Raw genomic sequence first — 72,089 nt, forward strand, 5'->3', positions numbered from 1 at the left:
AATATGTTTAGATTATAATATGATTTAGCTACTATAATTTCGGTCTATTATTTTTCTATACCAATACTTCTCAAATGTTTGAACTTAATTTTTCATTTACTTAGATTAAAAAGAACAACTTTGTTTAGCAAAATCCATTAAAGAGCACAAGTTTTTTAAGAAATTAACTGGTACATGGTTTTGAATGTTCAATGTAAGACTTGGCTGTCGACAGGGATGTATAACGTCTTTCAGTGTAACTGTCCAAGTGACCAATCATGTGGCCATTACTAAGTAGATCAGTCTCAACTTTTGTTTGTCAACCTAACTAGTATGACGGGTAGGGATACATCACGTCTAGGTTGTAAGCGAGTGGCCATAACCAAGTTGAGCTGTAATATTACATGATGCCTAGGTGGCCATGGATAGAGCCATGCTGTTTGCTTTCATGGAGTAGATTACAAGTTGTCTGTAACCACTGCTTAATCTGCACAGATTCAATGCAGATGTTTTGTTGGCTATAAGCTTCGTCTAAAAGAGTTTATATATAACGAGATGGTTAATGGTTTTATGTTCTAACATCGATAAACTTTTTCTGTAACATATTTATTATGTGTTAAATTTCAGTTGTTGATAATCCATAGTTGTTTCAATCACATGTATAAATAAAAGATTTATCGATCATATATGTAAATTATTAGAGTCATATACTGGTATCAATGACATCACTGTGCACTCATCCTTTAATTTCACATTTTTGGAAGAAAACAACTTTGACGACAACAAAAAGAATCCATTGGCTATTTGCCTATTTACATTTTAGTCCAGTTTATAAGAAACTAAGATTCCATCTTATTGTAACATTATTTTAATTTAGGCTTTATTTGTTTGTGGTTATGGGCCTTGTTGCCCATCCAATCATATGGACTTGTTTGTTTTGATAGGCTAATCTATCTATATGTGTATCCAGTCCATTTAACCGGCCCGTAAACATACAGAAATGCTCTTATTCTTTCTCTATTCATTAGGCTTGAATTAAGCATAAGATGTTAAAATTTGCTGCATACATTTTCCATAACAGAAGTCTAGAAGGGTGAGATACTTTTACTGTATCATCTACTCATCAATAGTTCTGTACTTTATATCACTAAGTTGACTGCAGGATCATAGATTTGGATAAAACAATGTTAATGAACTAAAAGAGAAGATAGGGTATCTGTATGATCAACTTTTAGTTGTACAGTTAAAATCTGGAATTTACTTATTTAATATAGTAGAACATGTATACACTGTTACATTTCAATAGTCTAGAGAGAAACTTTTGACCTCCTTTTTTGTGTTTCAAATTTGATAAATTTGTTGATTCTGATGATGGAGAATACTATTACTGGTCCTGATTACTTTTTATCTTAAAAATAGTTATTTAGTGACTTCTCAAAAGGATTTGAATGCTGTATTTTGTTTGTCAGTAATCTTCTAGTTTAACACTGTATCTCTACTCAATAAGGTTGATTACGTTTTGGATTATATCTGCATAATTGTGGTAGGAAGGCATAGATAGTTATATACTAGAGGATTTAGAGTGTTTACTTTTGGGTGTCGGACTATTGGCTACTAACAAGATACATACCACGTAACCAGTTCATCAACTCCCCGCTGTCTTCAGTACAAGACGATATACGTATATATAATGAGTATTATGCAACCATATCTTGTAATATCTTGAAAGTGATGCCATGATGTTACGGGTAGTGGAATAAGTAGTAGTTGCTTCATGCTTTAGTCCCACTTGGTTTGATGATTGTAGCTAAGCACAAACGCCTTTAATTGAAGTTTTGTTGTCTCAATTCTTGCCACATCTCCAGAATTCCATAATATCAATAGCTCATCATATATAATTTTGGCGACATTATGCTAATTATTTCAAATTTGCCAGTACTAAATTGCTTGCATACTTGTACTAAATGATGCTAGTATGCTACTAACCTCTTTCTTTACCACTGTCAAAGCTTAGGATGTCACATATTCTCATTGTCTTTTTATTCTGAATTGCAATATATAGTTGAAACACACAATTCATATTCGGATCTTCTTTGCAAATCTACTTTATTTGTTATATCCATAAAAAGTATATGTAAATCTTGTATATAGAATAAGTTATCTTGTGTAGGGTCGAAGGATATCATTTTATACATGCACATTCCTCTTATATGCCAAGTTGTTAATATAAAAGACTATTAGATATTGTTGTAGCAAGAGTCACATATGCAAACAGGCAAGTTATGGGAACTGAGTTGTCTCAATTTTTACTTGTTGGAGTTGGGGGGGTCAAGCAAGAATTTAAGACAGTGACAAGATCTTTGCTTAGAGTCAATAAACTGCATGAGATTGAACTAAGTCACTATTACCCCCCTTCCAATATCAATTTTCACCTTGGTGAAAAGCTTCACATCAACTTAGATAAACAAGTTTCTTCACCAGTTTTGTTTTCTTTCAAGTAGTCAGGATTCAACTCTTTGTACATTGTACTTGTCTGTTAGTTTGTGTACAAAGATTGGTTTCATTTTCTTATATTTGTAGTACAACAATAATACCAATCCCGTTTAGGTTGGAGTATGGTCGTATGGAGGAGGTAAGATATAAACATTCGTATCCCTACCTACCTGAGGGTAGAAAAATTGTCTATCTCCGACTTATAACACTTTAGTAGTTTTATAGTTATCCATTTGTGGGACCTACCTTTATTAGCATTTACTAGTACATTTTTGTCTTTATTGTTTGTAAGCATCAATGTGGCCTTGAGAATGAAGTGTATAGAAACTTATGGAAAACTTTGGGGACAATTTAAGTATACTAATGGAAAAGAAAGAAGAAGCTTTAGGTAATGTTCGGCAGCATGGATAGTTATATATAATAATTTGTCAAATTAGTGTTCAATTATGTTTGTGAATGGGTAATTGGACCCATAGCCTTATAGCTAAACAAATTATTACAATACAATGAATCCTCATAATCATCTTGTGAGATGTTTCTTGTTAATCCTGGGCCATTCTTGTGAATCACATATATCAAATGTTATTATGTTAATTACGAACATTGTACTTAGTCCAATCATATATTGAGTGTAAGTCTTATCAAAGATTGGGTTTGAGTACATATGAGATATGAGCTTAACTATATCATGAGTCGAGTTTGTAAACTCAAAGTAGACACAATTAGTGTGTATATCAAGTTTGATGCAATATTACTTTATGTGACAATTCTGATGAAATTTTTTTAAGCATTTTTACATCCAACCTATGTATGTAAAGAACTAAAGATCTATCTTAACAAATATATGATCCTCCTCTTTTAAATATATTAAATAATAAATATTGACCAAACTTCTTGAAGGTAGCAGCAGGAATCACTCATATCATGTACGTACATTTGAGGCAAGACATTTGACACCAATGATTTGATATAAGACAATGTCCTATAATTATGTGTGTTTTGGACATGCATTATTGGTTTAAAAGTGCTAGGAAAAAAAAAAAAACAAAGACTTTCGGATTGATAAGACCAACTTGAAAAGAGAACCCCGGACCCTAGCTGGCTAGCCCGAGCCCGTCTTCTAGTCCAAGTTACAATTAAGACCTCAAATAACATTTTACCACCTTTAATTATTCATTACTCTTAACCATCACAGCCCTGACTCTAACAGGCTAAAAATAATGGTATTGTCGTGCACGCGTCACACCAAAAACTTATACCTATTTATTATGTCCTTGGGATTTAGCCCAACTGGACATTTAGTGCCCCTTATATCTTTCAGCCAAGTGTTGGTCACATGTTCAAAACATTTTAAAGACATATTGAGAAGTCCTTGCCAATATGGTGGGGCATGGGGGTTTTCTCTAGCATTTAGCTGGTTTCCTCCAGAACGGTAGTGGGACTTCCACCGCCAGTCATGCCCTCGAATTGACTGTGCTGGTGACGTGGTTGATCTCTACCGGACGATGTAGAGACATACTTCTGAGTCCAATCACCATTGCTGTTCAAAAAAAAATATAAAAAAAATACCTACTTATCATACTCTTATCACTTGAGACAATGAGACTCTACCTCCCTCAAATGTTGCTTTCCTACAACCACTATTACTGGCCATTCACCTGTGTGGCATCTCACCGACCTCTCCAATGCGTGTGGTACATGCTCGCTCACTCTTACAGCCTACGTTCCCTGAAACAAGCTTGTGATTGATCGCAGGTGTTAACATGTTGGATTTTTTTGTATACCCCGAAACGGATTATAGCACACATCGACATTTGATAGTAAATCATTACACCTTGTCATGATGTGAAGTGTATATACTTTAGTTGAAGTACATATAGAAATATATTCTATTTCTACCGTCAATATAACATAATTTGCATTCGACATAACATAATTTGCATTCGACAAAAACTGTAAGGCTATCTCCAATGCTAAAGACGTCCTTAGGCGTCCTTGAGCTGCTAAATCATATCTTTTCAAATTCCTATACATCCTTACAAATCTTTCAAATCTTATAATTTTATCTCTAATCATACAAACATCGTTACATATCATTTTACCTCCACTAAAAACAAAAATATATTAGGTAAGGACAAGTAAGGGCATGCCCTTAGGTAAGGGGATCCTTAAAAAAAAATCTTTAGTTTTGAACAATCTTCAACGGTAAATGATATCCAAGGGCACCTAAGGGCACCCCATTGGAGATAGCCTAAGAATAGATCATATACTTTTGTCACTTAAAAATGTATAATTGGACTTAATTATATTCTATGATAAAAAAAAAGTAGATTTATTAATAAAACTGCTATTTTAATTTAAATTTAATTAAATAAAATAAGTTATTTAGACGATGGTGGAAATTTTATCATAAAGTTGTAAATTACGTATTATGAGCCCACACTATTGGCTTCAAGATAAGCAAATTATATCATCAATAATAATGCACTGATCCTTCCCCCTAAAAAAAATATTTTAAAATTTTGATATGTTTTATGGACAAAATAACTTAAAGAATATTTTGCGAGTGAGATATCACATGTTTTTTTTTTTTTTTTTTTCCGATAGCAACTAAATAAGAGAATTAATATACACATATGTAACTTTAATCTTTTACGTAGCCTTTTACATTAATATACTTGCTTCATTAATTATTCTTTAGTAATTATTTTGAACGTTCAATTTTTAGGCAGATTTGTCTTTCTCAGCAATCGATCGCAAGACGGGTTTTTGAGAAGCCTCCTCCCATTTACGAGTTGCTATGTGCCTGGCCTCATTATTCATTAATAATAGTTTTTTGATGTCTATAACCTCAATTTTAATGTACAAACTTTTTACGGAAGTCCAGGGTCATAAAACGTTACATTAATTAATACAAGTTGTGTTGGCATATGATCATATTATTATAAGTCGCATGTCCGGGAATAATTTAAGCCTATGGGGTCACACGAAATGACACGGTAACTCGATAATAACAATTGATATATTAAAGTAATATATTAATTAGTTTGATCACGAAATAATTAATTAAACATAGTTAAAGGATTAATTATATTTAATTGATTAAAAAGGAGGATTAAAATGTGAAAGATGGAAAGTGAAAATTGGACCCTAAAACAAGAGATAGGGGCCGGCCACATTAAGGCTTTCCATAGCCTTGATGTTGCATAATTTCCAAGTAATGTTAACCTAATATTATCCTATAAATACAAGGGTTAATTCAAGGTTTTTCATTCATTCATTCAAAAACAAAATCCTCTCTTCTCTCCCTCTTTTCTTGGTTTCGGCCGAACTCCCCCTTCCAAAGGGTTTTCGGTTTTCGATTTTTAAGTTAAAGGGTTTTAAACAAAGGGTTGTTTAGGTTCGTGACCGGGGTACTAGCATATATTATCCGGGGTGTCTAGTGTGCGATCGTGGAGTGGTTTTGCTTTAAACCCTAAGCATAAATAATAATCTTATTATTATTTTCTTATTGGATCTTTGCATATAAGGTACACGTCTCAATTCTCTCTTTGTTAATTAATGTGATTGCATATATGTTTCGATTTCTTCCTTTGCGCTTATTCGTGATTTTGTATGTTTATGTGTTCATATTCTAACAAGTTAGAACAAACATTTTTGTATTGTAAAAACTTGATGTATTAAGTTGAAATATATTTAAATAAACTAGATCAAGTGTTCGAGAATGGTCACAAGGATATCCCAATTTGGTCATGTATATTTGAGTCAAAACTTGTGTTTTCTTAATAACTTGAATAAATAAACCTCCATCATTTACATGTTTAATTATACAATAGTAAGTATTCACGCGTTGCGGTGGTGAGATAATTGGGTGATAGATCATAGAGTGTGATCAATGTTGGCTCAAGCTTTTTAGGGGCCTTAAACGAGTTCAATTTTTAGAGGCCTTGTTCATTAGCATTTAACTTAAAGTTAACGGAAAAAAAAAAATGCAACTTAGCTTATTACTACTAGTAAAAAAAGGTGTAAAGGTTGAGGAATAAACTAATAAAAGTGGTAATCTAATGCAAAATATATAATGGTATATAGCCAAAAGTTTAGACACTAAGCTGACTACACAACAAATTAAGGGCTTAAGTTTTTCGGGGCCTAAAGCAATTGCTTAGCCTATTATACTTTAGAGCCGGCTGTGAGTGTGATATCCAAATCCTTTAATTGTACGGGTTTTGCCATCGGATTTAAAAATTCGTCGAAAGTATATCGAATGACATCTTTAATTAAAGAGCATGAAAATTTTAAGAACAGCCATATAATTTTTACAACTTATGGATGTACGGTTTTTGAGATAAAAGATTTTGAATGAATTTGATGAATAAATTATTTATGCATGAGAGAAAAAAAATGATTGGTTGAGATTTAAAGAGAGAAAAAAGGTATTATAGTTATTTTAGGTAAATATATAATAGATAGGAAAGACATTATAAGAAAGTAAATGTTAAAATTTAAAATTTAGACATGAAAAATTTGCTTTATAATATGTTTAATTATATGTAAGTACAAACTGCTAAAATATAAAAATATATTGTTTGTGAGTTATATCCTTGGGTTCTCCTGAGTATATGATCATGTCGTAAGTTGTTTGTGATAATTCCTTGGTTGTGTCCTGTCTTAACGACTCTCTCTTCCACGACCTTAATGTTAGCATTAGCATGGCATCATGAAGAGGCGTTGAGTTTTTGACGTGAATGACTATAGGGTCTGGGACCGGTAAATATATATATATATATATATATTTGAGGATGAAGGGAGAAAACATTTTTAAAGGTGTTTTTACGATGTGAAAACTGGTGATGAAGAGAAAAAATGTTTATCAATGTCATGGGCCTCATAGGAATTTTAATCTTTGATTTCTCATTGTTCATGCATCTAAGTTTTGGGATTTTAAGTTAATATTCATGATGTTTCAACAGATAAAGATCATTTAAAGTTATAATAACTTCATAGATAAAGTTGGAGAAATCTCAACCCATGAATTAAAATCAAAAGTTAAGAATTTGACTCTTGACCTTTAATTTGGTTAAAGGTTGTATAACTTTACCAATTAGTTAAGTTAATATAACTTTAGAGAAATCCTAATCTAGGTTTCAACCTTTAACTTCTGAATAAAAAAACTCCTAACTCTAAGGATTTGGCTATCTCGTATATATCTAGTAAATTGTTAACAAAAATAGATAAAAGTTATATATCAAATCAAGTCAAACGTCATTTATTTTAAATAAAAGTATACATTGTTCATGATAAAACTCGACAATTAATATATCTATGTTTGTATGAATATTATTGGTCAAATAAATTTAATAGGTGAGTACGAGTTGTTGACCAAGTCTTCCATAATTGACAATGAAATGGTACCAAATACCTTCTAACTTTGCATATGTAAACCCGACCCCTATTTCTTATTTCTGGTTCTATACACACAAAACTATTTTAAAAAAAAAGTTTAATTCCCATGACACACGAGTCATCCATCATTTCATGGAAGCACAAACCATGTTAATTATTTTTTTATTTATTTATTTTTTTTTGTAGGGAAGTACTCTTAACAATGAATTTCGAAATTTCGAGTCATTTAAAACGGTGTCAAACTTATCCGTTACTATATAAGTAGAAAATGGGGAAAACAAAATGGAAAATAGAGTGCTAGACTATCTATACTCCTTTATAAAAATTATCACACCCCCATCTTTAGTAATACGAGTAGTTACATACGAAGTTACTAAATTACCTTTAATAGGCACCCGCTATGGAAAGAGTTTTTTTTTTTTATAGAATATCAAATTTTGTCTTTAATGAATTAATTTACACTCTAAACCTTTATTTTAATAATTAACACTTAAATCTCTTATCTTCAAAAAATTTTCACTATCACAGTTACATCAACTTATACTACTTGACATAGCCACCACCACCACCACTACTAATGGTACCATCACCGACACCACTAGACCGCTTTCCACACCACCGCCGCTGTATTATGCAGGTACTATACCCGTATCTAATTATTTATATCTATACTCCTCAATATATCGTGCACTTTTTTTTTCTTAAAATTTTTAAGGCTTTGAAAAACCCAAAATACCATTATTTTTTCAAAAGCTTTTTTTTAATTAAGCTATATACTCACTATACACTTAATGAAATAGATTATAACAACTATCCCTAACTCTTAAATAATCATACTACCGTTTTTACATCAAATATCTTTATATTAATAATCACAGCGCCGTCATTACCACATTGTTTTTACTACCGCCATCACCACCGCTGAAACGCGCTGACATTTTGACTATGTTTGAAGACATAAACCTCATAATTTTCCTTTTTTTCTTTTAACATATGCTCACAAAAAATATTTTTTAAATACATTAAATGAAATCTTTCTCAAGATATAAACATCTTAATCCTAGGATGGTAAACCTGGCACCAATTGATGGTAAACTTTAATGGATTTTTCTAACATGTGTCGATAAATACAGTTAATAAGCATTTTAACATTAGTTATAACCAGTAAGCATTCAAATTAAAATTTTCAATTTTTAGTTATAAAATTAATAGAATGAATATCTAATGTGGAATGCCATGTAATGACATTCATGCCCCGTTAGCTGTCAAATAGGATGACACGCCATTATCTCGTCAAGATACACAAAACGTTTCGCGGCTGACTACCATCTTTTTCGACCACATCCTTTTCATTCGGCAAAACCCTTTTCTAGCAACACATGACGATGTTGATTTTTTTTTTTTTTCTAATGGTTAACTCAATCCCTAGTTGTTGAATGAATGATAGTAATTTTAGTTTTTTAAAGACAACTAAGTAATTTCATATAAAATTTTCACATATACTTGTAAAGTATATATACATATACATTATGGACTAAAACCTACAATTTATTACGTGTACATTGATTATTTTTTACATATACCCCGTGAAGAAGTCCATAAATTATGTGAGAATTGTAGTGTATATAAAACTAAACTACTTGAAAGTGACTTGGTGGCATCTTATGTCAATGTAATTCAGATTCTCTCCTATTTTTCTGTGTTTATTTCCCACTGTTCAAGAAAATCCCCCTTTTTGACGCCACATATTTGTATTCATTCCGTCTCAAATTCACTTTTCAATCGTTTAATCCATTCAACATACCTAGTACTACATTGTTATTGTTTTGTTGTAAACTTGCAATAGATCGATTGGCTACCAAATATTGAAATAACGATCCGATTAATAACCACCATATTAATAACTGAATAAGGATTACTCCCATGGAATAAAGTTCTAATCGTTTATAAACTTGTTGTGGCATTGTACAAAGGTTTTAACTTTTATATATATAAGAAATCATTAATGCATCAAAGGTTCTTAACTACTAACAAGAGAGGAACCTGCGGTTTGGTGGTGACAGTGGTCATGATGACGGGTGGGGGTGACGACTGACATTGGCGGTGGAGACTTGCGATGATAGTAACAGCGACGACGACGACAACTGGCGATGGCGGCAAGTAATTAATGTATAGGTAATTTACGTCAAATGTGGTAGTGTATATTGTTCTAAAAGTAGAGTGATAACATTTTTTTCTATCTCATTAAAGGTTTTTTGGGATATCACTTGAGGAGTTAAAGTGGTGGGTGAAATCGTAATAAATCAAGGTATATAATAGATGATTGAACACCAAATTGCGTTAGTGCTTGATGGATGAGAGTTTGAGGTTGTTTATGGTTTATCAGTGGGTCCCATAAGGTAATTCGACGCCTATGTATGGTTTTAACCATTTTTTCGACTTTTTGGTTTTGTTTGAAGATTTGTTTAAGCTTTTTGGACTTTCAATAATATTTTATGTCATATTGAAGAAATATTAAAGATTTGGATCAAACCCGATCCAATTCACAACAATTCATGTACAATTTTATTTGGAATGACAACTTTATTAATGTTAAAAAGCTTACAACACATGTGGATAAAATATTAAAATTAAAATTTTGTATCAAACTCGATGTGATTCTAAATAATTCATGTACTAAATTTTTTTTTTTTAGAATAACAACTTTCAACCACTTGGTGAGGCCCTCTTGGGGTGAACTAACGGATAAGATGTTGGTTTGAAGATCCAAGACTGAATTTTGATTCATTTTAGTTTCGAATATTTATTTTGTTGAATGTGTGGTTATATGTGTTATCACTTTTGTTATGTAGGAGTGCACAATTTTTAATTTCCAGCATATTGTCCATTTTGAATGTCATTGCTCGGGTTTGAACCATTAACATTTAGCACTTGTCTTTAAAAAACAATAATAATGACAACTATCATATCTATACTATATTATAAAAATAGGATAATGATAAATCAACCTAATTGGTGTGCCTAAAGATGTACCTAATTGTAAGATGATGACATGTGAAAAAATCAGGGGGCAAGATTAGAAAAGAGAATTAGTGGAATCTACATGTCAAATTCTTAAGATTTTAGGCATATCTTTAGGCACACCAATTAGGTTGATTAATCATTTTTCATAAAAATAATAGACATGTGTTGAAAGTTTCATGGGGAAAATGTCTAAAATACCCTTATAATTTATTACACTATTAGTCCTTTATTTTTTAGAATATCTCAATTAACACTTTACATCAGTTACTTTTACGTCAATTATCTACACTACTCGACGTCGTCTTTACCACCAACAGTCGTCCCTCACTACCACACCGTTGCCGCCACGAACACCGTCGCATTGCACGGGTACTGTGCTAATACATGTAAAAGAACTTACAACTACTCATGTACTTAATAACGTATCAATCAATGTATAATCCAACATTCTAACCAACTAACCAAGTCGGCTGTTTCATCGAAGCACCGTCTTATTCGAACTGATAGTTTGTAGATCATTGTTTTAGTACTAAAACATGAACAAAACCATAACGAATAATGCTCTTTGCTTGGTTAAATCCTCTTCAACCTAGAATTGGTTTTTGTATTGTTAATACTAGTCCTAATGCCCGTACGATGTACGGAATATAATATATGATGATACAATTATATTTATATATAGAATAAAGAATATGTGGCTATTAGATACCTAACCTTGAATACAAATCATTTCACATATTATATGAAATCCCATGAATTGAATGGCAATATATATTTTTTTATTAAATGTTTAAAAATTAGCATATATTTTATCTCTTAAGATAATTGTGTTTCGTATTGATATATATTGGTTGTTAACATTTTTAACTTTTATAGTTATATATATGAAAACTTAGTGTATATATATATATATATATTAAATCTAAAGATTAGTATTTGATTACAATTAGGTAATTATAAATTAAGAATCTTTTTTTAGTTACACCAAAATGACTCGTGTTGTGCAAGGAATGCGCCAAGTGTTGATAAAAACTTTTATATATTAAATATAAAGAAAGATTAGTATTTGATTACACTTTGATAATTATAAATTAGAAATCCTTTTTTTTAATTACACCGAAAATGACACATGTCGTACAAGAAATGTTTCAAGTGTCGATAAAAAAAATCCTTTTTATTGGTAGATAATAATGTAAAAATTTATATATGACTGTTAAATACATAAACATATGTATAAAACCTCTCACTACTATTTTTTTTTAAATATTATAATAAAATATATAAATGATTGAGCCACCATGTTTTTTATGGATTAAAAAACATGATGTAGAATGTCTTTACCCAAGCTTAGATATTATTATTATTATTTTGTTTTTGCAAAGAGAGTTTCGATTCAAACGTGAAGAATGCAATTTTAACCAGATATCTCTGAACCTTCAACTCTTTTCTCATGGAAAATACTTTTGAGATGAGAACTCCAAGGCTCAAATAGGAGACCTTGGGTAAACTCACCCTAGGGTCCACATAATGGATTTAGAAGATACCCCTAACTACTGAGATTTAAGCCAGTAATCAAGCTTAGTTATTTAACAGCCACATATTCTTGTTCTTTTATTATAATATATATGTTGTTCAAAAACAAATCATATTAATTTTCTTTAGATGTTCCTCCATTTTCATTACAAAAAATCAATTATTATAACTTCGTATTGGAACTCATTTTTTAATGACAAATATTAGTTGTTAATAATTAAGTTCTCAAGTTAGCAATTAAACATCAATGTCCAGATTTGAACATGAGATTTTCAGGGTAATAAAGATTTCCATTTCTTTTTTGAACCGCTAGATCAAGGACTAATAGCCAATTTTTTTACATCTAAACAGCTTTTAAACCCAACACACAACTGTTTTAAAAACACGTACAGAAAATAGAACACTTGGAACTTAAACATATAATACTTTAACTGAGACATGTCTTGGACAGCCTAAACAGAAACCAACTGGTTTGTCATGCCGGAGGAAGGTTCAGGACCAGGAGTGTAAGTAAGTACTAGGGTAGTAGTGGGCTACAATGCATGGGGTGGGTGTGTTCCAATCTATTTACTATTTGTTAAAGTTTTGGAGGGCTATATGTTTTATTTAATAGAGGTTAGCCCTCTTGTATTTAAATTACACTTTACGAGTATTATTTAAGACACTAGTAGTATCTAACATTTTTTTTTACATTGAAGTCCCTTGGTTTAAGGACTAAGCACAGTCTCCCACATGCACCATGTGATTTAAGAATATTAGAATTTCCCCATAACCAAGTGTTAGAACTTGGATTAGTCCAAGATTTAACTTTGTTATTACCTAAGCTAGGATTAATAATATACAGTAGTATTTAAAATTAGCTATACAGAGTGTCACTCGAAAATCTAGGGATGGTTGCATGATTCTTGAGTATGTTATGGTTTAGGTTAGAAACGTTGAATGTCATAACCTGATACGTAGACCGTGGATGAAACACTAAGAGTTTGTGTGGCTCATATAGATGTCGACTATGGTCCATAGTTTAGGAAAGTTAAATTTCGCCAATAAGTTAAATAGAGCCACATGTCGCGGCTTAAAGTGCTTGGAAGGTTGAATATCACAATCACTTGTACAAACAATGACCCAAAATGGTACGAGTATGTATGGTTAAGGGACCAAATATCAACTTTTAGTCTAAAGCCAAGAACATTATACGTTATAACAAAATCATAGAAGATATGTCTTTTTAAAGTGTTAAAAATCAAATTGAATCAATGGTGAAGTGGGGTTGGGACCATTTGTTGCTTTTGCTTCTCTAAAGACAAATTTCTTGATCTAGCAAATGGTAAACAACACATTGTTGTAATGTTTGCATACAAAAGGGAGGCTTTAAGGAGATTGTAAACTATTTTCCTAACCTACATAAAGCTAAAATCATATAAAAAATTACTCTACAAAATCTCCAAAACCCCCAAAAAACTATATTGATCTTCATGCCAATTGAACCCTAGAAAGGCATGTAGTGCTCCAACCCCAATGAAAATCTACTTGACCAATTTTTAGTCGTGGACAAATATTCCCTATAACAAGATTCAAAGCAAATTCTAAACTAAGAAATGATAATGTAAAACCCAAGATTCGTCAAGGGGTTTGTTTGACCAAGGTGGCCCAAAACCTTTTCATTTTAATTTAGTTTGATTAAACTAATGTTTAAACCTAAAATCATCATCTAGTTCCTAAAAAGCTAAAACTGTCTTAGAGATCATTCATATTCATCAAGTTGATACATTATATCAAAATTTATTCAAAATGCCAACAAAATCAAAGTTCAAAAATGAAATAAATTGGCAACGGTACAAAATCTAACAGGTTAGATTGAAAACTACATAGAAGTATTCTCATTTATCAAACATCGAATGATCTATAGTCTATACACATCTCTAACAATAGTATAATAACAATTGTCTAACTTAAACGGCAACCAATGATAAGAAAGAACTAGCGCGGTACCCGCACAATGCGACAGTGATGGTGTCGTGGTGGTGATGACGGCGACGAATAGTGTAGGTAAGAAGGTGATATAGTTATCAGAATTTTTTGATTTAGTTAGCATATTGTATAGTTTTACTGTAATATAATCTTTATATATAATAAAGAAGAATTGTTTTCTAAAACTATTTTTAGAAAAAATATTATGTGGCAAGTCTACATTTTTCTTCAAAAAGGTTTGATTTTATTTATGATGTCATATGTCATATTTAATATTGTAATATTTTTAAAAATAAATAGCTAGCTTATTAAATGTTTATATTAAATTCTTACTTTTTATTGTAAATTTCTTTTTTAATGTTTTGTTAATGCAATAAATACTCATACATATATATTATATGTTAGCCAACTTAATATCTCCAAACCAAGTTATGATATATCAATTACAAAACTACATATATATATATATATATTCTTTTACTTTTTTTATTTTAAAATTTTAGTTAGTGTCCGAGTTAAACTCGAGATTATTAGCTAGTCATGGTATATTGTAAAATTTTACAACAACTAATAATTATGGTATATTAATGAAAGGTAGCAATATCATTAGCCATTGCTTTAACTTATCCATTAACTTAACTTTGTGGTGTATTTTCATTCTTATTTTTACTATTTGGATAAGTTTAGTGTGCCATCATCATTTCTTAATAACTCAGTCTATCTCTTAATGAGGTAAGAAGTACACACAATTAATGAATCAACCCCAAGATTCACCAAAGAAAATACAAGAATAGTCTTTAATTACATACGAGTAGTAGTCTATAATTATAAATCAAAATATTCCCATAATCCTCCTCATTAATTACCCCTCTTTTTCTCATTAAACACTGAAGATGGGTCGGCCTAGAATTTGGCATAAAGAGCCTCTTGGTTGTTGAAGAAAATACAAGAAAGAGGTCTACCCACACACACACACTGTGCTTTTAATATCCATATACTTCGATATACACAAAATAAGGTTTTTAACATTGAAGAAAACCCACTTGCCCATTTCTCTCAACTTTTATATTTTATATATTTTTATTATTATTTTACAATTCCTCTGTTTCTTTACTTTCTTGTATTCACAACAACAGATATATGTGTAAGTAGAGAAAAATAAATTAATAATAATAACTTTTTTAATAAATAATAAATAGAGAACAGACTCCCTATAGAAAAAACAAAGTGTGTGTGTGTGTTTCTTTCTCTTTGATTTGACTCTGTTTTTGTTTGCAAAACTTGAAACCAAAAATATGCCAAGAAACTGCCACTTTCTTCTTCTCTTTATATCTTGAGATTCAACCCCATTTCTGCATTTTCTTTCTTTCTTTCTTTCTCTTGTGGGTATCCATAAAAATTCAGTCTTTTTTATTTTCCTTTCATTTTAAACACATTATATTTTCCATAACATAAAGATTCCATCTTTCGCCTCTAATTCTTAATCATTAATTATTTACATCAAAAAGATTCAAACTTTGGTTTCCATTCCTTTCAATTTCATTCCAAAAAAAGATTTAAACTTTGGTCTCCATTCCTTTGAATTTAAGTAAAGTAATTTTTGCCTTATTGGGTAGTGATATATACATATATATGAAGTTTTGATACAATGAGAGATGAAAACTGCAAGAAAAGCAAGGTTAGTCTTTTTTTTTTTTAAAATTTTATTTCTTTATTTTATGAATTTTGCTAAGGGTTATGGTTAATATGTTAAAAAAAAATGGTGTACATAAAAACAACCATTGTTAAAAAATAATGATCATTTGTCATGTATGTAGCCACTATAGTTAACAAGATCCCTTTTTTGTGTATATATTTCTTATTTTGACATTTGATTATATAAGTGCATTAAAAATGTTGACTTATAATGGTGATGATTTTTTTTTTTTTTGAAGGTTTCTTGGTCTAAAACACTCAAGAGATGGTTTGGTGTTAAAAGTAAAGCTGAAGATTTCCATGCTGATGATTTTAGTTCAAGAGGTGATTTTGGTTTGTTTTTTTTTTTAATAATTTATTTGCAAGTATTTTATTTAGAATTTTACTAACTATACCCTTAGTGTTAAGAATATAGCTAACATGCAGTAAAATATTGTACATAAAAATAAATATGTAAAATAATTATCAAATGTGAAAATGCCAACACTTTGCCTGTTAAATCCTTGACATTTGCATAATTTTAATGTAAATTTTGGGTTATTTCATGTATTTGTTTAAATTCAATTTTTGTATTTATTTTTGGGAACACTAATTGACTTGCTGTTTGCTTTATTTCTGCATCAATGAGACAATGACTGTATATGTTTCTGTATATATATATTGATATCTACTATATTTATTTGGAATCTTTATGGCTTTTTTATTTATCACTTTTTTTCTTTGCACTTCAAGATCTGTTATTTGTTTTCTTCTTCCTTTTATGGAGTTCAACTGTTTTTATTTTACTCACTTGTTTTATCTGGATTCTTATTGGAAGTCTAAATTTTTAATGTGACTTCAAGTTTTCTTTTATGGTAAAAACATTATATAAATTATGATTTTTATACTATGTGTTAATTACAAAGTTTTGGACTTGGCAATAATTACCAATTTATTCTTTTTGGTAGTCAAAATCTCTGATTTATGTTAATATTTTTTTGACATCCTCACAGTAGGGGTAAAATTATTTATAGCCTACTCATTGACATTGACATTTTGTGACATTTAGAAATTGGATTCTTAAATGCATAAACAATAAGTTGTGACATTTTATTCAACTAGAAAAAACTAATTAAAAATACCAAGCAAGTACAAACTTTAAGGAAATTTTAATTTAAAAATAGTTTCAAATATAAATATTTTCTACAAAACTACAAACATTTGAGTACATGCTTGGCTCTGTCATTGATTCTGAACCTTCTTTGTTGTTTTACGTTGTGATAAATGTTTGTTTGTTGGAATCCACAATTATAGTATAGCAATTACTACATCTTATAGCAACTTTCTTAATGTGTTTCCATTTGCAGGTGGTGATGAAGAATGGATTAATAATTTCAATGAAAGAGAAGCTTGTACCATCAAGAAAAACACAAGAACAGGTTTATTTTCAGAATAATTATTACTCCTTAGTCCCAGTTTATTTGTCCACCTTAACAGTTAAGATGTTTGCTAACATGTTACCTTTTTCTATCTTTTACCAGAAAGATCGAGTAAAAAGAATGCTAATCGACGTACCCGAAGTAAGATTGATCTTGATGCGGCTCAAGTGAGAAACGTCGACAATTATAGGTTGTTTGTTTATTCTTGTCTACTTTGATACTTATTTTTTGTGCATATAATTATATGTTCCTGACTACAATATTTTGTTCAATATTGTGATAGAATCTTTGTTGCTACATGGAATGTGGCTGGAAAATCGCCTACAAGTGGCTTAAATCTTGAAGATTGGTTGCATACTTCACCTCCGGCTGATATTTATGTTCTAGGGTGAGTGTCAAGTGTTTTAATAAACAGATGTCACATTCATTTCATAAATCATAATAATATGAATGTGTCAAACACTCATAGTGTTTTCTATGCCATGTTTCAAAAAGGTTCATTGTTGGGAATCTAAACCGGCCCACTCCATCTTTTACTACTGATTGTTGAAACAACAAAATGTTGCCTTCTACCACTTAGTTTTCTATACTGATTATTTGATTCTGCTCATCCATGTATGATCATGTTTTGGAACCAGGTTTCAAGAAGTAGTTCCTCTAAATGCTGGAAATGTTTTGGGCACTGAAGACAACGGTCCAGCGAAAAAATGGCTAGCACTAATTCGGAAAACACTTAATAGTCTTCCAGGAACAAGTGGTGGATTCCAAACTCCATCACCAGTTCCTGATCCAGTAGTTGAACTAGACTCTGATTTTGAAGGATCAACACGACAAAAATCTTCATCTTTTTTCCAACGACGATCTTTCCAATCATTAAGCCGTAGCATGAGGATGAACGAGAGTGAAATGTCAATTCCAAGGCCCCATTTTGAACGTAGATACAGTGTTTGTGATCGAGCAATGTTTGGAAATAGGCCGAGTGATTATGAACCTTATTTTAGATGGGGTGATGGTTCTTCAGATGAAGACAATGGGCCAGATGATTCACCTAATGAAACACATTACTCGCAAATTCCCTCTAGTGGATCTTTCTCGATGGAAGAAAAAGATAGGCCCATTGGGAATTCGAGGTATTGTTTGGTTGCTAGTAAGCAAATGGTAGGGATTTATCTAACGGTCTGGGTAAAAAGTGATCTTAGAGACGATGTTCATAACATGAAAGTGTCTTGTGTTGGCAGAGGATTGATGGGGTATCTCGGAAACAAGGTATAAAAATTATCTTTCAGTTCTTATGATGGGTGTTTGACATAACTTTTAGAAAGTGAATAACTATTAATTGCATATCAGATATTTACTTCTAAAACACAATGCCAAATGTAACACTCCCATAGTTATCTTTAAAGGGTATTCTTATCTCTAAATTTTATATGAAATGATTTCAGGGTTCGATCTCAATCAGTATGTCGTTGCACCAAACGAGTTTTTGCTTCATTTGTAGTCACTTGACTTCGGGCCAAAAAGAAGGTGACGAGTTGAGGCGAAACTCAGATGTGATGGAAATACTTAGAAAAACTCGATTTCCAAGAGTTCAACGAATGGGGGATGAAAATTCTCCTCAAACAATCCTTGAGCATGAGTATGAATCTTGAAATGGTTTAAAATTTAGCCAGTTTTGGTATATGCTTATGATATGCCTAAAAGATTGTAATTTGTGCAGTCGGATTATATGGCTTGGAGACTTGAATTACCGGATTGCTCTTTCTTATCGAGCTGCAAAGGCTCTTGTTGAGATGCGAAATTGGTGGGCTTTGTTGGAAAATGACCAGGCAAGTCTCGAATATTAGTTTTTCTGTTTTTGTTTAGGATGAAATTTAAGTCATCTTTTGCTTGTATAGATTCAGAAAATAATAGATCTTCTTTCATGATTGCAGCTCCGCATAGAACAAAGAAGAGGGCGTGCCTTTGTAGGATGGAATGAAGGGAAGATATATTTCCCCCCGACGTACAAATATTCAAATAATTCAGATAGATATGCAGGTGATGATATGCATCCCAAAGAAAAACGAAGAACTCCCGCTTGGTATATTTTCTTGTAAAGCTAAAGCTAAAGTTGTATCAAAGAGAAGCCGGTTTGTGGACCTCATTAACAACTAAAATTTAACTGATTTTTCTTTTTGAAGGTGTGATAGAATTTTATGGTATGGTAGAGGACTCCATCAAATGTCATACGTTCGTGGTGAATCAAAATTTTCAGATCATAGGCCCGTTTATAGCATTTTTTTAGCAGAAGTTGAATCTATAAACCGTAACAGAATCAAGAAAAATACAAGTAGTTCTTCAAGGATTGAAGTTGAAGAGCTACTGCCATTCTCTCGAAGATATGGTGATCATGATTTATACTAAGCATACACTTTGCATTGTAAGATTTTTTTTTTCTGTTTTGCGGCTAAGAGATCATTATTTTGATGGAATTGTTATTCAACATCTTTCATTGCTCTCTTCAGGATAGCAAACATTTTGGATTTCTTGAAGAAATAGAAGAAATCAAGTTTACATTATGCCTAATTTTACACACCTGGATTTTCTAACAAGGTATGCACTTTGCTTAACTAAATATTTTCTCGAAGCAGCATTACAATAACATTTTTGATTTTATTTGTCTTCACATTATGCAACACTACCCAAAAATAAAGGGAAAATTTTAAAATGATCAACTTTTTTTCACACCGAATAACTTCTTTTTACAGTCTATTTGCTTCCCTTTTCTTAGACTCTGGCTTAGGAATGTTAATATCGATGAAATTATGAAGTTCTTAGGGAAAAAAAAGTTAGCCTTTTGTTTAGAGAATATGATACATTATTAGCCTTTTGTTTAGAGAATATGATACGTAGTTATGTACACAACAAAAGCTAGTCATAGACAACAGGTATAACTAGTATAACCAGTACACTTCACAATAGGGATGGGCATATATCCCAAAAAACTGATATTGAACCGATATTGGTAGCGAATACCGGTATCGTAGTTCAGTTAGGTATTTGAAACTTGGCTTGGGGCAATTATGGTTTCGGTATCAAACGGTCCCTTCCCTACTTTACAGTGTACAACAGTGTAAATTATGAAACTTATATTGTGTACATACATATCACTTCCCTTTTGCTTTGTGTAAATTTATACTGACCAACACTTGATTCATTGATCTAACATGTTTGGGTTCTTGATTGACAGAACTCGTGTCTCATGATGATTCATTCGCAATCAATGTAAAACCAAAAGTGTTTGCTGTTGGTTCTTCAGGTGCTTATTAGCAATGATATATTCTTTTAACATGTTTCTTGATGATTATTTGGTATCACTTTTTTTATGACCAAAGTTTCTCATTGCTTGGTGCAGAATAGGATCAAAGGCCTCAAAAGTGTTTTCACATGAGTACACATCATTCTTTTGAAATTCCCAAGTCTTGATCAATGCTGTTACAAACTTGCACATTGTGGATTAACAGTTGTACATTTCTGCTTCAAAATGAGGGACAGAAATGGGGCTTGAAGCTTTTGTTGCTTGGTTTGAGGGGGTTGATGGATTTATACTGAAAAGGTGAAATTTTTACTGAAAAAGTAAAAGTTAAAGATTATTGATTGTGTCACTGATATTTCATTTTCTTTTTGGCTGTAAATAACAGTAAAAAAATAAAGAGAAAAAAAAACATATATATATATTCCACTTTGTTATTAGAATGTCAGTGTTTGGGTCTGTTGATGTACGTTGTTATCTTTATTCAGGTATATAGTTTTTTTTTTTTTTTTTTTTTTTTTTTTTTTTGCTTTTAGAATAGGAAAAAGGAGTTTATTTGATAGGTTAGAACAGTCAAAATTTATGTAATGTACATTGTACAGTGCTACTTAATAATGTACAAGTTTTTACTGTCATTATTGTTTTGGCTTTGATTATATGTGTGTATGATGTTAATGTATCTGGTGAAGATTCAAAGAAATCGATTAAGTCTTGCATTTATTTGATAGGCTAGAACAGTCAAAATTTATGTAATGTACTATTGTACTTAATAATGTATAAGTTTTTACAATTATTATTGGTGTTATTCAGTAAAAAAAACAATGTTTTGACAAACCAATTCGTGTACCATTTCTTGAACTTCATTAGACTAAGTTATTTTGTATCCGGTTAAAGCAACATAGTCTAGACCTCTTGATATTCGAATCGCACTTTTCAAAAAAAAGTTAAATGTTCTTTTTTAAAACGACAGTATAAAGGAGAAAGTTACATTTTTGGTCCTTCAACTCAACAAGATTTTTAGTTATTGTCTTTAAGTGAATTAATACAAAAAACCCCTGAAGTTGGCCTTTTTTTTTCAGTTTACACTCCGTGCCTAACGCCATCCAATTTTGGCTGTCAACTCCCTCACGTGACAAACACGTGAGGGTATTTCAGTCATTTTCACCATTAAGACCAAAAGTGAAAAAATAAATAACTTCAAGGACGAAAAATGTAAAAAATGTTGATATGGAAAAATGAACTCTTATATTATCCATGTTCTTTCCAACTGTCATCTTCATCCTCTTTCATCATCTTCATTCATCTCAAAACCCAAAATATACATCCGGTTTTAATAAAACTTATTTACAACAACTACAATCCTACAAATTTTAATAAACATCAACTATATAAACATGTATCTATTAGTATTATATATCACCCAAAATGAATCACAGTTAATCCTACAAGTCTAACCCAAAATAAACCACAGTTAAATTTCATTTGTTTTTGTATACGGGGGTGGTGGTGATAGGTGGATACGATGACGATGAGGGATGAACAGAACGATGATAATTGTGCTCATGGTGGCTGAAGTTTGGTGGTGGTAATGGTGGTTGAAGTTTGGTGGTGGCTGTAATGTATATAATTGATGTTTGTTATAATCTTTTGGATTATAATTGTTGTAAATGAGTTTTATTAAGCTCGGATGTAAATTTTAGGTTTTGGGATGAATGAGGATGATGAAGGAAGAAGAAGATGAGAGTTGGAAAAAATATAAGTAATATAAGAGTTTATTTTTCCAGATCAACATTTTTTATATTTTTCGTCCCTCAAGTTGTTTATTTTTTCACTTTTGGTCTTAAAGGTAAAAATGATTGAACTACCCTCATGTGTTTGTCATGTGAGGGGGTTGACAGCCAAAAATGGATGGTTTTAGGGCGCGAAGTATAAACTGAAAAAAATGACCGACTTCAGAGATTTCTTTTGTAAATAATTCACTTAAATACAATAACTGAAAATCTTACTAAATTGAAGAACCAAAACTGTAATTTTCTCTTATAAAAGAAACCTGTAGCTAAATGCTAGAAACCAATTGAAAAGTACAAAATAAGATTACTTATACAAAGCCTTGAAAGACATTAAATAAATAAATCTAGAGTCTTATTAAGATTTGAACTACAAGGATTATAAAAAGGATACTAAAAAAAAAACTCATGTCTGTTACGGAGCGTGTTTTTACAGAGAGCTAATATATGGAAAATGATTAATTGTCTTATAAATCCTTATAAAAATTCTCCTAAAATTTATCTCTTGATCATATCACGTATTATGATCTTATAACTAAGATAATTTTTAGGTTAAGTTTCCCCATATATATATATATGCATCAATCACATATTCACACGTTTCTTCTTAAATGGACTGATCCATAATCTATTAATTGCGACCCATTACGTATTAATTGTGGCCTTGTGGGTCACTACTGGATTTAGTGTTTAATTACCATCCTAACCTAATAAATGTGAACAATCTTGACTGGTAATAAAATTATCCTCTAAAAATATATGTTCGTCTCGTATGTGTTTATGTCATTCGGTTAATCATAAAGATTATTAGGCTATTTAGTTATAAGGATTAATCATTTCTCATCTTTTATTAATCATTTCTCATCATAAATAAAAGAGCATGGACATGAATATTTGTTTTGGCCTTTCAAAAATGAAATAAAAGTGAATATTTGTTTATTTAATTCTTCGCCATTCGGCTGAAAATAGATACATTATCATATCATAAGAAAATATTGTTTGTGTTCGCCTTTTCGCTTACAACCCAAGTAATCATATGAAATGGATACATGTTTCATTAACCAGTTTCACACCAAATGCAATTGAAGTTTTTCTTACACGTCATGAATTTGATCATTAAGGGTGACATCTTTGTCGGAATTATCCTTGGAGATGTCACTCTTTGATAGCGGTAGATGGTTAAGAAAATGTATCATTATTATTTGATAAGCTAGAGTGCAATTCGAAATACAACTTTACTAAATACAACAAATTCAAATACACTGTTTTTAAAACGATGCACAAAGTCAACAAAAATTTAAGATATAATAATTGGATTGTCATTAATTTATTCAATTGGTTGTAAATATAAATTGACATTAGAGCATTCAAGCCATTTTTTGGTATTTAATTTATCCTGATGTTTATATACATATTAAGATTACCAAAAACTATACGGTTATATTATTTTCTGTTGATCATAATATAATTACAAAAAATATATTCTAAAATGCTTTAGTAAAATAATTTGAAGTTATATGTATGCATACAACGAAACTAACTTTACCTGAGTCATGACACCAATTTTAAATATTTTGTTCGTTAAGATAAATTATCTATATATTATCACTCACTATAGATTATAACCCCGAGTAATACACGGAAAATATATATATAATTAATGACATGTTGATCTTGGTAAAAATTGAACCACTAAAAAAAGCGTGAAGTTAGATTGATGGTCGTTGAGATTCTGGTTAACGGTAACCGGCCGGATGGAAAATTGGATACATCATCTATTAGAGGTCTCGCTAAATAATGTTTCTGTTTGATTGGATGTCTTTTATGCATTTAAATATGTATGTATTGTCTGTACTTGAGCTTTAACGTTTTGTTTGAGTAATTTAGTTATTTATAAAATTTACTAACCAATTAAATTACCAATCTATACAGCACATGTTGTGAGCTAATCTAACTTAAAGTTATGCATAATATCTTTACAATTTTCATACAACTATTTTTTTGATAAATAATTATGATAGATTATTATAGATTTTGTATTTGTTTTTTTTTCAGTTCTTTATTAACTCAAAAATCATTGAGTAATTATTGAAAAGTTATGTCAATTTGTGTATCGTATCAATTAAAAAGAAAATTTTATTAAATAAAAAGTCAAAAATTGATTTTAAAAATGAAAAATAATATAAAATTTAAAAAATATTAGTTTCCATATTTATATATTAAATAACATTAATAAATAATGTCTACAAATTTATATTAGGAAATAAAAATTATTTAATTTATTGAATTAAAATTAAATCTAAAAAGGTTAAAAAAAAGGTATATGACATCATCGTTTTGATCTAATGGCTATAATTAAAATTTGAACTTTATCCAAGGGTCCAAACTTCTTTATTTTGTAATTAAGGTTTATCTTTTATAAATATATATATATTTAGAGATGTTCATGTAAAATAACTATTAAAATTAAATAAACAAAAAACAAAGAAAATAAAATAATCATTGCCATATTACTGTAAATAGTTGTCCATCATGTTAGTTTTATAATAAATCATGTTAAGCTATCATGATCAATTGGTTTTATATTTGATGCATAAGTTTATATATTTGTGTATACCATGGGCTCTTTCATACATCAATTTTATATATTTATATTTTGCAAATATTCAAGTATCAGTTTTATTTATCTTAATCATGTTATATTGGTCAATATCTATATCTATTTATCTTACTTTAATATGAGTGCTAAACTTATAATTACAAACTTTTATTTATATATAAAATGGTAATAGGATAAAAAGAAGTTGTATGAAATGAAGTAGCTAGGTACAAGCTTCAGGAGGCAAAAAAAAGAAAAGAAAAAAAGAACCGGATATAAGTTGTTACACCGTATTTACAATTAGACAAAACATTAAATTTACAAGTTTCTAAAATTGGATATGATGACGGCATTGCATAGTTTCACATCTGAGAAAAGGTAAAAACAACTTTTTATTTAAAATCTACGAAAATAATCTTCTAAACCCAAAAAACAAACGTTTTGTTTTTGGTTGAAAATGAGGTAAAAACCAGAGGTAACTTTAGTGTTAGTTCTTTGTATTATTACCAACACTATGAAATTGCACTCAAAACTAGAATTAAATCATGAGTCAAAAAGTGCTCAAGAATCTTGAACAAAAATGCATACTTATTATTGCCAACTTAACATGCTTATCCTTCAAATCCATTACTAGCCATTGAATAAATTATTTCGTAATCATTCACATTCACGTATATAATCATTATAGAATATATTTGTGTGATTGTGTCGTATTTACAGATTAATTACACTTAGCTAGTACCTTTCCCGTTCCAAGAAGACATTAACAACAAAACAATGTCAAGTCCTTTAGCTATTACTTTGCATTCTCGTCATTCATATCCTCTAACTATTTGCAAGTATTTCTTGAATTCTTATGAACTTAAGAATACACATGTTAACCTCGATCTTTTAATTCTAGCACTACCAAGGCCATCTCCAATGGTCAAAATGCTCACTCAAGATGCCTGAATGCGTACTGAAGTTTCGGTATGCTACCATTGAACTTTCAATGTGTTGCCCAGTATGCTCACTCAAAATGCTTGAAAGCGTATTGAAGTGTGTGCCAGGTTTTTTTTTTCTTTCTATGTGTATATATATAAATAATGTATCTTATAGTTTAATGGACGATGATGTGGCATTTGTAAATTAAGTTTCAGTATGTTGGGCTGGAGAAAATATGAGTTCAGTATGTTAAAACAGTTTGCTAACACGTTGCTGAGTTGGTTGATATGTTTGGGCATATTAAGATTTCCATTAGAGATGGCCTAAGAGGATTGTGAGATTGTGCTTTGACATGCTTTTTTAGACCCAAGAACTTGTATAGCAAATTGCTTGATTTCACTTGTTGTATACAGTTTCTAACAAATACCCCTCATAATACATACGAGTATAATTTAAAAATTATTACATATAATAAAAACAAATTTAGTTATTTTACACTATATACATTCAATCAAAATTAATTTAACTTATTAATTTTAAATTGCAGAAATATTGTCCAATAGGCATGAATGTGTTATTGCACGCTAGTTATGTGTATGCACGCTTTCATCTACGCTATATGGTGCAGCATCCCGAAGTAGGAGTGAACTAAAAGTGTTTGCTGACATCATCAACTTACACGTGCCACTGACTGATTGAATGAATGGACACATCTGACAGCTGACGACTGACACCACGTGTCAGTCATTGGACACCTCAAATGAAAGACATGCACGTGACTATCACGTGACATCAAAGGGTATATAGGCAGGTAAACTGTTCGATGAAGAGAAAAAAGAAAAACCCCTTAATCCTCGTACATTTCATTTTCCAAAAACTTTCTATAAATAGAAATAAGTTAAATACATAGGACAAAATGTGAAACGTGTTGCAGGCAATACCATTTACTCTCGACCCTCACATTAGGCAGTAAGATGTCATTTCACTATGTGTAAAACTATATGTAAAGTAATGGCTAAGATGCAACTTAACTAATTAAAATGATAACATATATACCATTTTTATTGCATAAGTATCGATAATTACATCGATAGTATTATTTATCAATAGTATTCCAAATCTCAATAATGATGTATAGCAATTGTTTTTCTATATGAGAAGAATATTATCAAGCAACACTAGTTCACATGTTAGACAACAAATATTATCAACTTATATATCAAGAGAACTTTGATTTAACTTCATTTTACTCTTGTGGTCTCAAAATAAGACACAAATATAGATGTTTTTTAAAAAGAAGTGTATAATTACACATTTTTTTTCACTTATCGTTGTCCTTTATCGTTTATTTATTTTTTTTATTTTAGTTGTGTATTGTTAATTTTAATTAAGGATTCTTTTTAGGTAAAAAAAAAACAGTTCTTATTTGAATAAACTAAAAATATTAGATGGTCAATTTATGTTTTAGAGTTAATTACAGAAATCGTCCCTGTCGTAGACCTTCACTTGCAGCTTTCATCCCTAAATTTCATAAATTACAGTTTTAGTCCAAAAAACTTTGCTCCATCAACACTTTTGGTCCTGGATAGTAATGTCCGTTTAAAAACCTATCACGTGTCAGCCACGTGATGGGTATTTTCGTAATTAACTCTACAATAAATAAATTAAGGGGAAAAACACATCTCAACAAACCTACTTCCATTTTTTCCCAGATTTTTCAGATCTTTATAACAACAATCATCATGGCACCATCATCTAAAACCTATCACATATATGTTCCTTTAATCCAAAAGAGCAAAACATTAACCAGTAAAATTAGATCATCAGTAGAACAAATGAACATCATCATCACCATCTAAAACCTATCACATATATACCAGTTAAGATCATGAACGGCGACAGTCAAGATCTTAGGGTTTTCAATTGGTAGGTGGTGTCCAAATCTTAGGGTTTCAGAGTGGCTGTGGGTAGTGGTCGGATTTTAGAGTTTCAGAGGTAGGCGTGGGTGGTGGCCGGATTGTTGTTACCCCTGTTGACCGTCGTTGACCAGAGGCGTGTTTGACCACCAACACCATCCCTTGGATCTTCATCTTTTCATCATCATCTTCAGATCTTCAAATGGTTTTCATCTTTCTCTTACAAATATAAGATCTCTTTGGTTTAGTTGGTGATAAAGAAAGTTGATTTCTATATTAGATTTAGACTTGGTTTGATACATGATTATAAAAATTTTGGATAAGATTAGTTGTACTTTGGATTTAGTTGGTTTTAGTTTTGATTTTGGATTTGAATCAAAATTTCATTTAAAAAAAGTAGTTTTGATTTTATAGTTGGATGATATTGATGATGATGATCTATACTTTATATTAAAAAATTTTAGAGAAAATGATGTTTTAGTTGGAGGATAATGATCTATACCTAGACTATGAGAAAGGAAATGACGTAATTACCCATCACGTGGCTTGCACATGATGGGTGTTTAAACAGACGTTACTACCCAGGACTAAAAGTGTTGACGTCGCAAAATATTTTGGACTAAAAATGTAATTTATTAAACTTAGGGATGAAAGCTGCAAGTGGAGATTCACGACAAGGACGATTTCTGTAATTAACTCTATGTTTTATGAGCAATATTATATCCATTTATGAGTAGTATTGAAGAAAATCTATGTAAATTCACAAATGAAAAATACATGAATTAAGAAAGAAAAAAAAAATCCGATGAAATTAAGTGATGGGAGTGTGCACTGTTCAGTCCAAAGTATTATTTATTTAATGCAAAGAGAGGAGTGTAATAGGAAAAATGTCAGAAATTAAAATGGTGTGAAATTAGTAAGCAAAATGCCCATATGATTTCTTCTTGGTTTTCTTCATGTACTTTTTGGCTTCTTAAACAAGCTGTCAGATCTCTCTATTCAACTCAACTCATACTATTGATACCATCCCATCACAACAAGAAGTTTTTTTAGTATAAGCATTGTTCGTTTAATTTGGTTAGCATTTGTATTATTAATTTTATATACTTAGTAATAATTGGTTTACATCCATAAAATTAAGCCTATTACCATTAGGCGTCCTAGTATTCTCAAGATAGATCAACGGTTAACTCATTGAAGGTAGTTGAAAAAATGATTCAAAAAGCAATTAAAATGATATCCGGTTTAATCACATACATTTGAGTCAAACATTAATCATTTTTGAATATCATGATTAAGTAAACCATGCATATGATATTAAAAAAAAAAGAAGTAAACCATGCATTTTCCTTTTACCGGTTCACCACCGACTATGAAACTAGCTGTGTTGTGCGAATAACCAACCCAGTAGCGGCTCAAGCCATGTTGGGGTCTAAAGCGAAACAAAAAAGTGAGGCCTATTTATAACTAAAACTTATTTAAAAAGAAGTAAAAAAAACCCAAAACTTGTTACAATTCACTTAATCAAAAGTCATTTTAAACTACACTTAATTTAAATTTTTTAAGCTTCTCTTATTTCTTTTTATTTTCAAATTTTTTATATGAGTTTTTCTCTCTATACATAAAATAAACTAATATATTTAACTTATATATAAATCTTGAGGCCTTCAATTATACGGGGCCTAAAGCCCTTGCTTTAGTTGCTTTACCTTTGAGCCAGCACTGGTAACCAACCTTGGCTAGTTGGCTTGTACTATCACGCTATGTTTTGGCGTGGTCACGATACCATCACCATGGTGGTCTCCACGTGAAAAACACCGTATATTTCTTCATGTGGTGTATGTGTGTGTTTTTTGTTTGTTATATTTAGCAAGTATAAATGTAGTTCTAAGTAACCAAAAAGTGATTTGGTATTGATGTGATTTGGGAAATGATGCTGATAATGGGATGTGCTATCTTATGTAAATTAGAATATTTAGGTCTCCAAAATTAAAATCATATGCATACAAATCCTCTAAAGTAACTTGACTTATCAAATTGGTTTTGTAAGATAATGAACACTAATAAAGTTAAAAGCCGGACACACCGAAAGAACTTCACAAGTTTTTACACTAGGAAACTTCACAAGTTGGGCATTTACTTGATAGGTTTTATTGTCTTACTCTTTGGTGTAAAACTTCACTACTCCGTCGTTTATATGTGAATATATTTGGACTTTGGTGTATAAGAAAAGAAAAAAAGATTAAAGTTCGTTTATTTATGATGTTGGTCCTTTTATATTGATCCATATGACTTAGGAAATTCTGTACATATTCTACCAATTGAACAAACTAGTGTACCAAAAGTCACCTTATACACAGAGTTTAGTAAAAACTGCAACACCTTTTTCATACATTATGTAACCATGTAATATACTTATATAGATTGAATGCAACCAATGACAAATGACAACTAATATTTTCTAATTTTTGAGCTTTAAGGTATAAAGATCACCATAAGGACGACGAGTTGATGACCTCCTTAAGTTAAATCCAGAAAATGGAACCTTCTTAATGATCTTTAGTATTAAGAGAATGTAAACATGTCCTTAAAAGAGAGTTATGTATTCTAATAAAACACAGAGAAATGTCAAGTTAGTTGTATGAAACTATGAATATATATTTATCATGAGCATCAACAAGTACGAAGAAAAAGGGACTTTTTAACATAGCAGTAGGCCCAATTGATGTATACACATAATATCTTATAGTTTTATAAGCTTATAAACGACTTATATATTTATATATGCATGTACTATAAGGCACAATGCAAAAATGCAGAATAGAAGGGTAGAACATATCTGAGAATATAGTAAAGAGTTGGAATATGCACAGAATACATGCAGTTTGATCATGAATACATCCTTTATCCCCCCTGAGATTTCGAAAGCATCATTTTTGAGTTGGTGCAAGAAAATTGCACCATTAGGAGACAATGAAGCTTGAATGACCATGATGTTAAATCTTGTAACGGTTATAAAGATTCCAACTCTGTGATTCCAAAAGTAACATACATTTGTTGATGACATAAATGAACAAAATATATGAAACTTTAGCTCCAAACATCTAATGTAAAGAAACTTATTCATGCTGGCATCATTTCATGCAGGATTTAACTACGTTTTGCAATGACGAAGCATTCTCCACCAGCCACTAACGAATCTAATACCGATCTTATAACATGATTTGTTATAACACAAGGTGGGTTGGATGAATCAGAAACGACGACGGAGCTTGAAATCTAGTAGGATAACTACTAAAATGTTTGCATAATTAAAAAGATGTGGTCAAGAGAGAAAGAAATCAGACAAGCCATACGCTTTCCTTTCCCTGATGAAATTTGACTATAACTAAAGATCTGGCATGCCTTTCCCGGTTTTCGAATCGTATGTCTTCTCCAGCACCAGCTCTATAGGAGTATCCTTTGGGCCAGCTGTTGCAAACACCAACCAGAAAGTTTTAGAAGGCTATCGAAAGTTACAAGCTATAAGTTCCCAGGGGATATCTAGCATATAGTGCTTTATATCCTCAACATGCTATATTTGCATAAATTGCATGTACAAAGGGCTACTAGAAAAGTTTCAATTAGTGAGTTGAACTTCATTGAGTTCAGATATGATGAGTTTGAAACATATAATATGTCAAGTTAAAGCTTATAAAACTTTAGATTTTTTACTACAAAATACGTGTATGCACTTGTGATCAAGTAAATTTAAGTGTCAGGCTTGATTTGGGCTCAAGTTATAGAACAGTTTCTTTTCATTTTTTCATAGTATGAAATGTCTATGAAACTCAAGATTGTAACATCGGTCTGCTTAGAAAGACAGCTCATTCTCATAGCGACATCCCAATTGCTAACACCTTTTTTCAAAAAAAGCATTCATGTTTTAGGTCAACACCTGACAGCTTCCGATAGTACAATATAAAATATCTAAAATTAGGCAGCCGTTCTTAAGTTTCAAGGTTACAATAGGAGCAACACCAGAGGTTAGAGATTCAGTACTAGTTTTGGACCGGCAAATTAACACCCAGTCTACTGACTACATCTGAACCGCAAGTGGGATTTAAACCCTAACAACTAGGTTAAGAGGGTTCCTAATTGTCAGTCAAATGCCAACTACTAGATTAAAGGTCTATAACTAAGGCCAACAAGTTTGTGTACCAAAGAAGGATGATAGGATTTCCAAAAAGAAGAAAAAAAAAGAAATTGTGTTCAGTTAGCATCTTTAGAACTAGAATAAAAAGGATATATGATCTTTGCAGTTTGCACATTTACCTATACAAACATCCAGAAACATAAAGGCTCGTACATGTATACTCAAACTAATAAAGGCCAACTTGGTTGAAGAGGTTGAAAGTCATCCAAATTTGATTTATTATAAGTTAGGGTTATTGTAATAACAGTTTTGTAGTCATGTGTCACCAATGGAACAAGAATGATATATGTTGGGTAAAATGACGTGTTGGGTAAGACGGTATCTGTAAACTAAAATGGAAGAACAAGAATCAACAGGGAAGTGTTTGCTGGTCCGGGCTTGGCTGATGTTGAATAGAAACTATATGCTTTAATCTCTTTATCCAACCATGGGCTTTCTAACCAAAACAGGTCTGAAGGCTTTCACACCCAACAACCGGCACATCACCTTTATGGCTCTATCCAAAAAAAATAACTCAAACATACACATAGAAGATTACCCATTGTTGGTCGTGGAGTAGTCCTGATCTTCAAAATCTCGGGACGAGGAATGATTGACCCTGATGCTCCTATGCCTCTTGACACCCGTACTTTTGTACCATCTTCTTGATACCTGATTCCAACTTTACAAGGCTGCCTGTAGATAGAAATATATCAACAATCATCTTAATGACAACTGTCAAATGCACTGACCTTATTATTTATATTCTTTAAAGCATACATACTGAGTCACTGGGTCAACAATTTGAACATTCGAGACATGAAGAGGGGCTTCAACAGTAAAGATCCCACCTTCATGGCCTTGCCCTTGCTTTATATGCTTCTTTACCTGCAAATTTGTTATAACAAAAGCGAGTTAATATGAAACATATCAAATCAATATTGAAGGCAGATGGTCAATAATATAAAGATAATAACGGGATGTGGAGAATCACCAAGTTCTTTCCCTCAACTATAACACGATTCTGAGAGCGAATAACACGTTTAATAGTGCCAGTTGCTCCCTTATCTTTGCCCCTTATTATCATCACCTGCAATGAAAGATTAACTTTAACATAACAAAAGACGACGGTTTTAAAATTGTAAAGAGTTAATATGAAATAACAACATATTTTCTTTTACATTATCTCCTCTCAAAATCTTCCAGTGATGTATGAGCTTCTGAGCTGCTTTCCACCCCATTGTGTGTTAATCTGAAAAAAATATTCAAGATGATAGCATTTCAGTCCTCAAGTTACACTTTGTATTAGTGAAGAATAATACAATAAATATTAGCTACCGTTTGCTTATCCTCAAACACATTATAAGAGTACGTTTCAATTACAATAGACCATCCTTCATAATCCCCAACATAGGTTTCAAATCACAGAAAAAAAATGCTTACATGTCAGGGATATTGGGTTACTTGGGAAAGCTAAAAAAGTTCAAACATCTGTACAGAATATGTAGTCTTGATTTCAGCTGACTACGAAATCGTAATGTTAAGTATAGAGTCATATAGCAAAGTAATAGAATTTCCATTCCAAAGTGTTGCAAAACTTAAACCCTCCCACTTTTCCCAAAAAAATTACACATTTGAGAGTTACAAAACGAAAGCGTCAAACCAAGGAATCAGGCAGAAAATTGTATTTTGCACTTTGGTGAGTTGCGTGTGTATTACTTGCTATTCGTTATTTACATTGCAGTAAGCCAGTAAATGGTCCATATATCATTGGGTAGGTAAGAACTGGGAACTAGACTGTAACATGAAATCGACCTTTACTTGGTGTGCAGATAGCTAGAGCCCTTTATCGGGAAATAAGTAACTCCCCGCAGAACAACATTATTAGGGACATAACTGATAAGGATAAATTAACAAGAATTTGTGGCCAAAGGCTACGATATCTAGTCCTATCATCCGAAATCAGGATTATATTCTTTTCACAAGATTTTACTTCAAAACTAATAAATTCAAAAGAGCAAAATAGTGTAACAAGATACTCATTCGATATCGACAGTTTGACACTTGAAAGTGATGAAAACAAACTATAATTTAACAGACATTGAAAAAGTCATTCTCATGCGCATAAAACTGCACAAAAAAACGAATACCAAAAATTTGGAAAATAGCATTATCTACATCATACAGTAGCATTTAAAAGTGCTTTTTAGGTCATGTGAACATTTTAAAATATCCATGCCTATCACGCATCATCATCATCATATTATATTTATATATTATTAAACATTTGATGAAGCTCAATAAACTTGATATAAATTCGAGAAAGAAAAGTGTTCAACCTAAAATAATTAAATTTAAAAAAAAAAAAAGAAATTAAGAAGAGGAAAGGAAAAGGAGAAAATCATACCTCCTGTGTGTGATAAAAACTCCTCAAAATGAGCGATTGATCTGCACAAATGGAAAGGGAGGGGGGTTAGGCTAAAACAAAGTAAAGTTATTTTAATGGGCTTATTTTGGGCTGATACACGGTTTCTTCTTTCAAATGGGTTGGATTTATTTATTTTGTTTATTGGGAAAAGTTGGGCTAGTAAGCATATAAGACGCGGGTATAATTCAATAATTGGTTTTATATTCATTGTTAAATTGAGGCATTGAGCGGTATTCACCGTTAATGCAATTCTAGGTTTTTTTTTATTTATTGGAAAGGTGTGAATCATTTATTTGCCGTCTTATGGTTTTCAAAGGTCTTGATCTACATTAAAATAGACCCCATATTTTAACAAACTTTAAAATGTAAGTCATGATTGTTTTTCTTCTTTTTTTTGTTTATTTAGAGTGAGAAGAAAATGATTTCATAATAATGATGATTTAAAAATAAAATAACGATAATATTGATAAATAAACAAAAATAATAATAATAATAAACACTCTTGACGATTTATTAGAAACAAAAGAAAAGATTATGTAATTAAAAAAAAATCATACTAGTTATACTAGGTTTGAAAGTATGTGCTTAACAATTGGAAGAAAAATAACACTACCAATGGCAATAGGCTGAATATTGAGTATATTTTGTAATATCTTTTTCTATTTATTCAGATAAATGGTTAAACTAGTAAAATTTTATATCTCTAGAAAATGTTGGGCCCAGCTCGTTTGCGTGGGTTGCACATGCCCAAATCCGGCCCTGTTGTTCGTAATAAGAGATATAGCTTACGTTGTCTTAACCTTATCCGCGTTAGATAGTCTCTTTACCCACAATACCTAACAGGAGAAAAAACCTCCAACTAAACCGGGCATGACATTTAATTAGGATAAAACCTTGCCCCCAACAGGATTCAAACTTACTTCACTGGAAGACATTATTTGTGAAATTCCTTAAAAAAAATATTTATGTCTCGAACTCGAAACCGCCATCAATTGTAGGTTTCCTATATTCATTGTTGGATAAGGTTGAAAGGGTTTTATATTAATTATTTTATATTCAAAGAAAATTGGGTTTCATGTTCATTAGGATTTGTTATACGAGTATCTATTACAATTACAATATTCCAACCAATATCACATATGATCTTTAATAGTCTTTTCCATAAGTAAATTTTGGATTTTAAGTTTAGTTAACTCAGAATTTATTTTTCTAATGCTTATATGATTATTTTTTCCCTTGCTTTCATATATTCATTTTTATTTATGTAATAATAGTAATATCAAATATATTTATTTTTAAACACAAATTAAAATTGGAACTTGATATTAACTTAATCTACTAATTTATTATAATTGTGTTTGGGCTTAAATAATTCAATTTTATCTAATATAAGCAAGTATTCTATATTTTGACTTTTGGTTTAAAAAAATGCGGGTTGACCCGCACCCAATATGCATTCAACCCGCTTTTACCCATACCCGTTTGACCCGCCTTCTTGAAATGACCTGCTTGGACCTGCACCTGTTTTGACCCGTTACTCAAACCCGCTCGACCCGTCCATTAACTTTCATTACATGGAATGGGCTTCAATCAAGCTTATTTAGTTGGATAAGAATTCTCTAAAGCTAAATCCAACTTTAGTCTTTACAGGTAAAGTTGAATTATATTTAGCATTGGATTGAAGTTAAATATTAAGATTTAAACTTGATCTTTTCAATTTTAACTATTGAGTTTAATCTAAAGGTTAAACTTGTTCCAACTTAGTTTGAAAAAAATTTAAAGGATCTATATCTTATTTAGTTTGTTGGAAAGAGTTAAATTATTTCTGAGTCAAATGAATTGGTCAAATTTCATGAAATAAACAAGCCCCATTGGATGTAGTTTAGACTTCAGAGTATGTTTTTTTTTTTTTGAAAATTTTTTATATAGTATGATAAATTCCAAGACTTATTCGAGCTTGAATAATCCAAGCCTAAGCTCATAAATGACAAACATAATGAGCATTGAGATTGAGTTAAAACAAGCATGGAATGATAGAGTTTGAGCTCGAGGACTATTTAAAAATTTATTTTGAGTTTGATTTGAGCTCAAACTAGTTAGTCAATAATAACACGTCGTTTTAAAAAAAAATTGGACAAGATTGTATCATGCTCGTCTAACTTAGTAAGACTCAACTTAAGTTCAAGCTATGTTTGTTTTGATTAATATAAATCTTTGATTAATTTTATTTATTCTAGGTAATAGAAAATAATATAATAGATCAAGGTGGAATAAATTTGTTCCTTGTAAGGTTAACATACATGTGTGGAGAGTTTTAAAGGATCGACTTCCAACTCGGTTTAACCTTTAGTTTTGTGGCGTCACGAATAACTCACTCATCTGCCCTATGTGTTGCAATGGCATTGAGACTTCGTCTCACATATTCTGTGATTGTATTGTTGCCAAGAAGATTTGGAGCTCTATTTCTATTTGGTTAGACATTCAATTACCTTATCATCTGTCTTGCATTGAACTTCTTGATTTTGTTAGTACTTCACATAGAACAAACGAGGAGAAAAACATCATAAATACTATCATATATGTGGTATGGTCGGAAATTTGGAAACTGAGAAACGACACCATCTTGTTCGACAAAGAAGAAGGAAAATGCCCCTGTTGACTCTATCATTAACTTCTCTTTTCAATGGTACGTTTGCAGAAATAAGAAAGTCAAGATGAGATGGGATGACTGGATTAAAAATCCTTTCTCATTCAATTAAATGGATCAATGTCTTTCATCATGGGTGTTGTGTTTTTCTATCAAGAATGTAATTTTGTTGTAATTCCGGATTTTTTTTAATCATGGTCTCTAGTATCTTGCTAGTTGACCCCTGTTTTATTTAATATATATACTCTTTTGTCGTTAAAAAAAAAAATGATCAGACCCAAATCACCATTGGGGTTGATGTCCAATTGGAAGTTCTTAATTAACCTTAGGAAGATCCACCTGAATTCTAGTCTTACTTTTTTACATTTATGAGGTGGATTAATAAATGGTTTTCAAGAGTAAAAAGTTTAATCCCAAACATTCATCTAATGTAAATGTAGATTAATACGTCGTTTAAAAAAAAATCTAACCTAACTCGGGAAGCATAATTGGTACTTCATGTGAGACCCCGTGGTTTTTCAAGAATAAAAAGTTTAATCCCAAACATTTATCTAATGTAAAAGTAGATTAATACGTCGTTAAAAAAAAAAAATTTAACCTAACTCGGAAAACATAATTGGTACTTCATGTGAGACCCCGTGGTTCGGATCATTCTGACATCACTACTATTCCAGATTAAAGTTAATAGTCCCGGTATGACACAATAATACTAACACAGTAACACTTTTGTGTCTTGTACTATATATAGGTTCTCTTGATCAAATCTATTGACTCATACGGCCATATGGGATACAACTGATTATTATCGATCGCATAAACAAATTTGTTACATTCAAATAGTATAATTTGTTAAGAAACCTAACATATAAGTAGTTAATACCTTATGTATATTTTGAATTACTAAAAACATTTTTATCTATATCTATATCTATATTCCCTTATAAAAAAAGTCTCCTTTTTATTTTAAGTAATTTTACCTTTAAATTACCAGAATTGTCTTTGATTTTTTATTTTTAACCCTTAATAAATTAATTTATACTCTAAACTCTTATTTTAATAATTAACATTTTAAATCTTTATTTTTTAAAATTTTTCACTATTACAATTACATCAACCTATACCACTTGACACCGACACCACCACGAATAGTATCGTCACCGACACCACTAGAACGCCTTCCCACCACTACCGCCACATTGCGCGGGTACCATGCTCGTTTTTTTAAAGAACTACTTGTGATTTTTGATAAATAAATTAAATGAATTAGTTGTAGAAATATAAAGTTGATTAATTGTATAAAGTATACCGATCATTTGATATATCTAAAATTTAAGTTTTAACAACATGCTATAAGTTTTATAAGGGTATGTTTGAAACCGATATACATGTACACATTCCTATCAATTTTTTCCATTTTATAATGCGTTTAATTTATAAAACTTAAATGATAATACATGCGTACGCAACCAACGCAATCAATCAACTTCGTTCAAATATCAAACCAAAAATCAAGAAAAACGTACGCAACCAACGTAATTCAACAATACACAAAATAAATTGATATATATTATTTTTCACGTGATAAGAAATAAGATGGAGAAAATACGTTATTTAATTAGCAATTATACCAACATTGACAAGCACTCTTATTAGGTCCTGGCAGTAGTTGGAAGTAAGCACACGTTGCTTTTGCAAGATATTGGTATTTTTTCCGACAAGCATCCCAACAATCATCTGAGACAAAGTTATCGCCTCCGCACCACTCTGGCGGAAAGGGTATGATATCTTTGCATAAGTCACCATTTACATTACTCATCATTTCAACTGCATCCATAGATCATATCACCTAACATATATAAGCACATAACTTCACATAACATATATACATTACAATGAAGATGGTTATATAAAATTATTAGGTACCTACGCGTAGGTATAAAACACTCACATATTAATTATTTAATCCAGAAAATTTATAAGGGCTCAAACATTATTTACTCATTAAACGAAAATATTACACATCAAGTAAAAAGTTATACATGAATGAATTAAGAAAAAAAAGCCAATTAATCCCCAATTAAGTTGTAGTGGGAGGAGCCAGAGAGGATTTTTTTTTTTTTTTTTTGTCATCATTGTTTGACTCGTGGTAGTAAAATCCAATTAAGACAACTAACTATTATAGATGACTTAGGACCTTAATTATCATTTGACGGTGAGAATTTGGTTTTATTTGAAAGTCATTTGTAAAAAAAAAAATGAATGTACAACAGAATAGCAAATTAAAGTACATATACCAGTGATCATAAGAACTATGAGAAGCACCACATTATGCCCTGCAATTCCTGTGATCAATCGTGCCATATATATGAAACTTAATGTACGTATGATATATATTTGTTTACAAACAAATATTATAGATTGAAAAAAGTTCTTGAGGTTACTTAATATATAGGGAGGAAGTAAGTACGTTACGAAATTTAAGATGGAGAATTCAATTGATCAATTTATTAACATATATAGAGATTTCATTTCCCAAAAGTAACATAAATTTAAAATGGGAAATAAGGGTTTTATTTAACGTTCAAAAAAACACTTGTATCTTTCATATTAAAAGTCCACCCCCTGATTTTTATGGTAAATGTACAAACAATTTATGCACCTTAAACACAGCCCTAAGGACTGTATTTAGCAAACCCTATTTAAAATATATATATAAATTGACATTTACATTCATATTTATTGATAATTAATTTTAATTGATAACATTATTAACATTATTCAATTGATCAATTTATTAACATATATTAAGATGGAAAAAAAGTTTTTTTTGTTGATATAGTGTTCAAGTACCTTCACTTGCAAACGCTAAATAGTGGTTGGTCTATCTGACCATATGGGCATGTTGGGGGAAAAATTTTCTATTATTTAATTTTAATAAAAGTGTGTTAATTGGGGGCAATTTAATCTTTTTCTTACTGGAGAGAAAAAAATTTAGTAAAGAATATAATTTCTTTGATATGGTGATTTGGTAAACCATATTAAGGTAAGATCATAAAATTCATTTAAGTATAAGAATTTATTATTTAAACATAAACATATAACAAACTATATATAGATTATTATAGAATCCCATCTTTTGTAGAGTTGGTCAACCATTCTAATAACTAATTTACCAACAATAATTGTTCTTTTAATACATGATGACACACTATTTATAATCATCAACATTCTCAACATTTATAAGTCCCAAAAAACACTCTACTATCAGGCAAAAGAAAAAATGGCTAGCAAAATGGTTCTAGTCATGGTCCTAATTGTTTCAATATGTGGTGGAGCCATGGCTCAATCAGGGTGCACCAGTGCCCTTTTGGGCATGTCTTCTTGCCTTAACTACATTACAGGAAATACAACCACTCCTTCATCTTCATGTTGCTCGCAGCTTGGAAGTGTCGTTCAATCTCAGCCGCAGTGCCTTTGCCAAGTTTTGAACGGGAATGGTATTAATCTCGGTATAAGTATTAATCGAACACTAGCCATTTCTCTTCCTGGTGCTTGTAATGTTCAGACTCCTCCTGTCAGCCAATGCAACGGTAATTAAGTTTCTTGATTTAGAGTGTGTGTGTGTATATATAATTCTAGTTTTACAGTACTTAATTTGGATTATTTTTTTGGTTATTTCGTGGATATAGCTGCAAACGGGCCACCTACTAGTTCTACACCTAGTCCAGCTGCTTCACCCGAAGGATCTACATCTCAGCCAGACCTATTACCCGAAAGCCCAACCGAGTCAGATACTCCATCAGGTAAACCAAAATCAATAATGTTTCACACCAGGGTGAACTTTGGCGGGTTGGGTCCATCAGGAACACCTTTTTTGCTCATTTTTCCGAACTTTCTACTAATCAACTAATATTGAATACGGGTTTAGTTTTGTGAAATTACCAATAAGTGAATTAATGAAATGGTGATTAATTGCAGGATCAGGGTCAAAGACGGATGGCTCATCAACACCAAATGGAAGTGAATCACAAGCGCCTCTTCTTCATCTCGTTGTGTATGTTCTGTTAGCGGTGTCGTGGGCTTCAACGACTGCTACTTATTAAAAATTACTCCTACCTTTATTCTTTGTTTTCTGCCGTGGTCAAGAAGCTAGATTTTTTCTTTAAGTTGGAGAGACTGATTTGTATTCTTTTTTATGTGTAACGAGATTGTAATATTTGTTCTAGTTACCAATCTAAAAAGTCAGCATTTGACATGATAAACGTACTCGCATTTACAATAATATGGAACATAATCTTTCATATCATTAACCCCATAGATTGAAATTCAACAGTGATTTCTCTTAGAAAGTAGAAACACAAAAAGATGTTTGTAACATACGATCATACTACCTATTCAAGATGAATATCATCGGAGCTCGTGTATAACCGGTGACTTTGCCTCGTCTCGGGCCCATTTTATTTAGGGGCACCATATTTTTTCGATTTATCTCACTAGCTGATTAACCCGCATATCACGCGAGCACCTGAATAAACTTTGAATTTATAAAGATACAAAACAACGAACGTGTTTAACTTCTTATCATGTTGAACACTACTATATTATTGTATATTTTGAATGAGCGATGTTAAGAATACAATTGGTTTAAAAATAATAACACATAACAATTATACATATACATCACATTAGCTATGATGATTCAAATCTCATCCTTTAACTCCAAAATGGTATTATCATAATTAATTTTAATCTACAAATTTGTTTCCCATTTCAATAGAAACCTTTGATGATTATCTACTAAAATTTTTTATTATCATAATATATTGAAATAAATTTTCATTTTTCTTTTTTTTTGTCCATTTTTAAATTTTTTTGGATGATGTCATAAAAATATCAAGATTATATATTAAGAAATCTTCTTTAATGTAAAATGACATCACCACAATTTTGTTTTACGATTATAAGAGATTACGTCATTTATAAAAAACTGTAATCCATGAACCATGGACAAAGCTACTTTGGGGGCAGTGGGGTCAGCTGCCCTCACTCCAATTTTGGTACAATGTAATTTTTCAAAATTTAAATGGCATGTTTATAAAATTTTTTCTAAAAATAAGAAAAATTAAATAGTAGGATATACACACAAATGTTACATCCGTTGTTATAAGTTTATTCTTTGAAAGTCATAAGTCATCGAAGCATTAATGTTGAGATAAATCTCTCCATAGACAGAATAAAACACTTGAATTGTTTTGATTTTTAATCAAAAGAATGAAGAAAGGTTAAAGAAAAAGTTTTCTTTGTTTGATTACGTAAATGTGTAGTACGTCGTTTGTGAAAAAAATAGTTTCTTTCCAATTATTATATATATTTATTACGAACAACTAATTATAACAATGATAATATATAATCATGTAGGAAAGATGTATACACAAGCCAATTATTAAATATTAGATATATTTTCTACTTTTTGCATTATGATAGAATATGTTTAATTTCATTCAACAAGACCTCGTCCGATGCGTGCGGCCTTTTTTTTCAAAATAAACTTGCATTTTAAAATATGAGTGTTACACCTGGTGCGAGAACAAAATTCTTTTGAGGGTTAAGGTTTTTTACATTATCAGATACGACTCTTATAAGTATGACAAATAACTTTTAAAATTGCCCCTCACGAAAAATTTTCTGGCTCCGTCTCTGCCATGAACTTAATTTTTTTTTTTTAAAAGATGTGAATCATTTACTCGCAACAGGGAATCTAGCTTACGTTATGTTAACCGGGTCATAAACTTAAATAAAGAAAAGCACATACTAAAAAAGTAATTATATTATAAAAACTTATCATATCTGTTTTCCTTAAAATCTACAATATAATGGCGTGATACAAAAAGTTTGCTTCCGTATGTTATAAACAAGAAAATACAATATATACTCGTAACTATAATCTCGGAATTCTCCTATTTAGATAATTAAAGTAAAGAAATTAAAGTTAGGAAAATAACAAAATAAAATTTTGTGATTTTGTTCAAAAAAAAGACTTATAATCATGTATAGAATAGAACAAATAATATATATCCTTAGTCTAAGTAAAAGTTACAATGATATTACTACAAAATAATATATATCCTTAGTCTAAGTAAAAGTTACAATGATATTACTACAAAATAACCACATATAATAACTCTTAATCTAATTAGCTTAATTAAGTTTTTGGTATTACTAGAATAACTATATAACCATGGTAAATAAATGTTTAACAAATAATTACCAAGCCAAAAAATATTACAAAATCTTAATGACGAATTGAACATCTTAAATTTAGTAACTCATTTAATGCGTGTAGTATATATATTCTATGGGACTTATAATCAAAATCATTAAATCATTCTTGTTTCTTAACACAGCCTCCATTAGTAGTTTATAAAGAAGTAAATTAATAGAAGAATGACTAAGATGGTGCTTCTTATTGCCTTCATGATCATAGGTATATATATATATATATGTTGCTTTTATTTCATATTCTGCTTCATATTAATGTTTTTTGTGTTAAAAAGGTATATCAACGTGCATTGTCACAGGTTAGAAAAATTAACCCGTATATTTATACAATGTATTTGATGGAATGTGATAATGCAGTTGGAATGATGATGACATCGACGAAGGGGGATAATCCATGCAGCGATGTCCTACCATTCTCACCAGCATTCTGCACCGCAGACAAGATATCGGAAGATTGTTGGGATAAATGCCGTTCCAAGTTTGGTCCGACAGCTGTTCCAGGATGTGTGTTTCTTCCTGCATTACCTGGCCCGAACAAATATGTATGCAAATGCTTCTGGCCCTGTCACAAAAGCTAGCAGCATTTTTGGTTCCATATATCACCATTGAATTATTAGTGATAATAATTAATAAAAATATGGAGTGATTTATGACTAATTATATGTTTCATCTTACTAGTTTAACCATCATATATTATGGTAGTTCTTCTATGAAAAAGAAAATTAATGGTAGATTAACCATCATATATTATGGTACAGTACAATATGTTTTTTTCCTTATTTTTTATTTTGTTTATTCAGCAAAGTAAAAGTGATTAAGTGAATGTCAAAATACATAGCAACTTGAAGGAATCATTACACATAGTCAACAAAAGTTATAGCTGAATTGCAGTTGCAGCTATAACTACCAAAACAAGGGTTGATGATGAGATCGATATTGAATTTGAAGTCGCGATCACTGATCTGATCCCTGAAGTGGATCGTGGATCTGCTAGTCGAGCAGGCATGTCTATAGACACATCATGAGTCATTTGTAAATGTGGCCGCGCTACCATTATCTCCGAAACTATAAACACAAGGAATCAACCATATATATAATTTAAATACAAGGGCCGTTACTAATAAGCAACCAAAACTTGTTTCGAATTAAGGGGGCCTTACCGCTTGCACCTGGTGGGAATTCTGGAGAGTATGCTGTAGGTGCAAAAGCTTTGGGAGGAGGAGGAGGAGCAAATAACATAGGACCTGCACACGAAGTAAATCATATATGAAACTTTGATCTGCATATAATATACAATTATATATACTTGTTTATGTAGTTTTTCAACAAAATATCGCCAAATTAGTATAATATCGCAATGAATATAAGATCAAATTACGGTCTTTTGGAAAAAGTATTGTCCAAACTCCAAACGAATACTCGGAGCCAACTTTTAACATCCATAAAATACATTGGAAGTCAGATTGTTATTTTAGATGAGTAACCATCTGAACAACTAAAATTGGGTCTATTATATTTGTTAAATATTAAAAAATGGGTTTGAAAAGTGAGTAACAACTTCACCATATAGTCTTTCTTAATGATTTGGACATTTTGTAGTAAATAACTATTTTGTTATAAAAGGTTAATTAAAGAGTTTGGTTGACCAATCCACCTAAATTTTGATGTATGTGTTTAATTATGGTTGTTATGGTTGAAAAGTAGTACCTGGAGGTGGTAATGTAAAACCTGAAGCTGCATTACAAAAACAAAACCTATGTCAAAAAGTCAATTTTGGGATTAAAAAAAACAGTTCAAGATTAGTCAAAGTTATTACATACCTTTACACTGTAAGGGCATGCTCTTGGAATTACACGATTGTAAGAGTGAATTGGCTAACGCTTGGTTAATTGGACTTGGTAACGAGAATGGAACCCCTCCGGTGACTATAAGACAAGTACAATCCATACTAGTACTCATTAGTGACTCCATTGCATCACAACAATTTACGGATGGTGATTTCCCATTGGCAACACTCCCGGTTAAGTAATTAACACACGGAGTAAAGCCTGCGACCATGGACATGGTGCATGGAGTGGTGATTTGACCATTGACTGTAGTAGCTACGACGGTTAGCAGTGTGGCCAAAAAAAATGTAGAAGCATCCATGAGATCGACTTGATCAACGTTTAAAATGGTTAGTTTGGATCTTATAGGTTAGGTTACCAATTTTTTTGGTGCTATTTGGAGTTCAACTACCATGACTTGCTATGTGAATATTTGTTGGTCTACCTGGCCTAATTATATGCTAGGAATTTTAAACAACTTAGGTGAAACTTTGAACTGTGACATCATTTTAAATAGGTGGGTAAATTATATAAGTGCATCAGTTTCATATTGGTTGAAATATTGTTATTTAAACATAATAGTGTAAGTATATATCAACAAAAGAATATCATCATCCCTAAAGTTGGTTAACCATATTAACCAATAAAGATTGTCCTTTTCCATGATGAAACACTATAAATAATCTTCCACATTTTAACATTTCAACAACAAGAAGTCTAAAAACACTTTCTCTACCTGAATTAGCAAGAAGAGGATTAAAAAAAAGTCAATAAAATGGCCTGCAAAATACTTTTAGCCATGGTTCTGGTAATCTCAATCTGCAGTGGAGCCATGGCTCAATCAGGGTGCATGAACGCCCTCATGGGCATGTCTTCTTGCCTTAACTACATTACAGGAAATACATCCACTCCTTCGTCTTCATGTTGCTCGCAGCTTGGAAGTGTCGTTCAATCTCAGCCGCAATGCCTTTGCCAAGTTTTGAACGGGAATGGTATTAATCTTGGCATCAGTATTAACCGCACATTGGCTGTAACTCTTCCTGGTGCTTGTAATGTTCAGACTCCACCTGTCAGCCAATGCAATGGTAAGATTCTTGTTGTTCTTTTTTTGTTGTTTAAATTTATCATTAAAGGTAGCAAAACAGATGGGTTAGTAGCTTGGATAACGGGTCAAACTGAGTGAGTGTTGCCTAAAACGGGTCAGGTTAACATGCAAATTCTCTTCAATCCATCTTCCTTAAACCTTTCGTACATGACTCTAAGTTCTGGAAAATAAGATGACAAAAACTAAGTTATTACAATAATAATTAAACTTCCAACTAAAACGAATCCATTGAGTTTTCACCTAAACCTTTTTATTTCATAAATCCATATTATTTGATTCATATGTTAATGGGTTGATATTGTCACAGTTATTTATTGGGTCCCAAATATCTTACTAACTTGGGTTTGTTGTTTCATGTATGCAGCTGCAAACGGGCCAACTTCAACATCTACACCTAGCCCAGCTGCTTCGCCTGCAGGTTCTACATCCGAACCAGATATATTACCAGAAAGCCCAACTGAGTCTGATACTCCATCAGGTATACCCAAGATACTAAAAAATAAGACTAGGCCCAAATTCTTCAATGTTCACCATGGTGCCCTTATGCGGGTCGGGTCCATTGGAACACATCTGTCATTTTTCCGAATCTCCCAATAGCTAACAATGAGCTGGTTTAAACCATTTGGCCCATACACCAAAGAAATTCAGGTTTTCGTAATAAAGCAATCTAATAAGTTGCAAGCAGTTGCTATACAATCACCGACTTTTAAACCGTATGGCCCTTTTACAACTAAGTTTCTTGTTGATACCCATTAAAATCATTTATTTTAAAATATGACCAAATGAATTCTTGTCCGGTTGATATTGTCACATCCGGTTATAACAAATGAATGAAATGATGACTGCAGGATCAGGTTCTAAGACAGATGGCTCGACACCTAATGGAAGTCAATCACAAGCACCTCTTCATCTCATGGCGTTTGTTCTGTTTGTGGTGACATGGGCCTCGACTGCTGCTACTTTCTAAATTTTACCAAAAGTATTCTTTCTTCTTCCAAGTGCTATAAAAATTTGAGTTTTTATTTATGTTGAAGATGGATCTGTTTTATAGAAGGGAGCGATTTGCTATTTTTATGTAAAGAGATTTTGTGATTGTAATATTGGTTTTTCATCATCAAATCAAACAAGTCACTATTTGACATGACTAAATTACTCGCATTCATAGGAACAACTCAAAAGACCATAGTTAGTTACATGAACCTAGCAAACTAATTGGGGTTGTCAGATGAGGTTTTCTTTATTCAGGTTACACAAGAGGCCAGATCTAGTAAACTAACATGTACACATTCTCGTGCTTGTTTTTGAACTCTTTTCTGGACACCCCACAAGATATTAGTACCTGACAATATTTGAAACACGGGTGTCAGAATATATGCTAACCACTAGGCCACCTTGAAGATGATATTAGTGTCGTGTTACACAGCTAATCGTATATTAGCCCATATTCACCTATCAATCGAACTTTGTGTGTGTGTTGGGGTACACAACTTTTGTAACGTTTTTGTTACCCAAATTCTTAACTTGATCGGAATTTGTTCATTTAAACTGGGATACTTTATTTTCTTTTGTTTTTATTACCCTAGCAGATGATCTAGTGTTGTTTCGATCTCATCAAGTATCAAGTACTAGTAATCAATACTGTAGCTTTCCAAAACAAAAAATATATATATTAGCTTTTAAGGAAACCAAAAATGAGGTTTAAAAAGAACATAAACAAAAATAGGGAGTTGTCATGTTTCATAATAAAATCTCAAAACAAACTATCTCCTTAAAGAAAAAATTAGGCCACAAAGATCACCATGTTTTCCTATAAATCCACACTTCATGTAAACAAACTATTCATCATAAAATACAAAAGAAAAATCCTAAAGTTAAGATTCTAACTATACCAAAAATGACTTCAAATGGATGTTGGGCATTTGATCCAAGCTTTGTCATGGTCATGTTGGTGCTATTATGCGGTAGAGCCATAGCTACAACAGGGTGCAAAAGTGCAATCATAAGCTTAAGCCCGTGCATCAACTTTGTGTGTGGGAGTTCAACGACCCCATCATCTACTTGTTGCACACAACTAGCCAACGTCGTCGAGTCACAACCACGGTGTCTTTGTAAATTGATTAGTGGTGGACCCCCTTTGACCGGTTTCACAGTTAACAAGACTCTAGCTTTGGAGCTGCCACATGCTTGTAACATCCATACACCCCCGGTTAGCCGTTGCGATGGTATGTGTTTAAAATCTTAAAAATACTATAGGTCACATCACTCATGTTGCACCACAGTATTTCCTTAAAATGACTTATACACATACAATATGTGTGTTTTTAACAAAAATGGTTATTTTATGTCTGTTTTTTTTTAACAAAAAGAAGGGGCCTCGCAGCTTGTTGTCCATTTGTCTTCTATTTCTAAGTAATATTTAACAAATACAATAATATGTGCTTTTTTGATATAATAATACTAGTTTTCTGGCCCGTCCGATGGACGGGTAGATTCAAAAAATATTTTCCAATGTTCGATTTAAGGAAATTAGGTTTCGCTTGAAACGATACGTATTATATCAACTGTATCAATTAGTTTTAGTTTATATGCTAAGATATACATTTTTTTTTACAGAAAATGAATAGAGGACAATTTTTAATAGGTACATTTATATCAATTGGATGAGAGTTTTTTATATACATAATCAATTGTATACAAAATTGAATGGGGTGGAGGAAGAATAATCGTTGTGTGAATGTTCTGCAAAAAATTTTAAAATAGGATTAGGTTGAATTGTTAGAAGTTGTTGTGGAAGATTTTTGATCAAACTCTTATTTTCTTTTCAGTTTTTATGTAAACATAAAAGTAGAAGTAAAAGAAATAAAGGGGTGTTGGCCGTCCTGGAGGAGTTTCAATTTTATTTTATTTTTTATGTTGTATTAAGTTAAAGTAAATTAGAAAAAACAAATGAAAAAAACAAAAGGATGGGTGCGCGGGAATTTGGTCTCTAGAGGGGCCTTTGGTGGCCCAAACGTTATATACGGGCTAACTATATATATAACATTCGAATCTTATTTTAATTCCAAGTTTATTAAAGAACAAATACGAGTACTATATATATCCAGTTTTACACTGAGATTAAACTATTAATCGAATAACATTTAATTTAATTAGTAATTAAATATATGAAGTTGATAATTCTATGTATGAATATTGCAGGAAATGTGTCACAGACCGTGCCGGCCGTGCCACCCACGACATCTGAAGGAACTACGATTACATTTTCGTTTTATTTTGTTTATGTTGTTTTTATCTTGGTTGCCTCAAATCTGTGTGTTTGATTGTTGTCAAACAATTGTATTAATAGTATATTTGAGTTTATCTTTCTGATAATAATAATCTAAAAGGTACGGGTTTCGCTCCTTGTTTCTTTATATTATCTACAAAGTTTCTTCATTAGTATAGACAAAGTTTCTTTTTATCGAGGTACCATATTACGTTGGTTACATAATTTATATTTTTCTATTTTACTTGAAGCTATAAAAAAAAATAAGTAGCCTCATAATCGATGCATGCTTATTACACCTGAACCCGTCTTGATCGATGATATTAAAAATGAAATTAAACTATGTCAATATTTTTTATTACTCAACTTGGAAGTTAATTTCATAGTATCTTTTGTTTTTTATCCACTACATTAACAAAAGATAAGTTTCAACTAAGGTTAAGAGTTTAGTTGTACCAAATAAGCGATTAGATGTCAAATTTGAACCAATATCATTGAATTATTAAGTTACAATCTTTCATGTGGCAAACAGAATATTTAAGCATTCATGATGACTATCATCATCTAACCTAAGATGACCCATGATATAATCGTAATATAACTGATCGACTTTAAAACTTTTAATTAATTTACTAAAGATATTTGAAAAATCGTTTTCTTTGTTGCCGTTGCTACTTGTATGTAATCTGGATCTAGACGTAGTTAAAAAGAGGCTTAGATTATATTGGCATTGGGCCAAGAATCATCAAGATCCTGGCCCAACAACGATCCATGAGACCATGAGTCCATTGGATATAGTTATAGACTTATTATAGTCGTATGAACATGAAACTTTTTTATGCTTAGCAAATTTAATTACTCGTATTAAACTTACTTTATGAATAAAAAATGGAATGCATCTCGCATCGAGCTAACATACAGTAGTACATAGAAACTCAATTCTTTAAATTAAAAAAAAGACACATTTTCTATAATTTTACTATGAGTTAGCGAGCCACTTGGTCATTTTTCAAACCTAGTGTTTCATGTAGTGGACTTCGATTCAATTCAATTCAAGGGTCAATTTTTGATCGTCACCAATTGGCTAATTGAATTATTAAAACCGTATGATGTTTTTGACTTCTGGTTACTTGAAACCAATTTAAATAATAAAAAAAAAAAAGAAATGCTTAGTTCAAAAGTTGATCAAAACAATATAGTGGCTGAAACTTTTGTTTATTATGTCAAGTTGCATCTATAATAAATAAGTACGAGTAATAAATTGTATAAAAAGTTGTGTTGAAGCTACCTATTTAATTAGTGATTTTGTAAGCAAATTTGGCTTACATGTATATGTTGTAATCAGGTTATATTATAAAGACATAATCTACAATGTGATCTTTTCTATATCATGAGTTCATGACGCCAAAGAACTATACAAAATACATTTTCGATAACCTGCGTTATTTTATTGTTGCATGCCTCTTTTCTTAATAACGCACACTTTAATCGAAGATTTTTTTTGTGAGCTGTTTCTTCTTTCGAATAAAAGCATAACTGTCAATATCTCACTTTCCTCGTACTTTGTCTATAATAGGGATTGGGTATTATTGACGTTGTAACTTGTAAGTGCCTAGCTAATCTGTTTTGTTACAATTGATAATGCAGTTAAAATGTAGATCAAATTCTTGTTTGGTGATGTTACTATCGATTAAACAATAGCCACTAAATCTTTTCCTAAGAGTTTCTCAAGTATATTTTAAGAGGTCTATAAGTTTATAGATATATATAAGCCTACCACACATGGATGATATGAAAATTGGAAATAATGGCCCAGTGGGTCATTTTCCGTTTTGAACTATTCTTTGTGAAATGGGTCATAATAATGATTGTGATTTGACGTATATCTACTTTATTACTACCTTCTTGTTTGTGTTAATCGAATGATTGAGCTTTGCATAGTAAAATTTTATGGACATCGAATATAAAATGGATCCATATACTCTTTAAGCGTATATTAAAGACTAGTAGTCTCAATATATATTTGGTTCAAGCTCAAATTGAATAAACTGGAAATCTTTTTTTTTCTCTTTTGGCTTTTGGATATATTTGAGTAAATGTATGGATTTTCAAAGTATACTTTCAATTTAAGAACTCACATGTTTCAAATTGGGCTCTAGTATTATGCGTCAAAAATACGAATATCTGAGCCAACAAACTTACAAAGTTACAATGACACATATGAGATGAAAAAAGTCTTCTAAACAAACACTGTATATTTGTACACGCATAGGTTTGTAAAACAAAGCATTAAATATGATGTTAAAATAAAGCATGTTGTTGGGCTAGCGGTTGACTTTGCGTCTTTGCGGTTGGAGTGTTTCAAATGCTATGAGAGTAGCTTCGTCACTTCGAGGTATTAGTTTCGGGTGTATTATTCGTCCGATAAGAACTTTAAGTGTGTAGATGTTTAGTTTTGCAATCTATCCACGCTAGATGAAAAACAAAAGGATGAGTTTTTTCCAATTCATGTTATTTAAAGAAGAATAGTCTTTTTTTACTGCGATATAACTAACCAAAATTTTTTTTTTAGAGATTATGACACTGGAGTGTAATAAACTATAACTCAATGGTTATGTAATGTAGTGACTTTTCAATTTGGCTATTTGAGTATGTACCTTCCATTTTTGTTCTTTTAATGTTCCGGTTGACCTGTTGTACCGGTAACCGGTAACAATGTTAACTTTACTTTGGGATTATGACACTGAAGTGTAACCAACTATGACTGAATGGTTGCGTTATGTAGTGATCTTTAAAACTGGCTATCTTATGTAAGAACCTCTCATTTTTGTTCTTTTCATGTACCGGTTGACCTGTTGTACGGTCATGGTTACGGTTATGGGTTGTGAACTCCGATGAGATGGATAGTGGATGGTCTTAGACTCTAACGAGGTTGTAGTGGGTGGTCTCGGTCTCATTTTTTCTTCCATTCAATAGGTTTTCGAAGACTTGTAGGAGGACCATATCTACGTACAGTGCATTTATAAATGTATATATACATCTATCTATATCTAGTATCAAAGTTTAGAAATGGAAGTTATATCATTATTATTAAATCGTGTTCTGAAATCAATAAATGTATATATGCATATATCTATATTTAGAGTTGAATTGTGTTCGGGATTATAATTATACATTGAGTTACAGTTTCACATTTGCTCTCCGGAAAAAATTGTTGTTACCGAAGATAGTGTACGAAATTAGTCGGAGAAGATGACCGGAGTATAAAGTCGTCGGAGTAACCCGGTAGCATACATCGAGTGAACGAAACAGAGAGTTCTTACATCAATTTAACATTTTTGTAGGTCACTACATTACATAACCATTCGCTCATAGTTGGTTATACTCCAGTGCCTGAATCCGTATTCTTTTTTACGTCCAGCATGGCATTACCGGTTACAAATAGGATGTTACTCGGTAGGATAAATTAAAAAAACAAAAATGGAAGGTACTTACATCAGATAGCCAGTTTAAAAGGTCACTACATTACATAACTATTGAGTCATAGTTGGTTACTACTAATGTCATAATCCCTATTTTACAACCTTTCATTGGTCACCTCCAAGATTGTAACTAGTGGAGTGGGATTCGAATTGGGTTTAGTATCTATGAATGTAATTAACTATATAAGAATGTCTATAGTGTGAATAAACTAAAGCTGTGTTAATTGTATGTAATAAACTTTCAAATCGTATGCATTGTATATATTCAACCAATCAAAAACTTACAAGTAGTAACCTATATGGTTGCCACATATACCCGAATACATACAATGCACATGATTCGAAAGTTTATTACATACAATAAACACAACTTTAGTTTTTCTACACTATAAACATTCGTCATAGTTAGTTACATTTATAAATACTAAACCCATTCGAATATGTGATATCTTTTAAAGAAGCCTTAATTAAGATGTTAACCAGTAAGTCACCTTGAGAGTGGTTTCGAACTAGATGAAAATACTTAATCATGATCAATTAGTAGATTTTTACTATAAACTAGCATGGTATCCATGCGCTGCAGCGGAGATACTAGTAACATGATACAAATGAAAAGAAAAGAGAGATATTGAGAGAGAGTTGCGTGTGTGTGAATAACTACAAATGAAAAGGAGAGAGTTTTTTTGTAGAGGGTAGTTTAAACATTTTACCTATATAAATTTCAACATGAGGCTATTCTTTCTATCATGTACTATAGAGTATAGATATAAATGATTTGAGATTATTAGATCTGTCTACTGCTTTATGTTTAATTATGTGTGATGTCTTTGTGAAATATTATCCGACAAAGACCATTTCTAGAGGATCCATTGTCTCAAAGGACCTGCAATAAAAATTGGGAGAATCTACAACCACATATAATCAAAATTTGGACTTATATCGCAAGAATGTAGTTGTAAGATGGTGAAAGTGTGACACATGTATTAATTATAATTACAGGTCAAAAGGAAAAAAGAAATATTGTAGTATGGTGTATACATAACATCTAAAAACTAACGTTAATTAAGATTTTAGATCATAAAACCTCAGTTTTATTAAGATTTTACGTCAACTTCAAATTGGTTAGAGCAATCTATAATTATCGTGTGTCTAAGGATTAAAAAAAATATCTTGAGTTTATATGCGCTGATAAAATTTATGGAATTCTGATTCTAATGTGTGCGATAATTATAGGTTAGTTATCAATTTTATCCATTCATAACGAAATGTATATGTATATTTACTATATATTGTATTTTCCAAACCATAATATAACGATTTGACAAGTGTGATGATGGTAATTATTGGTGAAACCTTAACCTGAATGGACCAACTTTTCCATTGTGTATCTAATTCAATTAACATTCATCATTCATTTGTCAAATGTCAAAGTAGGATGATTGGATTTGGATAATATCCAAGGAAAAATATTTAACGTGTATAACATGTGGGTTTAAAAATGGGAAGTGCTTTTTTTACTTCACATTTCTTGTAATGACCATTTTGTCCTTATTAATAATTTTACAACCCATTCATTGTTCATTTACGGTTGACTAATCACCGTCCTTTTCTTATTTCTTTTCTTTACTGACGATGAAGATGATGTAAACAAGATATGAAAATATACACATAACACCTTTGTGATTAAAGACATCGTTTCAAGACCATGGCCAAAAACAGCTTGGGTTTTTCCAAATGTTGCTATTGGGATCTTTAATCATTTAAATAACATATTGGGATTTTGCTTTTTGGTTCTTTAACCATTTAAATGAATACCACCAATTTCTCTAGTGATTCAGCGGTAAGATGATGGCAATTTTGTTCTTTTGAAATGAACAAAGATGTTGTTTGGCAATGTTTGGTACTCCATCAGTCCATTCGATACACTTTTCTCAGACCTATTACAAATCTACCAATAAACTATAACAGGATTGAGATACTTTTTAAACGACACATGGCGTAATCTTTGACCGACACGTGTCCTTTTAATTATTTTATTTTATTAAATTAACATTTTTAATTGTATATAAATTCAATTTCCTTATTAAACTCGAACTCTTAGTTTATAGATACAAAACATATTATAATCTTATTTGATTGTCATATCCTCTATACTTACAAGTTTCGATTTTGATGTGATTTTGAAAATATAAAGTAAATCCAAAACTTTAACTAAACATATATTATATTTATCATTACCTGTTTATTATAACTTAGTTTCGATCATTAGTTTATTTTAACCAAAATTTATTTCATACTCACATATCATGTATGAGACAATTCGAATTTCTTTGTGATGCAATTTATAAAGCTACCTTATGGGTATTAAGACTACTTTACAATATATATCGATACTATTTGTTAGTTATGTCGATTTGCTATTATCAAGACTAACACATGTAAAATAATTAATTTATTATAAAAAAAAACCTATGAGGCTGTGATACCTATCTCATATGAAGTTTTCCGTTTTGCTAGTAATAAAAGAAGGATGATATTTGTACTATATAACTTGCTGAATTTACCACACAATATAAGTATTATAACACGCTATACAAACAGTTAATGTATTGTTGTGGTAAATTGAACGAAAACACGATGATCCAATATTAAATCGGCCCGATTGACCTTAGAACTTTATTATTATGAGAGTTTTGTTACAATACAATTAAATCGAATAGAATATAATCAAATAGAATGTTTTGATTGTAATAACAAACTATATTGAAAAGATGATCAGAAAATATGATTGAACAATTTTGAGAAAATTATCTGGAAAAATATGTGTGTGTGTGTGTCGAACTAAAAACGAGCATAACCCCAAAGAGGGTGTTTATACTCCTTTGTACCCAGAGTTACAACCTGCACCCTTCTATTTCTTCAATCTTTAACTTAAGCCCTTCTTTCCCTTAATTCTTCAGCTTTAGTCCAGTACTTGATCACTTGACATATTAAGTCCAAAACTTTAATCCTGCATACATAAAAACAAGAAAAAAAACTAGAAAGTGTGTTAGTAAAGATAATGATCTGAAGTTAAGGTTGTTTATAATTTGAACATTCCCCCTTAACCTTAACTTGGAAAAAATCTTTTAAGCCTAATTTATTGCACAGTATTTTATGTTGTTCAAAAGTTAAACTTTTGGTCATAATGTCAGCAACATTATCTTTGGAATTAAGCTTAATTACCTTAATAAGTCCAGCACAAATTTTTTTCTCTTACTAAATGAAGATCAATTTCCAAATGCTTAGTCCTTTCATGAAAAACTGGATTTCCAGCTATTTGAATTGCAGATTTATTATCACAAAAAATTTGTGCAGGAATGATATTGGTAACTTTAAGGTCAGAAAGAAGATTAATTATCCAAAGAAGTTCACAAGTAATAGAAGCTAGAGCCCTATATTCTGCTTCTGCAGAGGACCTAGAAACCGTAGGTTCCTTTTTGCTTTTCCAGGAAATTAAGTTTCCACCAAGATATATATTAAATCCTGTAACAGACCTTCTTGTATTCAAACATCTTCCCCAGTCAGAATCAACATAACCATATAAATCAAGTGTCTCATTTTTATTTAGTTGAATACCATTTCCTGGAGAGGTTTTAAGATATCTTAAAACTCTAAAAGCTAATTTCAAATGTTCAGCGGTAGGAGCATGCATAAATTGACTTAATGCATGCACTGAATAGCTAATATCAGGTCTAGTGAGAGTGAGGTAAATAAGTTTACCTACTAATCTTTGATAAACAGAAATATTCTCCAACAATTTATCATCAGCAGTACTCCTAGAGATAGAATAGTTACCTTCCATAGGAGTTTTCATAGGCTTACATCCTAACAAACCAAACTCATTTAGCAATTTATGCAATATTTCCTTTGAGTCAAACAAATACCAAAATTGTTATAAAGCACTTCAATACCAAGAAAGTATTTCAACTTACCTAAATCTTTGATCATAAACTTGGATTGCATGAACTGTTTTACTTTATCAATTTCAGTAGTATTATTTCCAGTCAAAACAATGTCATCAACATATACCCAAAGAATTAAAAACACAGAATCTTTAGTAAAAGTGAACAAGAAGTAGTCACTTTTACTTTGAACAAAACCATATTCAAACAAGGCTTTAGACAATTTCTCATTCCATTGTCTTGGAGCTTGTTTAAGTCCATACAAAGATTTACCAAGTTTACAAACTTTATTACTATGATCATCATAATAACCTTCAGGCAGTTTCATATATACATCTTCATATAGTTCATATAAAAATGCATTATTTACGTCTAATTGAAACAAAGGCCAACAATTATTAACTGCCAAAGACAACACACATCTAACAGTAACCATTTTAGCTACAAGAGAGAAGGTTTCATCAAAATCTATACCTTCTCTTTGACTATAACCTTTTGCAACTAATCTAGCTTTATATCTTTCAATAGAACCATCAGATTTATACTTAATTTTGAAAATCCACTTACACCCTATAGGTTCTCTTCCTTTAGGAAGATCAACTAAAGTCCAAGTATTATTTCTATGAAGAGCTTCCATTTCATTATTCATTGCTTGAATCCAATTCAAATCTTTAGAAGCTTCAAAGAAATTTTTAGGTTCAGAACTTTTATTAAGATTTGTAATAAAACAAAAATTTTCAGAATTGAGACAAGAATAATTTACAACCTTTTCAACACCATATTTAACCTTCCCATCTAACACAAAATCTTTATACTTGTTTGGAAAAATAGAAGATCTTTCTGATCTTCTTAAGTTGCAGGCTCATTTACAAAATCAATATTAACATGTTCAGGAACTTGTATTTCATGAGCCTCAATATTACCCTCAGAATTATTTGTATCTTCACTTTGTGTTGTTGTACTAATAAATCTTGGACTGCCAGGCATAATGGGTGATTGAACACTTGGTGTTCTATCTCCAACATTAGCAGTAGTCCTAGATTTATTAGTACTACCCTCACAATTAGTCTTATCTCTCACATCATCATAGGGTATGGGTTCAGGAAAAAATGTGTCAAAAAAATTTAAGTGATTTATGTTTTGAAGTTCAGAATTATCCATGGTTTTCGAAACATTTTTCATTTTAAAAGGATACACAGTTTCATAAAACTTTACATCTCTTGAATAAAAAATATTTTTGTTATCTAAACTGTAGAGTTTATAACCTTTTTTTTTACATTTGAGTAACCAACAAAGACACATTTTTCTGCCCTACTACTAAACTTGTCAGAATTATTCAGTATAGTAGCAAAACAAAGACACCCAAAAGATCTTAAGTGAGTGAGAGAAGGTTCAGAACCAAAAAGCTTAAAATAAGGAGAATGACCATTAAGCACAGAAGAAGGGATCCTGTTAATCAAATATGTAGCAGTAAGAATACACTCAGTCCACATAACAAAGGGTAATTCCCCCTGAAACATAAGAGATCTAGCAATGTTAAGCAAATGTCTGTGTTTTCTTTCAACATTTTGCTGAGGAGTATAAACATTTGAAGTTTGATGCAAAATTCCTTTGTTAGAACAGAATTGTTTGAATCTATGATTCATAAATTCTGTTCCATTATCAGACCTAAAAACTTTTACACTTTTACTAAACTAATTTTCAATAAGAGACACAAATTCAAGAATATTCATATAAACTTCTTCTTTAGATTTAAGTAAATAAGTCCAAACAACTCTTGAAAAATCATCTACAATAGTTAAAAAATATTAAACCCTTCCCTGCTTGTTAATTTATAAGGTCTCCATAAATCCAGATGAACAAGTTCTCCAACTTCCTTTGAAACATGACTGCTCAAAGGAAAAGGTTCCCTTGTTTGTTTGGCTTTATGACATATATCACAGGGTGAAGTTATAGGTTTGTTTTCAAGATTAAGACTATGCTGCAAAACAGTCAGAACTTGATCACCAGGATGACCAAGTCTGCTGTGCCACGAAGAATAAGAAACATAACAAATAGAAACACAATTACTTGACACACCTTGGCAATCAGAAATATCATCCACAACATATAAACCATTCATTTCACTACCAGTCCAAAGAGTTTTCTTAGTTTTTAAGTCCTAAATATAACATTTAAACTCGTCAAACCCTATGAATCTTTTACTGTCTCTAGCTAATTTATGAACAGAAAGTAAACTGACATAGTATTCTGGTACAATAAGCACATCATATAAAGTAACCATATTATTTAATCTCAAATTTCCAATCATTTTAACTTTTGCTAAAGTTCCATTTGGATGTCCAACAGTAAAATTCAAATCAGAAACATCAATTCCATTGATTATATTATCACAAGAATAAGTCATGTGTTGATTTGCACCATAATCACTTATCCAACCTTCATGTTTTACTTTAGAGTTTTGATTACTTGAAGAACAGAAAAAATTTTCAAAATTACTATTAAAGAAACTATTAGAATTGAAATAAGTACCAGACATATGAGAGAGATTTGCAGAAACTGATGGTTTGTCATTCAGCAGATTTAAAAGTTTTGACATCTGTTCATTAGTAAGAGACAAAGTAGAGGCAGTAGTAGAAGAAGAAGCAGAATCATGAGATTTCACAATATTTTTATCAGACATTGCATTATTATTGTAATTATGTCTAGAATTAGATTGAGACCCTTGAAAATTGTTATTTCTTTTATAACCAGGAGGATATCCAACTATTTCAAAACATCTTTCTATTGTATGACCAACACCTTTGCAATGTGTACAATTCAAATTAGTATTAGGGCCTCTTGTTCCAAAACTTTGATTTTTATTACCAAAATTATAATTTTGATTAAATCTTTTTCTGTTATCATTAAATTTTGAAACAAAAGCACTAGATGAATTTTTAGTAGATCCCGTAGAAATAGAAGTATTTCTATGTGATTCTTCCCTAGACAACAAAGCATAAGCACTTTTGACAGAAGGTAAAGGATCATAAGTAAGAATATGACTTCTGAAAGAACTATAAGATTCATCTAAGCCCATTAAAAACTGCATTAGCTTAATTAGTTCATTGTGCTTAGGAAAATCATTTGCAGCATGACACATACAAGTTGGCAGTTTAATGAGAGCATCAAATTGTTTCGATAAAGAATTCAGCTTATGATAATATTCAGATAAGGATGAGTTGTTTTGACACGAAGAGTTGATTTTACTATGCAGATTAAAAGTAACAACACCATCAACTTTATCATAAGTTTCTTTAAGTTCATTCCAGACAATAGCAGCATTCTTAGAAAAAATATATCCTAAATACAATTCTTCAGAAACACAATTTAGAATCCAAGAAAGCACAACAACATTACACCTATCCCATTGTTGAGCTAAAGAATCATTATCCACAGATTTCACACAAGTTCCATCTATAAATCCTTTTTTATTTTTTGTTTCCAAAGCTAACAACATAGCACAACTCCACACATTATAATTTTCAGTTCCTTTTAATTTTAAACTTATAAGTGGAGCATTAGTAGTATCACTAGCATGAAGATATAAAGGATTTCCAAAATCTAGCTTACTGATTTTAGTTTCACCAAAAATACTTTCAGAATCAGATTCAGAATCATTATGAACAGAAGCAGGTGGAGTATTACCATTATGAACAGAAGCAGGTGGAGTATTCACCATTTTAACAGATTAAATCAAAGTAATCAACAATTATTCAAATAGAACACAAAACAGACAATAACCACCAACTAACAAATTTTCAAATAATCAAATAAGACACAGACTTAGAATCAATTCAATTTGAACAGTAAACTTATCACACACAACAGAATAATCAACAAAACTAATAAACAACTTTATTCAAACAATTTTGGTATATATATATATAAAATTTTAATTTGAGAAGAAAAAAAAAGTTGATTCAACAGATTAAAAAGAGATAGGGATAGAGGATACAATACAGTGCTATGAGCAGATGGATGAGGAACCCTAGATCTATTCTTGATTCACTTAGTTAAGAGATAAATCCAGGATCTGAATAGCAGCGGAAGATACACGGATCAAATTAAAAAATCCCCAAAAATTAGGGTTTCACAGATTTAGGGTTTCACAACGAAATACGCCCAAAATCTAATGAATCCGAAATCAATGATCACCAATCAGAGAACCTGGCTCTGATACCATGAACGAAAACACAATGATCCAATATTAAATCGGCCCGATTGACCTTACAACTTTATTATTATGAGAGTTTTGTTACAATACAATTAAATCGAATAGAATATAATCAAACAGACTGTTTTGATTGTAATAACAAACTATATTGAAAAGATGATCAAGATGATCAGAAAATATGATTGAACAATTTTGAGAAAATTATCTGGAAAAATATGTGTGTGTGTGTCGAACTAAAAACGAGCAGAACCCCAAAGAGGGTGTTTATACTCCTTTGTACCCAGAGTTACAACCTGCACCCTTCTATTTCTTCCATCTTTAACTTAAGCCCTTATTTCTCTTAATTCTTCAGTTTTAGTCCAGTACTTGATCACTTGACATATTAAGTCCAAAACTTTAATCATGCATACATAAAAACAAGAAAAAAAAAAACTAGAAAGTGTGTTAGTAAAGATAATGATCTGAAGTTAAGGTTGTTTATAATTTGAACATAAATTAATCAAGTTATGTGGTACTAATATCATTTCTCATAAAAGATGGCAGGAGCCAAGAGGGTTATATAAAAAAAAAGTGTAAGGTAAATAGTTGCGAGAAACCTAATGAATATAAAAGGGTTGGAATTATTGCTAGGGACAAAGATGTCAAAACATAAAATTTGTAGTATAGGAAGTGAATTGTGTAACAGAAAAATCAATTCCCTTAAAAAATATGTTTAGCAGGGAATAACTAGATCTATACCCGGTCGTTGACTGGGTTAGTAACAATATATATATGGGGGAAGTGAATTTAGGGTTGTCCCCCATTTAAGCTTAGACGGGGAACCCTTCACAATTTGTTTTTTTAATCCATGAATATCATGGGGGCCCCATCATTTGTTTAAAATACAAATATTATTAAAATATTTGTGTGTGAGGGGTTCCCCATCCAAGCTTAGATGGGGAACAACCACATACTCACTTTATATGTATGTATGTATATATAGTTAAGACTTAAGAGTACAGGAAATATGTTAAACTTTATATGCAAAGATAAAATAAATTAACAAAAATGCAAATAACCAACATTTGTTAGTAAGCGTAACATATACCATATAGGATAACGAAGGGTTAAATTTTATTGCATTGTCGGGTGTCAGGTTTTACACGGCTCTAGCCGGGTTTTTACCCATGCTCGTGCCTAACTCCGCTATTGCCATCGCTGCCATCCGTCACGACGTCACCGCTGCCATCCGTCACGACTTCACCGCTGCCACCCATCACGATGCCATATTACACGTGTACCCTTTTAGTATAATAATAACAATGCATATTTGATTTAAAATATTTTTGATTTTTGATTTGAAATTATAAGTTTAAACCCTTATTTTATGAAGCCTTTCTTTCAATATATATATCTCTTGACCGAAAATCCCACACAACAAAACTTATTCACACTTGACACAAAGATTTTTAGATTAAAAGTACTTTAAGTGTTATTGAATCCTTTCCTTTTTGCTGCTTCTAACACCATTTTAATTTCATTAGCTATGTAAAATAGTTAAGTTTAAACTGAAAATAGTAAATATATGTCATAATTAAAAAATGTATATTTATATAACATTAAAAAGTTACCATGTTTAACAAAAGTTTAACTTTTAATTTTAAGGGCTGAGATTTTTTTATTATTATTATCTTTTAAGGGAAATGCTAAATGCAGTCTTAATGGTTGTATTTAACGTGCATAAAAAACTTGTAGTTTCCATATTAAAGGTCTACTCCCTGAATTTTATGATAAATTTACAAATAATTTATGTACCTTAAATACAGCCCTTAGCAAACCCCTATTTTAAATGGCCTAGATCAAAGCTTGAAATTATTAATTTTCTTTGTAGCATGATCCACCCTGACCGGGATACCAAGTAATTTAAAAGTTTTTTAAAGTTTATTTTAAAATTAAGCATGATGTTGAAATAAATCTTAAGTTTTATACATTTTTTTATAATATATATATATATATATTCGGTTAAATATATATCAATATTATCACTACTCCACCAGAAAACTAGGTTAGGGTTGCGATATCTAGACCCGGTAACCACTAACTTGATTTTTTGGGTTAGTAATCCAACCCGCCAACCTACAAATATTTATATTTTATACAATGTTAATAATAGGTTGACCCATCAACTCATTTGATCCAACAACCTACAAACCATTTGACTTAAACTTAAACTTAAAAGCAAACATTACTTTTTACACAATGGATTACCAAATAATAAAAGTTTACATATGTATCACACATTTGACCTGCCAACCCACATTACTTAAAACAATCCATTTGATCCAAGACCAACCAATTTGACATGTCAACAAAAAATAACTCATTTGAGCTAAAACAACTCGTTTGACGTATCAACCCTTGTATTAATCGGGTCGATTGTGTCGACTCAACTTTGGTTAGGGCCAGAAACTCTTCAACCTGTTAACCCGATCCTAATCGACCAACTAACAGCTCTAAGTAAAATATCATACATAAAAAGAAGTGTCCCATGTATATATATATTATATATATAATATGAATTAATGCTAACTTATAAACTAAATTTTTATATTTTATAATAAGTAAAAATGCTAAAATTTAAAAAGAAATTTTATTAGATAGTGGTATAACTACACGAACTTGTTGTTTCGCATAATTTCTTTACTTTCATTTTTGTATATGGATAAAACTAAAGTTTTATGCATACATAGCTTTGGTTGAAGATAGATGCATACAACATACATGTATGAAGACTTTGCATTCTTTTCCCGAAGACAGCAAGTCTTTAATGTAGAAATTGACTAATTGAAATGTTACCATGAATATAAAACTATACATTAAATAAAAGAAATTAGTTACCACTTACCATGTTTAAAAGAAGAAAACTTTGACTTCAATTGTAATGGTTAAGATTAATTTGACTTTGAATTTCAATGGTCAAGATTAAATGATAAAAAAAATTTTTTTTCTTGGCTATGGTAGCCATAAATGGTAAAATCTATAATAAAAATTAAAAAAGAAAAAATATATAATTCATATGTTTATTAGATTCTTGACGTATCCAGGTTTGGATAATTACTTTTCTTCTATTCAATTTTGATTTATTCAATGTAAAATAAAATTACGTCCGTTAAACGTATACAGACAAGCTAGACTTATATAATGAGACCATTCGTAAGGGCTCGATTAAGCATAATGTGGGTCATTGACCCTCCAGGTGAAAGTGTGAAACCATTATGCCTGTAGTGAAAGCTCGCTTATCGTTAAATCGATGGAGACTATATCATTGGCCTCAATCTGGTTCTTTTTTATTGTAACAAAATTGTTCCCATATATTGTTAAAACAAAATTGCATTTATAAAAAGATTAGGTAGCGGTTATAACATATATTTTTTTCTTTTTCTTTTTCTCTACTAAAATACTAGTATAATTATACTATCAATTAACCTACTTTCATCAGAGCTTTATTTTAAGTCTTCAAAACCAAATAAAATAAATAAGTAACAATATAATTTTTCAAACAAATTATTCATCTTTTTCCAATACATCTACATCAAATCATCCACAGCTTTCAAAAATACTCATGATTTCCAATTTTTTGAACAAATTAACACAAACGCGACCACAATTAAAAATACAACAATATACTTCCCTACAACAATTTCAACAGTCGCAGCACCACCAACAATGACGATTTTAAAAAATGTTTGACCATCACTACCAATTTGGTGTCAATGACGACAATATACAAGCGGCTTTGAAAGAATACATTCAAGTTATAATGACAAAACTGCCATGTGATTCGCACGTGAAGCTGTTAACGAAATTTTTGTAACGTCGTAAAGAATGATTTTGGAACAAAAATGCTACGTCCAAAATGAATTTTACCATTTTCACTCAGAAGAGTGATACGTGCGAAAATTACAACCTAACACGATTTTTGTAATTTACCCCATAAAGTTAGAATAACTTTTTTAATAATGGTAGAATTCCGTAATGAACAATGCTTTTGGTACTTAAATAAATAGTTTTTCTATATCTCCCTCTGTCGCTCTCTTTCCTTTATAAAGCCTCTTCAAACTCCAATATGATTTCATCTAATAAACAACATACTCTCTCTCTCTCTCTCTCTCTCTCTATATATATATATATATATATATATACACACAACACATATGTTCATCGTGGCGACATATACAGAGAAGAAGACACATGTAGCTCTTTAAGATCAAACACATCAACATATTTATACCTAAATTTCTCTAATCAATCAAAAACCTTTGATTAAATGGGCAGATTAAACCACAAAAAATCCAACCTAAACTTTGTCACTAACACTTGGGTTTTAATTAGAATCACTTCTTGCTTTTCTTGAATAATAAAAACCATCATCATATATACATATCACCAATGGAAGCTTCTGAAATTTTTTTCTAAAATCCTGACCTCATTTCTATAATACAATCCTTAATTAGAACATATTAAACCAAGCTAATCATGTCTAATCCCAACCCGGCCCGATCCGTTTCGTCTTTCCTTCCATCACCAAGATTCTTGAATGCACTTTTTTCACCAAAAACCCTACAAGATCAATTACAAGAATCATCACCCACTTCAATTCTTGATGCAAATCCAAATTCTGTCAACAACCCATTTGAGATCACTAAAAATGGAATCAAACCCATGAAAATCTTGAAAAAAATCCAAAACCCAGATCACAAATTTGATCATGATCATGAAGGTATTGCTTTAGCTCTAATTGATGATGATGAACAAAAAGAAAAATTAAATGAAACTATTTACCAACCAAATAATAATAATAATATTAGTCGGAAAGTTTTGTTTGCTTCAAATCTCAAGATTCAAATCCCTGAATTAATCTCCGGTGATTATGGGATCAAAACCCGGAATTCACAGTTTTCCGGTACACCGGTAAATACTCCAACCGGGTTCGGGTCTCCCAGGGTTTTTTCGGGTCCTTTGTCTTTGAAAGAAATGGAGCTTTCTGAAGAGTATACCCGGGTTATATCTCATGGCCCGAACCCGAAAACAACCCATATTTATGATAATTGTGTTGTGGATTGTGGTTGTGGGGTAGTCGGGTCGCCCGAATCGAAGAAGCCTGGTCCGAAACTGAGTTCGAACCCGAACCTGAAACCGAAACCGCTTTGTGATGATTTTTTAAGTTTTTGTCATACTTGCAACAAAAATCTTGAAGAAGGGAATGATATATTTATTTACAGGTTAGTCCCGACTCCCAAATGTATATTTTTTTCTTGTTAAAATAATGGTAATTTGTGTTAAAAAAATAATTGGATTAATTTTTTATATGAAGTAGTAGTACAATTATTGGTATTTTGGCGTTTTGATAAAGTGAACTATTATCAATAGTTACAAGAAACATACAACACACATAAATTTGTAATTATTTATTATAGGGATGAGAATATAAGATCGTTACTTACTTAAGTTTAAGTGTGACACACTCACGTATTATTTTTTTAATTCATAAAATTCATGGGGCCATATGATTTAATTAAAATTCAACAAATATTAAAAAATTAGTATGTAAGGGGTTCACACTTACGCTTGAGATGTTGGACAACCTTATATTCAATTTTCTGTTATTGTATAATATAACTTTAAAAAAATAAAAATATTATTGTATATTATATATATAAGTTAAAATTTCCCCACTTGTTAACTAGTATAATACCCTAACTATAAGACTATAATATTGGTGGTTGTATATCTAGTCTTGAATAATAAAATGGAATCTTTCTTTTTTATATCCGATTGTTATAGCTAATTCATTTCAAGTGGTTGGTCACTTAATAAGTGCACCTAAAGAAAAAAGTAACAATATTGTTTGAACAAAAAGATAGCTAAAGTAGTTGCGAAAACAAACCTGTGAGTATGGTGATAGGCACAAAGTTATCCTGATTCTTATTTATATTTCTTTTTGGGTAAAGGAAATTGCAAGTCCAGATACACTTTGAGAAAATATGTCCTTTAAGGCTTTAACTAAGTTCTTTAGTTTTTGGATCATATATAATCCATTTATTTACATAGAAGTTAAAAGAAAATGTTATATGAAATATTTGATAAACTTTTTGCAAAATGAGATGGTTTCAATGATATGAAGTGAAGGAGGAGTGTCTATATTGATGCGAGTAGTAAAAATTTTATTCCAGATTACTTGAGAGGTGATATATAGATTCAAATGATATGAGAGATGATATCATAGTCTAAAGTTTATAAATTATCCATACCTTATTTTATAGTTAAGAATTTGACTTTCAAATTTATGTTGTGGTATACCTGACTAGTTATATTTGGTTATAAAATATGGAAAATGATTAATTTTTTTAACTGAATGGCCTAAAAAAATTCTAATATGATCACAAGTGTTAAAATCAAAGTGAAAAAATTTTGAAAGGTAAAATTTACATGTTATCAGTTTATGATTTTAAGAGTATTTTTAAGTTGAAAGGATATATCATTTCACATAAAATATTAGTTTTTAAAATTATTTCTCAAAAGATATATAGATTATGTAGGAAATTGTGATGGAGGGTAAACAATGTTGTTACGCAGGGGTGAGAAGGCTTTTTGCAGTGAAGAATGCAGATGCCAAGAAATGGTTTTGGATGGATTGATGATGAACTCATAGAGTCATAGTAACTATGTGAAAATGACTATTGCCTCTTCTTGTTTCCAGTGTTGATGTTACTAGCTTTGGATCATTGAGGATAAATTGGGAGTTTTGGTTTTGTATTTTGATTGGCTTTGTAATGTAAAATGTGGTTGATTATTTTGGTGTTTTTTTTTTCTTTTTCTTTTTGTTCTAATAACAAATTTTGGTTTAGCATCCCACCATCATTGTAATTGATTTTGTAGAAAAAGAAAAAGAAAGTAGTATGGTAATGATGTTATCTTGGCTTTATCTCGTTTTAAAGGATTGATGATTGATTTGAGTTGATGAGCTCACTTAATAATAGAAAATGATATTTCTTTAGAGAAATGATAAAAAAAATTTTTTAAGAATACTCTTCCGCTCTTATTAAAAGTATCTTAATTTAATTTGAATATTCAAAATCTTAATCTTTAAACTTTGATTTTAAATATTTTTTATGTTATATAAAAGTTGATTAAAATTAAATCATTGAAAACATTTTTAAAACACAATCAATATATATATATATATATAGAGTGTTTCTTTATTTTGAGAATCATTTTTTTTTGTAAGAACCATGAAAACTCTTAAATTATATATTTATTCATATATTTTTTTTTCATTCACACGTGAAATGATGTATAAAAGTATGTTGTAGAAGAAACTTTCTTAAGAAACCTTCAAAGTAGCCTTTTGTGAACTTATGAATGAATTTGTTCACGTTTTTTGTTCACATGTGACAAACGGCTATATATAAGGTTTTCAAAAAAAAATTTCTTCTGCAACATATATTTTTATAACGTTTCACATGTGAATGAACAAAAATAACATGTGAACAAGTATATAATTTAGGAGTTTTTATGGTTTTTCCAAAAAAATGGGTTCTCAAAATAAGGGTCCCCTATATATATAACTTTCATCAAGTATTATCTGACATAAAAAAAATTATTTATGGTCAAAATTGCAAAAGTTAGACTTTGAAAATTCAAAACATGACACTTATAATGAGATGGAAAGAATACCTTAATAAATTTTTAATTATTAAGCCCATGCTTATAGGGCGTTAAGCCCCCGTCTGAACCACATCCGATGCACCAACTGCTTCAGACGCAAGTAGCACGGCTGCGTCTGAAGCCTGCGTCCGAAGCTTTCTCCCATTTTCGAACGCAACTAGAAGTGTTGCTAAAATAAAAAAAAAAAAGTTTTTTTCAAAATTTTTTAATAGTAATGGCTAGTTTAGATTTTTTTTAATTTTTTTTTCCCTATATATACCACTTCCACACAACCATATTAAATTACACTATCAAACATAACATACATACTTCTATCTTTTTTAAACCATCTCAAGCACACACCACAAAAAAAAATGTCTAATTCATCAGCATCATCATCCTCTAGTGACGATTACGAATCAACCGAATACGAATCAATCAATCGGGCTGTTTCGCAGTTGAATGCAGTTTTCAATCCCGAGGCCATAGACGTTTGTCTTAGCGTTATCTTTGACGAAGAAGAAAACCAGAGCCAAGAAGCTTCAAGTTCTTCAGCACCCAAGTTGACTAGAAGGGTGATTCATCGACATCACCTCGGTGCAACAAACCTTTTATACGATCATTATTTTGCGCCTAACTGCAGTTACCCACCCGACATGTTTCGTAGAAGGTTTAAAATGCGAAACGAAATGTTTCTCCGCATAGCGCGAGATATACACTCCTTTAACAGCATTCAACTGCTACCGAATCACTTTCAGTTTTACCACAAAGGGGCAACAAATGCTTCTGGTCGTCCGGGTTTTAACATTTTCCAGAAATGCACTTCTGTATTACGCCAGTTAGCATATAGCTATAAGGCTGATGCTTTGGACGAGTACTTGCAAATGGCGCAAGATACGAGCTACCAGTGTTTAGATACTTTCTACAAGTGTGTGATACAACCTGTATCAAACCGAGTACTTGAAAAGGCCAACAGAAGCAGATATCGAGCGGTTAACTGCTACATGAGCAGGTTCATGGTTTTCCGGGTATGCTTAGTAGCATAGATTGCATGCATTGGGGGTGGAAGAACTGTCCTGTGGCATGGCAAGGGCAGTACACGTGAGGCGACAAGGCGAATCCCACAATCATGCTTGAAGCGGTTGCTTCATATGATTTGTTGATCTGACAAGCTTACTTTGGCCCTGCTGGTTCGAACAACGACATCAACGTCCTCAACGAATCAGATTTGTTCGACGATTTGCTTCAGGACAAGGCTCCTAAAGTAGAGTTTTCGGTGAATGGCCACCGGTTTGGGAAGGGATATCACCTAGCAGATGATCTTTATCCTGAATGGGTCACTCTTGTGAAGTATTTCAAGTGCCTGATGGACCCGAAAACCACCAAGTTCAAGAGATACCAAGAAGCTGCAAGGAAGGATGTGAGCGAGCATTCGGGATTCTTCAAGGTCGTTGGCAGATTATTGACCAACAAGCCCAGACATACAGTGTGACCAAGATAAAATGTATGATGTTATGTTGTGTGATTCTGCACAACATGAGCGTTGAAGATAACAAGGGCGCAATCACACAGTTTGAAGAAGAGTTGATAGCTAATACTGTCCTCCCAACTCGTACGTGGACTGAAAGGTGTTCAACACAGCTTCGAATGTACGGGGAGTTGCGCGATAGAAGGACTCATCATGAACTCCGCAATGCTCTGATTAAACATGTTTGGAACCTCCCTGAGTGCGACCGTCAACGTTGATGCGTAGTTCTTTATTTCCTAATAATGTGATTTTTCACAACTTATGTTTTTTAGTTTAATTTTTAAGTTTTAAAATAAATGTAATGTGTTTTATATATTTTTTTAATTGTTGTAATGTGTTTTTAATAATAAAATGTGTTTTAATTATAATAAAATGTGTTTGTTTAAGTTTGTGAAAAATAAAAATGAAATAATATAATAATGGATGAATAATGTTAGAAGTGGGTTAAAAGTGGGGGTTATAAGGAGGGGTGTGTCTAGAAGAGAGAGAAACTGATAAATAGTGTTAGAAGTGAGTTAGAAATGGTATGTTATAAGGCTAGGCCTTATATTAAAATATGTGAAAAAAATCAGGGAATAAGATTAGAAAAAAAAAGTGAAAGTCACGTGTCACCAACTAATACTTTTAATAGGATTTTTAGGTTAATCTTTAGGAGGATAAATCATTTTCCCATTATCTTAGGAAAATGATTAATCATCCTATATATCTCCTATATATCTCCCCAAAAATCCCCATAAAATGTTTAATTCTGATATGTATATTCCACTAATTCTTTTTTCTAATATCAACTTTGGATTATGTCATATGTTATAATCTTATAGTTTAGAGGATTTTTAGGAGATTTAATTAAGAGCATTTATAATTTCCCGTCATCATTTGATTAAGAGTAATGATCATTTCTTAATGATTGAAACACCACTATACCATGTTTATAAATCAACTTACCAATGAAACTGATGAGGGAAAAAATAATGCATAACAATTTGTATACAAGTCATCCAATTGGTTGTATAACTTGATGTTTTAAGTTTTAAAACTATTTTAAGTTTTTGGATGTGTCGATACTCAGTCATGTTGGAAAACCAAGTCAAAGATACTTAAAGAACCAATGTAAACAAGACGAGGATAGTAGGGATATAAACTGAACAGTTCATGAACCGTTCAACGAGAAGTTTGTTCGTTTGTGTTCGTGAATATTTGTTCATGAACACAAATGAACGAATGAACAAGCCATTATGTTCGTTTATCTGTTCGTGAACACAACATTATGTTCGTTTATCTGTTCGTGAACCATTCATGAAGTTAAACGAACGAGAACATGAACAAGCTCCCTTTCGTGTTCGCACAATTTGTTTACAGCCCTACTTGACCGTAGTCACCATATGGATCCCTTTGAAAATCCTTAATGAGCCTTTTATTGTATGTGTTAATTCTAAAAACCATGATTAGCCTCAAAATCCTTGATCTATGATAAGGTG

General features: G+C 31.1%; 7 protein-coding genes across 7 annotated transcripts; 5 read left to right on the forward strand and 2 right to left on the reverse strand.

Annotated features, from left to right (window-relative positions):
- Nucleotides 1-15,988: 15,988 nt before the first annotated feature.
- LOC122582122 (type I inositol polyphosphate 5-phosphatase 4-like) lies at nucleotides 15,989-21,290 on the forward strand. The gene is made up of 13 exons (XM_043754482.1): nucleotides 15,989-16,078; nucleotides 16,335-16,419; nucleotides 17,442-17,513; nucleotides 17,616-17,703; nucleotides 17,797-17,901; nucleotides 18,152-18,779; nucleotides 18,956-19,149; nucleotides 19,231-19,339; nucleotides 19,445-19,593; nucleotides 19,694-19,932; nucleotides 20,018-20,105; nucleotides 20,743-20,811; nucleotides 20,908-21,290. The coding sequence occupies exons 1-10, from the start codon at nucleotides 16,049-16,051 to the stop codon at nucleotides 19,914-19,916; spliced, it is 1,683 nt and encodes a 560-aa protein (XP_043610417.1). The 5' UTR covers nucleotides 15,989-16,048; the 3' UTR covers nucleotides 19,917-19,932; nucleotides 20,018-20,105; nucleotides 20,743-20,811; nucleotides 20,908-21,290.
- Nucleotides 21,291-31,008: 9,718 nt separating this feature from the next.
- LOC122582200 (50S ribosomal protein L24) lies at nucleotides 31,009-34,668 on the reverse strand. The gene is made up of 6 exons (XM_043754559.1): nucleotides 34,613-34,668; nucleotides 33,387-33,457; nucleotides 33,200-33,295; nucleotides 32,990-33,093; nucleotides 32,765-32,901; nucleotides 31,009-31,502 (listed from the first exon to the last, which is right to left on the reverse strand). The coding sequence occupies exons 2-6, from the start codon at nucleotides 33,444-33,446 to the stop codon at nucleotides 31,420-31,422; spliced, it is 480 nt and encodes a 159-aa protein (XP_043610494.1). The 5' UTR covers nucleotides 33,447-33,457; nucleotides 34,613-34,668; the 3' UTR covers nucleotides 31,009-31,419.
- A 5,888-nt stretch (nucleotides 34,669-40,556) lies between these two features.
- Nucleotides 40,557-41,447, forward strand: LOC122583882 (non-specific lipid transfer protein GPI-anchored 5-like). The gene is made up of 3 exons (XM_043756254.1): nucleotides 40,557-40,870; nucleotides 40,970-41,083; nucleotides 41,259-41,447. Exons 1-3 carry the CDS (start codon nucleotides 40,561-40,563, stop codon nucleotides 41,381-41,383), a joined length of 549 nt encoding a protein of 182 aa, XP_043612189.1. The 5' UTR covers nucleotides 40,557-40,560; the 3' UTR covers nucleotides 41,384-41,447.
- A 2,936-nt stretch (nucleotides 41,448-44,383) lies between these two features.
- LOC122583126 (non-specific lipid transfer protein GPI-anchored 16-like) lies at nucleotides 44,384-45,707 on the reverse strand. Its single transcript, XM_043755559.1, has 4 exons — nucleotides 45,380-45,707; nucleotides 45,267-45,293; nucleotides 44,720-44,803; nucleotides 44,384-44,624 (listed from the first exon to the last, which is right to left on the reverse strand). The coding sequence occupies exons 1-4, from the start codon at nucleotides 45,705-45,707 to the stop codon at nucleotides 44,434-44,436; spliced, it is 630 nt and encodes a 209-aa protein (XP_043611494.1). The 3' UTR covers nucleotides 44,384-44,433.
- A 401-nt stretch (nucleotides 45,708-46,108) lies between these two features.
- On the forward strand, nucleotides 46,109-47,639 carry LOC122583790 (non-specific lipid transfer protein GPI-anchored 5-like). The gene is made up of 3 exons (XM_043756162.1): nucleotides 46,109-46,470; nucleotides 46,855-46,968; nucleotides 47,339-47,639. The coding sequence occupies exons 1-3, from the start codon at nucleotides 46,161-46,163 to the stop codon at nucleotides 47,455-47,457; spliced, it is 543 nt and encodes a 180-aa protein (XP_043612097.1). The 5' UTR covers nucleotides 46,109-46,160; the 3' UTR covers nucleotides 47,458-47,639.
- Nucleotides 47,640-48,384: 745 nt separating this feature from the next.
- LOC122583127 (non-specific lipid transfer protein GPI-anchored 5-like) lies at nucleotides 48,385-49,810 on the forward strand. The gene is made up of 2 exons (XM_043755560.1): nucleotides 48,385-48,712; nucleotides 49,689-49,810. Exons 1-2 carry the CDS (start codon nucleotides 48,385-48,387, stop codon nucleotides 49,808-49,810), a joined length of 450 nt encoding a protein of 149 aa, XP_043611495.1.
- Nucleotides 49,811-65,521: 15,711 nt separating this feature from the next.
- LOC122582630 (FCS-Like Zinc finger 8-like) lies at nucleotides 65,522-68,361 on the forward strand. The gene is made up of 2 exons (XM_043755049.1): nucleotides 65,522-66,658; nucleotides 68,013-68,361. The coding sequence occupies exons 1-2, from the start codon at nucleotides 65,913-65,915 to the stop codon at nucleotides 68,086-68,088; spliced, it is 822 nt and encodes a 273-aa protein (XP_043610984.1). The 5' UTR covers nucleotides 65,522-65,912; the 3' UTR covers nucleotides 68,089-68,361.
- The last annotated feature ends 3,728 nt before the right edge of the window (nucleotides 68,362-72,089 follow it).

Source organism: Erigeron canadensis, chromosome 9, assembly GCF_010389155.1.
Source record: "Erigeron canadensis isolate Cc75 chromosome 9, C_canadensis_v1, whole genome shotgun sequence".
Taxonomy (NCBI): domain Eukaryota; kingdom Viridiplantae; phylum Streptophyta; class Magnoliopsida; order Asterales; family Asteraceae; genus Erigeron; species Erigeron canadensis.

Coding starts and splice junctions, on each gene's coding strand:
- LOC122582122 (XM_043754482.1), top strand. CDS start 16,049: ATGAGAGATGAAAACTGCAAGAAAAGCAAG. Junction 16,079..16,334: donor AAAACTGCAAGAAAAGCAAG/GTTAGTCTTTTT, acceptor TTTTTTTTGAAG/GTTTCTTGGTCTAAAACACT. Junction 19,340..19,444: donor CTTTGTTGGAAAATGACCAG/GCAAGTCTCGAA, acceptor TCATGATTGCAG/CTCCGCATAGAACAAAGAAG.
- LOC122582200 (XM_043754559.1), bottom strand. CDS start 33,446: ATGGGGTGGAAAGCAGCTCAGAAGCTCATACATCACTGGAAGATTTTG. Junction 32,902..32,989: donor ATTGTTGACCCAGTGACTCA/GTATGTATGCTT, acceptor TTCTATCTACAG/GCAGCCTTGTAAAGTTGGAA. Junction 31,503..32,764: donor TACTCCACGACCAACAATGG/GTAATCTTCTAT, acceptor TGTTTGCAACAG/CTGGCCCAAAGGATACTCCT.
- LOC122583882 (XM_043756254.1), top strand. CDS start 40,561: ATGGCTAGCAAAATGGTTCTAGTCATGGTCCTAATTGTTTCAATATGT. Junction 40,871..40,969: donor TCCTGTCAGCCAATGCAACG/GTAATTAAGTTT, acceptor TCGTGGATATAG/CTGCAAACGGGCCACCTACT. Junction 41,084..41,258: donor CGAGTCAGATACTCCATCAG/GTAAACCAAAAT, acceptor GATTAATTGCAG/GATCAGGGTCAAAGACGGAT.
- LOC122583126 (XM_043755559.1), bottom strand. CDS start 45,707: ATGGATGCTTCTACATTTTTTTTGGCCACACTGCTAACCGTCGTAGCT. Junction 45,294..45,379: donor CATGCCCTTACAGTGTAAAG/GTATGTAATAAC, acceptor TTTGTAATGCAG/CTTCAGGTTTTACATTACCA. Junction 44,804..45,266: donor TTTTACATTACCACCTCCAG/GTACTACTTTTC, acceptor CTTCGTGTGCAG/GTCCTATGTTATTTGCTCCT.
- LOC122583790 (XM_043756162.1), top strand. CDS start 46,161: ATGGCCTGCAAAATACTTTTAGCCATGGTTCTGGTAATCTCAATCTGC. Junction 46,471..46,854: donor ACCTGTCAGCCAATGCAATG/GTAAGATTCTTG, acceptor TCATGTATGCAG/CTGCAAACGGGCCAACTTCA. Junction 46,969..47,338: donor TGAGTCTGATACTCCATCAG/GTATACCCAAGA, acceptor TGATGACTGCAG/GATCAGGTTCTAAGACAGAT.
- LOC122583127 (XM_043755560.1), top strand. CDS start 48,385: ATGACTTCAAATGGATGTTGGGCATTTGATCCAAGCTTTGTCATGGTC. Junction 48,713..49,688: donor CCCGGTTAGCCGTTGCGATG/GTATGTGTTTAA, acceptor TGAATATTGCAG/GAAATGTGTCACAGACCGTG.
- LOC122582630 (XM_043755049.1), top strand. CDS start 65,913: ATGTCTAATCCCAACCCGGCCCGATCCGTTTCGTCTTTCCTTCCATCA. Junction 66,659..68,012: donor AATGATATATTTATTTACAG/GTTAGTCCCGAC, acceptor GTTGTTACGCAG/GGGTGAGAAGGCTTTTTGCA.